The sequence below is a fragment of the Aotus nancymaae genome, unplaced genomic scaffold (assembly GCF_030222135.1).
Source record: "Aotus nancymaae isolate 86718 unplaced genomic scaffold, 86718_ANA_hifiasm-v0.15.2.pri h1tg000020l, whole genome shotgun sequence".
NCBI lineage: Eukaryota > Metazoa > Chordata > Mammalia > Primates > Aotidae > Aotus > Aotus nancymaae.
In genome coordinates, this window is record NW_026988432.1 from 44,804,284 (window position 1) to 44,876,372 (window position 72,089).

At 39.5% G+C, this 72,089-nt stretch overlaps 1 protein-coding gene and 1 pseudogene across 3 annotated transcripts; one reads left to right on the forward strand and one right to left on the reverse strand.

The window, feature by feature from the left end:
* Positions 1-11,908: 11,908 nt before the first annotated feature.
* On the reverse strand, positions 11,909-42,007 carry MEP1B (meprin A subunit beta). Of its 3 annotated transcripts, XM_012447274.2 has the most exons (15): positions 41,827-42,007; positions 39,844-39,862; positions 38,915-38,959; positions 38,788-38,831; positions 36,119-36,197; positions 28,265-28,382; positions 26,935-27,113; positions 24,275-24,493; positions 23,477-23,629; positions 21,773-21,988; positions 18,946-19,389; positions 17,622-17,801; positions 16,073-16,199; positions 15,214-15,418; positions 11,909-12,912 (listed from the first exon to the last, which is right to left on the reverse strand). In XM_012447274.2, exons 1-15 carry the CDS (start codon positions 41,887-41,889, stop codon positions 12,898-12,900), a joined length of 2,106 nt encoding a protein of 701 aa, XP_012302697.1. In that variant the 5' UTR covers positions 41,890-42,007; the 3' UTR covers positions 11,909-12,897. The 3 variants fall into 3 exon arrangements, with proteins under 3 accessions (XP_012302697.1, XP_012302698.1, XP_012302699.1); XM_012447275.3 differs by lacking the exon at positions 39,844-39,862; XM_012447276.3 differs by lacking the exons at positions 38,915-38,959; positions 39,844-39,862.
* On the forward strand, positions 30,515-35,593 carry LOC135276089 (clustered mitochondria protein homolog; annotated as a pseudogene).
* Positions 42,008-72,089: the final 30,082 nt, after the last annotated feature.

The following is a 72,089-nucleotide window of genomic DNA, read 5'->3' on the forward strand; positions in this document are numbered from 1 at the left end:
ATATTTATTACATGCAATCCTTTTCCAAGGCGCCATCTAAAATGAAATTTTTCATAATCCTAGCTGCTTTGAGGTGTACCAAATGACTGTCATTAAGGTTTATAACAACTGAGTCATCTGCCAGGAAGGGGAAACCTTTGCCCTCAAACTTTTCATCCAGAGAAGGTAAATTCTTGAGAACCTGGGATGTATTTTGTCTTGCTTTGTTTGTTATACAATTATCAAAAAAATAACAAAATATTAAATCTTTTTATTACGGCCATTAGAGGAAGAACACAAGAAAACCCCAAAAGAATAATATTTGAAAATACTTGGGAAAGGAAAATTTTAAAGCCTAGATAGCTAACTCAGCATAGTATCTAAGTTATAGACACTTGAGGCAGTTATATGAAAGATAAGAAATCAGATCCTTTAAAACAAATTCCCCTCACAGAATAGATGTTCTAATTGTAGTTGTTGGGAAAATATGTTAAAAATGTAATCATTTAAAAAAATTTAAAAGAGAAATGTTGTACTTCTCTCTCTTTCTCCTTCTCCTGTGTATACCCTTCCTAGGCCCTAGGAAATCTGTTCGGGTACATATACATGTGTGGGTGGAACAGTAGCGAGAAGAGGACTTCAAGCTCCCCTTCTGGAAACTGCTATGGCCATCAGCTCCTGGGCAGAAGGGCTTACTAAATTTTGAAACCTGGAAATTAGCCTTAAGTCTTAGGGAGGTCAAAAGCAGTTAAAAGCAGAGATGAGAAAAGGCCTTAGGTCAGAGGACTAATCCTTTTATTGGCAGGTCAAGTAAGCTCCCTAGCACAGCAGGCTGCTGAGTCTGAGGAACGGCTTTATAGTCACAGTCAAATTGTGAATCAGATTTTTACCTCCATTCTCACACTTACTGGTCTAATTTCCTTTCCATTGGTTTTGGAGGTAGAGCGTTGATTTGTTTGGGCTCTGCTTGGTAATTTACCACCTTAAAGATCTCCATGTAGGTTCTGTGTAAGTTGCAGTTAATGAGAAAACAGGTTGCACCCTCTTCCCCTCCTGAGACGTGATGGGACCTTCCTAGGGTGGCATGTGCTGACTGGGGACTGTGTGGTGACCACACAGAGGGGGCATGACTTGATGGCTGGACTGACCGAATTCAAAACCTAGTATTTCTCCTTTGCCAAATAAGGATTAACAATGTCCTCTATCAGAAAAGACTGTTAGGAGGATTAAATAAGATCATATATAAAATACCTGACACAGAGGCTAGACCTGAGTACAGTGTCCCTTCCCCCAGAACCAAATTATTCCCTCTGAACAGGCAGTGATGATCTCTAAGATCCCAAAACTCATGCATATCCACCTTCAGGGTCTGTTTCCACCTCCCAAACTAGTCTGAAATAAAATCTCATGGCTATTTAAATGGCCAGTGATTAACTATATCTTTCCAAAACTGCTTTTCCCAGGCATGTGGGAATGCTGAAGAAACTTCTTGTAATCAGCAACTCTAAAGATGGCATGCTCTTGATTTCTAATGTAAAATACATCTTACACTGGAGTTAATGTTATAGAAGCTTCTAATATGATGACTCTAGCAGTCAGACTTGACTTCAGTGGTGAAATTTGGTTTTATGTTAAGACTGTAGATACCAAAAGATAATTGTCTTTCCTGCAGTCCACACGGTTATTTAAATACAATTAGTGATACAAAAGATGATCTGAATGGATTCCTATTTTTTCCAGGGCCTAACTAGTGATATCAGTAGAAATGCAGGAACTTTAAGGCCGTTTTGAGCCCACAGATCAAATAATGTTCGATCTCTTTCCAGTATTTAAGAAAATAGACTAACTTATCAATTTCCCCAGGTACCAATAGGCCCAAAAAAGAGAATGAGTGTATATGCTTCCCTGAGTAATCAACTACTAGAGGATGATTTTGCCTATGAAATGTGATGTGGCAAAATTCTATGCAAAATGTAGAACTTTAAATTTAAAATAATACACTATCAAATGCAGTCATAAAGTCTCTGTACAAAATTTAAAATAATGTGAAACATCCCAAATTAAAAATTCTTCAAGAAGCCCATCATTTTAAAGCTAGTAGTCCACATGAATTGAAAACTAATTATCTTACCTCCACAGAGCAGTCCACTTTAGCAGGTTTCTACAAATATCTATTGTTCCCTGTCAGTCAAAACTGGTAGAACTCAATGGCTTCACAAACTTGCAATGAACCATCAAAGGCTAGCAGGGAACCAGATTTGGAGATTAGCAAAGCCAATCCCCTCTTTCTACGGCATTGAGACCTTCCATGGAGGGACCTATTTTCTGCTTTGAAATGATACTGAAAATTCCTGAACTCCCACTTGGGAAGTAGTTAATTATTACCTTAAAACATGTATCCCTTTTTTTTTGTTTGTTTGAGACAGAGTCTCAGTCTGTCACCAGGCTGGATTACAGTGACGCGATCTCAGCTCACTGCAACCTCCATCTCCCAGGTTCAAGTAATTCTACTGCTTTAGCCTCCCCAGTAGCTGGGACTATAGGTGCACACCACTACACCCAGCTAATTTTTTGTGTTTTTAGTAAAGACAGGGTTTCACCATGTTGGCCAGGATGATCTCGATCTCCTGACCTCGTGATCCACCTGCATTGGCCTCCCAAAGTGCTGGGATTACAGGTATGAGCCACCGCACCCAGCCAGGACATGTGTCTTAAATAATCACAGGGAACCATGGAAAAAGTAATCAAATGAAAGTCTCCCGTTACTACTATCATTGCAGATACTGGGCCATGACAGGCTGAGATGGTTCCATTTCCCCTTCTTACTTTAAAGATAACTGGTTATGGGATGAGAGTTCTCCTATAATTGAAAAAGAGGAAACATTTGTTACCAATTATGCATGACTCAGTAAACTGTTATATGCTCAAGTCATAACCTTTAAAAACAACTATAAAACAAAAATTCACATACTATCAAAAAACAAAGTCTGAAACTAGTCACTAAAATTTGGACCAAATATAGCTATTTGATATTAATAAATGTCATTTGACTAAAGTGTATAGATACCTGCTCATTGATTTGTCCTTATAATATATTCTTATACTATGTATGAGTAATATGATTAAAATCCCTTATAAGAAATTGACATTTTTTTCTTCTGTTGACCCTAGAATAAAATATAAAATTCTCAAAAATTTGATCTCAATTTGAGAATTTTTTTTATTATGGAGCAGTAACAGTTTACCCATAACTTGGTGGTGTTAACCACCCAAGAGATCCATAGAATTTGTGGCTCAAATGGCCATGACTCTACATAGAAAACAATGATGAGATCAATCTTCAAAGGGCTGACTTTTCTTAATCAGGATTTTTATTGTAAACTATTGTGAACACATACTGCAAGAAAAGCCACATATGCTATTGCTTTTGCTAATCAGACTCATATTAGTCCATTTTCACTCTGCTATAAAGACATACCTGAGACTGGATAATCTATAAAGGAAAAAAGTTTAATTGACTAACAGTTCAAGATGGCTGGAGAGACCTCATAAAACTTACAATCATGATGGAAAGGGAAGCAGGCACGTCTTACATGGCAGCAGGAGAGAGAGGAGAAAGCAAAACAAGAGAGCCCCTTATAAAACCATCAGATCTCATGACAACTCACTATCAGGAGAACAGCATGGGGGAAACTGCCCACATAATCCATCACCTCCCTCCCTCGACATGTGGGGATTACAGGTCTCTCCCTCCACACATAAGGATTATAATTCGAGATGAGATTTGGGTGGGGACGCAGAGCCAAACCATATCACCTATTGAAAAACTACTTTTATTTTTATTTTTATTTATTTATTTATTTTTGAGACAGAGTCTTGCTCTGTTTCCAGGCTGCAGTGCAGTGGCACAATCTCGGCTCACTGCAACCTCCGCCTCTTGGGTTCAAGTGATTCTTCCGCCTCAGCCTCCCAAGTAGCTGGGACCACAGGCACGTGCCACCACACCCGACTAATTTTTGTATTTTTAGTAGAGACGGGGTTTCATCATGTTAGCCAGGATGGTCTCGATCTCATGACCTCGTGATCCGCCTGCCTCGGCCTCCCAAAGTGCTGGGATTACAGGCGTGAGCCACCACGCCTGGCCTTGAAAAACTACTTTTAATTAGTTCCCCCGCCTCATCCTCCTTCTCCCTTTCTTATTCTCCTGAGAATAATCTGTTTTTCTCTTAGGTTCTTCCTCCTGCTTTTTTACCACAACCTCCCTTCTATCATCCCCTCATATTTCCTCTTCTAGCACTAGCCATTCTTACTTACACAGCGCTTATAATGTGCCAAGCACTGTTCTAAGCACTTTACATGTGTTATGTAATTTAATTCTTGCAACAACATTACAAGATGTGTATTTTTATTACTCATTATAGAGATGAGAGAATTAAGGCATACAGACATTAAGTAACTTGTCTAAATGCACACAACTAGTGTGTGGCTGGGATTCAAACCCAAGCCATCTGGCTCCAGAGTCTGCACCTTCACCACCAGCATGTGGGCCATAATTATTCTTCTGTCACTACAGTGACTTGCTACAACTTCCTTTTATTGGAGTGACCACACTTCCAGGTTTGCTGGAGACAGGGAAAGTCTGCTGTCCACAGTTCTTTTTTACTTTCTTTCTTTTTTTTTTTTTTTTGGACAAAGACTTGCTCTGTCACCCAGGCTGGAGTGCAGTGGCATGACCTTGGCTCACTGAAGCCTCCATTTCCCAGGTTCAAGCGATTCTCCTGCCTCAGCCTCCTGAGTAGCTGTGACTACAGGCATGCACTACCACACCCGGCTAATTTTTGTATTTTTAGTAGAGACTGGGTTTTGCCATGGTGGCCAGGCTGGTCTCAAACTCCTGTCATCAGGTGATCTGCCCACCATGGCCTCCCAGAGTGCTGGGATTACAGGCTTGAGCCTCTGTGTCCAGCCCACAGTCATTTTTGACATCACCTTTTTCACCCTCAAAATTGTTCCTATTTAGATAATAAATTATATCACACTTTTAAAGCTACCTTCTTTTCAGGCCAGGCACAGTGGCTTACACCTGTAATCCCAGCACTTTGGGAGACCTGGGCGGGCAGATCACCTGAGGTCAGGAGTTCAAAACCAGCCAGACCAACATGGAGAAACCCTGTCTCTACTAAAATAGAAAATTAGCCAAATGTGGTGGTGCATGCCTGTGATCCCAGCTACTTGGGAGGCTGAGGCAGGAGAATTGCTTGAACCCGGGAGGCGGAGGTTGCAGTGAGCCGAGATAGCACCATTGCACTCCAGCCTGGGTAACAAGAGTGAAACTCCATCCAGAAAAAAAAAATTACCTACTTTTCATATCTACCACTTGTTGAATGCCTGCAACATACCAAAAAATCTGTACTTATTATTTTACTTAACCTCATAGAAATTTCATGGTGCAGTGATTATTGTTCCCATTTTAAGACTGAGGAAATTGAGGCTCAGAGATATTAGGAAACCTCCCAAAATTGCAAAACAGTAATTACTGGCCCATGATTGAAATTTAAGTCTATGTGATGCAAAAGCTCATGGTCTTAACCACTACCCCTGTATTTACCCCTTATTAAAGGCAAAATCCTCTGAAATGTCACTAGCCAGGTAAAGAAAGGTCTACCATTACTGCCTGCATAGAATTCAACTAGGGCAGTTATTTTGAGAGGGTGGTTCACAGATTCTGGCAACCTCTGAGATCCTTCTATGGGTTGTTAAGATTCAAAATATTTTCCTATTACTACTAAGATGTTATTTGCCTCTTTCACTGTGTTGACATTTGAACTACTGGTGCAAAAGTAATGTTGAGCCCATGACAAGATACCACTTCACACCCACTAGGGTGGTTACAACTTTTAAAAATAGAAAAGAAAATAATATTGGTAAGAATATGGTGAATTTGGAACTCTCATACATTGATGGTGTGAATGTAAAGTGGTTCAGCTGCTATGGGAAATAATTTGATGATTCTTGAAAAAGTTAACACAAAATTACCATATGGCCCAGCAATTCCACTCCTAGATATCTACCCAAAATACTACAAACAACAATACATACATAAATTGAACAGCTTAGAAGAAGTTGATCAAATTTTTGAAAAACAGCCACTATAACCTTCATGAAATATGAAATAGATAATTTGACTAGCCCTGTAACTATTTTTAAAAAGTTGAATTCATAATTTTAAAATTTCCTGGAAAGAAATTCCAGGCCCAAATGGTTTTACTGAAAATTCCACTAAACATTTGAAGAATTAACACCAATTCTACACAATCTCTTCCCTCCCAACACCCAAAAAATAGAAGAGGAGGCAACATCTTCCTATTCATTTTAAAAAGCTAGTAGTATCCAGATATCAAAACCAGATAAAGACAGTATGAAAAAAGAAAACCTGACTGGGTGCAGTGGCTCACACCTGTAATCCCAGCACTTTGGGAGACAGAGGAAACCTCGTCTCTACTAAAAATATGAAAATTAGCTGGGTGTGGTGGTGGGTGCCTGTAATCCCGGTTACTTGGGAGGCTGAGGCACAATAATTGCTTGAACCTGGGAGACCGAGGTTACAGTGAGCCAAGATCATGCTACTGCACTCCAACCAGGGCGACAAGAGTAAGATTCTGTCTCAAAAAAAGAAAAGAAAAGAAAACCCAACAGACCAATATTCTCTTATGAATTTAGAGGCAAAAATCTTTAACAAAATATAAGCAAATACAATTCAGCAATATATAAAAAGAATCATACATCATGACCAAGTATGGTTTGTTCCAGGGAGTAAGAGGCTGGTTCAATATTCAGAATCAATCAATGTAGTCCACAGTATTAACAAGTTAAAGAAGAAAAATCTCATGATTATGCAGATTGATACAGAAAAAGCATCTAACACAATTCTACATTCATTTATGATTTTAAAAAATCCAGAAAAATAGAAATAAAGAAAAACTTTCTCAACTTGATAAAGTGCTTTTCCAAGACTAAGAACTAGGCAAGAATGTCCACTTTCATCACTCTATTTAGTATAATACTGGAAGTTCTGGTCAGTCCAACAGGCAAGAAAAGGAAATAAAAGATATACGGATTAGAAAACATAAAATAAAACTGTCCCTATTTGTGAATGGCATGATTGTCTAAGTATAAAAACAATTCAAAGAATCTACCAAAAAAAAAAAAAAAAAACCTCCTAGAATTAAGTGAGCTCAGGACACAAGTTCAATATACAAAAATCAGTTGTGTTACTGTATACTAGCAATAAGTACATGGGTACTTACAAGCATGAGCAAAAGACATGAAGAGATATTTTACTGAAGAGAATATACAGATGGGAAATAAGCAAATTTAAAATATGATAGCATTTATAATAGTTTCCCTGCTGGGCATGGTGGCTCACTCCTATAATACCAGCACTTTGGAAGGCAGAGGCAGTGGATCACCTGAGGTCAGAATTTTGAGATCAGCCTGGCCAATATGATGAAACCACTGTCTCTACAAAAATACAAAATTATTAGCTGGGTGTGGTGGTGGGCGCCTGTGATACCAGCTACTTGGGAGGCTGAGGCAGGAGAATCACTTGAACCTGGGAGGCAGAGGTCGCAGTGAGCCAAGATCACACCACTGCACTCCAGTCTGGGCGACAGAGTGAGACTCTGTCTCAAAATAAATAAATACATACATATATAAGTATAGTTTCTCCTAAAATGAGATACACAGATGTAAGTCTTAACAGAGCATGCACAGGACTTGTTGCTGAAACCTAGACAATGCTGAAGAAAGAAATCAAAAACAAACATGAGAAAGGGAGAGAGAAACTATGCTTATGGATCAGAAGACTCAACATAGTAAAGAGGTGTCTATTCTCCCAAAATTGATATTCAGATTCAACTCAATTCTTGTCAAAAATATCAGCAAGAATATTTTTCAGATAGAGACAAGATTATTCTAAAATTTATGTAGAAAGGCAAAGGAACTAATATAACTAAAACAATTTTGAAAAAATAATAAAGTGGGAGAAATCAGCCTACCCAATTTCAAAACTTACAATATAGCTATAATATATGTATGGTAATCAAGACTGTATGGTATTGGCAGAGAAAGACTATACAATCAAGACTATATAGGAATCAAAAGTACATGGTATTGGTGGAAGAATACATACATAGATTAATGAAATATAATAGCGAATCTAGAAATAGACCCACACAAATATGTCAAACAGAAATGCAAAAATAAATCAATAGAGGAAACATAGTTTTTCAAAAAATACTGCTGTAGGAATCATCCATAAGCCAAAAAAAAAAAAAAAAAAAAAAATGAATCTTAACCTAAACCTCACACCTTATACAAAAATTAACTCAAAAGATATTACTGAATTAAATGTAAAACATAAAATTATAAAACTTTATCTAAGCTGTAGGAGAAAATCCTCAGGATCTAGGGCTAGGCAGAGAGTTCTTAGGCTTTACACCAAAAGAACAATCCATTAAAAAGAAAAATTGAGGGCCGGGCGCGGTGGCTCACACCTATAATCCCAGCACTTTCGGAGGCCAAGGCAGGTGGATCACGAGGTCAAGAGATCGAGACCATCCTGGTCAACATGGTGAAACCCCGTCTCTACTAAATATACAAAAAGTTAGCTGGGCATGGTGGCGCGTGCCTGTAATCCCAGCCACTCAGGAGGCTGAGGCCGGAGAATTGCCTGAACCCAGGAGGCGGAGGTTGCGGTGAGCCGAGATCACGCCATTGCACTCCAGCCTGGGTAACAAGAGCAAAACTCTGTCTCAAAAAAAAAAAAAGAAAGAAAAATTGATAAATTGGATTTCATCAAAATTTAAAACTTTTGCTCTGCTAAACACCTTGTTAAAACAATAAAAAGTCAAGCTACAGAGAGGGAAAATGCATTTCTAAATGACCTATCTGACAAAGGAATAGTATATAGAATATATAAAGAACTCTCAAAATACAAAAATATAAGAACAAAGAATCTTGGAGCCGGGAGCGGTGGCTCACACCTGTAGTCTCAGCTACTCAAGAGGCTGAGGTCAAGAACTGCTTGAACCAGGGAGGCGGAAGTTTCAGTGAGCCAAGATTGTGCCAGTGCACTCTAACCTGGGCAACGGAGTGAGATAGTCTTAAAAAAAAAAAAAGAAAGAAAAAGAACAAAAAAGTCTGATTAGATGATTAGAGCATGAGCAAAAGACAAGAAGAAATATTTCACTGAAGAGAATAGGCAGGTGGGAAATAAGTACATGAAAACAGGTTCAATATTATTAGCTATTAGGAACTGCAAATGAAAACCACACAATACCACCACGTATTTATCAGAATGGCTAAAATTAAAAGAAAAGAGTGATGATAAGTGAAAAAAGTTCATCTAAAAAGGCTACATAGCATATTGTCCCTACTCTATGATATTCTAGAAAAGGCAAGACTATGAAGACAGTCAGACTCAGTGGTTGGTGGGGAGGGAAGGATGAATGGGCAGAGTACAGAGGATTTTTAGAAAAGTGAGAGTATGTTGTATGACACTAGCATGGCAGATACAAGTCATTATACACTTGTCGAACCTGTAGAATATACAACTCCAGGAATGAGCCTAATGTAAATGATGGACTTTCAGTGATAATGATGTGTCAATGTAGGTTCATCAGTTGTAACAAATGGACCACTCTGGTGCGGGATGTTGATAATGGGGGAGGCTGCATATCTGTGGGGACAGACGTATATGTACCTTCTGTTCAATTTCATTGTGAATCTAAAACTGCTCTAAAAAAATAAACTCTATTTAAAAAAAATGACAACACCAAGAACTGGAGAAAATGAGAGAAACTGGACCACGCATCTATTGCTGGTGGGAATGTAAAATGGTAGAGCACTCTGCAAGTCATGTTGGTAGTTTCTTTAAAAATGAAATATGCAATATACCAGAGAAATGAAGACTCAAAAACTTGTACACAAACATTTACAACAGTTTTATTTGTAATAGTCAAAAAACTGGTAACAATCCAGATGTCCTTAACAATGAATTATTCAACAAACTTTAGTACAGCCATATCATGGGCTACTATTCACCAATAAAAAGAAACAAACTACAGGTAGGCACAATAACCTGGATGAATCTGCAAAGAATTATGTTAAGAGGACGGGGGTAGCAAATCCCAAAATGTTCCACACTGAATGGTTCTATTAATAGAATGTTTTAAAAATAACAAAATGATATAGAGAACATATTAATGGTTGCCAGAGGATAGACAGGAGGTGGGAACAAAAGGGAAACAGATGTGGCTCTATAAAGGCAACTTTAGGGATTCCTCTGGGGATGAAAATGTTCTGTGTCTTGATTGTATCAATGTCAATATCCTGATTATGCTATTGGAGTGTATATAGTTCTGCAAGATGTTACCATTAGGGGAAACTGAGTAGAGAGTAGAGGGGATCTCTCTGAATTATTTCTTATTACTGCATATAACTACAATTATCTCAAAATAAAATTTGAATTTAAAAAATTGAGTAAAGTAAGCCTGATGCTACAAGAAAGATTGAATTTGTTGCTAAGGATAAAATTGAATCTTTCAAACAAAAGTTAAAATTTTGGAAAATTTGTTTCTGCCACAAATGAGCATAGCAACTTCCCAAGACTTAAAGGATTTAAAATATTTGGGGGGTTTTAGTCATTTATTTATTTACTTATTTATTTTGACACATGATCTTGCTCTGTTACCCAGGCTGGAGTACAGTGGTGTAATCACAGCTTATTGCAGCCTTGCCCTCCTGGGCCCAAGCAATCCTCCCACCTCAGCCTCCGAAGTAGCTGGGACCACAAGCATGTGCCAACATGCCCAGATAATTTTTTATATAGAGAGAGACAGAGTCTCCCTATGTTGTCCAGGTTGGTCTCAAACTCCTGGACTCAAGTGATCCACCTGCCTCAGCCTCCCAAAATGCTGAGGTTACAGGCATGAAAGACTTTAAAAGGAGATCAGTAGTTCAATTAACTGATGTTTTCATACTGTATAATGAAATGTGTCAAATGTTGACTAACAGCTGCATAATTCAGTGAACCAATATTTTCTAAATGATCAATGCACAATATTGCAAAATCATACATAGCTGAAAGACTCAAAATACAAGATAGACTAATGGATTTTGCAGAATGGAATACAAAAGTTCATTGATACGGTTTCACATTTTGATTGCAACTAACCTTTAAGTTACCATTGTCAACTTTTGACAAAAGTATTTCAAAAGAATATTCATATTCACCTGAAAAAGCTATTCAAATATGCCTCCCTTTTTCAAGTACATATTTGTGTGAAGTTAGATATTCTTTACATCCTTCAAACAAATTAATATATCACAACAGAATAAATGAAGGAGCATCTATGAGAACTCGGCTGTCTTCTATTGAACTAGGCATTAGAGATTTTCCAAAATATGTAGATCAATGTCCCTTTCTTTGCTAAATATTCTCCTGTTTTGAAAAATATAACTATTTTTCATAAAAATATTTGTGTTAGCCTATAAAGTGCTTATTATTCTTTCATGATTAATAAATACATGCTTTAAATTTTTCCTGGTTTGAATTTCTAATAAGGTAAATATTTAAATCAATGAACTCATAAGCAAAAGCTCTTTGAGATCCTCAGTAATTTTTTTAATTTTATTTTTTAATTTGTCAATACCTATTTATTTATTTTTTTACTGCATTTTAGGTTTTGGGGTACATGTGAAGAACATGCAAGATTGTTGCATAGGTACACACATGGCAGTGTGATTTGCTGCCTTCCTCCCCATCACCTATATCTGGCATTTCTTCCCATGCTATCTCTCCCCAACTCCCCACCCCCTGCTGTCCCTCCCCTATTTCCCCCTGACAGACCCCAGTGTGTGATGCTCCCCTCCCTGTGTCCATGTGTTCTCATTGTTCAACACCCACCTATGAGTGAGAACATGTGGTGTTTGATTAGATCCTCAGTAATTTTTAAAGTGTAAAGACTCCTGAGATTCAAAACTTTGAGATGTGCTGCTCGAAGAGTGAAAGGTTTTCTTGCTGATTATAGTCGTATGATCAAATTCTAAACCAAGCTCATGTACCAAAGGGATTATATAAGAAAACAAGAGAGTAGCCAGTTTTGGAGAAGAATGTATGTTGACAGAGTGGGGAGCTATCCCATTACCTTTCTCAATACTGGGAAAGGATAGCACTGAAATTGCTGCAATTCTGCATGGAGGATCATTCCCATAGGGTGTTTCTAGGTTTCTAAGGAATCACTTGTGAGGACACCACACTTGGCCCCCATATGGAAGGAACAGTAATATGAAAAGCTATCTCTAACTGTTGCTCTCCTTTTTTTTGAGACAGAGTTTCGCTCTTGTTGCCCAGGCTGCAGTGCAATGGCGTGATCTCGGCTTACCACAACCTCCACCTCCAGGGTTCAGGCAATTCTCCTGCCTCAGCCTCCCGAGTAGCTGGGATTACAAGCGCCCGCCACCATGCCCAGCTAATTTTTGTATTTTTAGTAGAGATGGGCTTTCACCATCTTGGCCAAGATGGTCTTGTCCTGACCTCGTGATCTGCCTGCCTCTGTCTCCCAAAGTGCTGGGATTGTAGGCATGAGCCACCGCGCTCAGCTTGGTGTCCTTTTTTATAGACAATATTATACTTCCAGAAGAACCTGAATTGCTTTTCTCTCATTTAAAAGAAGGATACAGAAACAGCATTTCACCAATTGACTTTGATCAAAATAGTGATTTATAGTAGTTTCAGCTATTTACAGAAAATACCCCTTTTTAGAAGAATGAGGTGGTTGTAATATCGCTTAGGTGAAATCCATGATGAAGGATCCTTTTTAATTCCATTTGCTGGCCATACTGTGGAGTTAATCTTCAAAAAGCATGCTCCTAAAAGGGGAAAGAACAATTGATGATTTAATTTCTAAATTTAAAAACTGTTATTTAAATGAATCACAATAAAATGATCTAGTCTTTAAATGAAGTCCCCATCAGCAGTCCCCTGGCCTCTCTCTTAGCTGACAAGTGGCTCCTGCTCCCGGTCTCCATTTAAAGCCCTGGCTTTTTGGGCCCACATTATTCAGATGCTAAAACATTAGGGTGAACACATACATTGGCCTCAGCAAAAAGGTCATGCTGATTTAAGATCTAAATTACATCTGGGAGATATGTTATCAGTGACTTAACTGTACAAATGCCTAGCCCAAGATAATGTAAGTCAACTGCCTTGTCCTTGGGAATGTATTTAAATGACCCAGACACAAAACAGTTCTGTTGTAACATGGAGTGTGTATGTGTGTGTGTGCGTGTGTGTGTGTGTGCGTGTGTGTGTGTATGTTTCCACTTAATATCCTCACCATGTCCCTGATATTCTCATGGTTTCCCTCTTTTATTGACTTAGCTTCCTTCTTTCTCTTCTCTTTGGGTTTTGTCATTTTTCTTTAACTCCTTCCAGTTTTACTTGCTAAGTTAGAGCCCTTATAACAGCTGTTACACTTCCCATTGTCAGGGAAATATCCTGGCAATCCCATCCACCCAGTTAACTTGTCCCCTCCTCCCCTGCCACTCTTCCACCTTCCCTGCACCAACTCCTGGCTCATCCTGCTGGCCCAGGGGACCGAACTTGCAGGCACAGCTGCCATCAGGTTGACCTACCAGGCCAAGTATTAGCTGATCTTTTCCTTTTAAGTCATAAAATAAGCTGAAAGCTCTCTTAAAACAAAACAATGTATTTACATTTTAAGTATTTTTCTAATAATTTGGTTAAGTAATTGATCTATTGCCTTATGATTAGCATAAAACATCTTCCTGATGTTGAGAAAATAGGGCAATGATAATACAACGATTATCCTGTAGCCTATGATAATACAACGATTTGCTTTCAGTTCATTATCATTGTCCATGTTTTGACTGACTTGGCAAAAAAAATAATAATATCTTGATACTAGGCTGTCCCCTTTAAAAACTCATAACTTTAAATATAGTATGGCTTGAATAATCGTTTTTCTTGAGAAAATATACTCTTGTTTCAGCCAATTGCAGTATTTTTATTTTTGGAGATATTCTAATTGGACATCTTTTCTGACTGGTTTCAGTAGCAATTTTAGAGACTCCAATTGGAATGAAATAGAACTGGAAGAATTTTAGGGCTTCACTTTGAAGTAATGTTCAGATTTTGTGACACTTTCTCTGTGCTCTTTTGCGAGGAAGAGTATGAATCTGCATGTAAAACTCCATGCTCTACTGCTGGAGTATGTAATGGACGCCAGGGCCCTGCTGCTCGGTACTGCCCTTTGAATGAAGGCAGGATACAAAAAATGCCCTACCCCAAAGACCATTGCCTTGCTCAATTTTATGCCCTCTCCTTGGAGGGAGCCCCAATCCAGTGATGTGGGAGTACAAAGACCTGCCCCCATTTCCCCATTCAGGACGTGTCTAAGAGGGAGTCATCCCCACTCCAGAGCTCCCTGGAGGATGAGCTGAGGCCTCAGCTGCAACAACATCATAGTCCAACTTCACCCTCTGCCCAGGCCAGGCCAGATCCCTCAGCCTATTATACATTTTCCAGGAGCCCTCCCCAATATACCTCCTGCATATAAATATCCATCTCAGAGTCAGCTTCCCAAGGGACCCACTGGAAACAAGGTAGTTTCAGAAGTCTATTCGCATTTTAGAGATATTTTTAAAGCAAGACTTTAAGTCTTCTACTTGAAAACTTGTCCACATGAAGCCAGAATTAACTGGAACCTTCTTTGATGAAAAAGCTTCCCCAAACATGCCTGCATCCCCTTCCTACGGGCCTCAGCTCAGCACCACTACAAGGCCTTTAGAACAAAAACACTTGCAGGCCACCTCTCCCCTTTACCAGGAAGGTTTGAACTTGCAGGCAAAATCTGTTGTGCCTTTGAAGTCACAGACCACCCCACACTCCAGAAAACAAAACCCACACAAACAACTGTACACAATGTTGGATACAATTCCAGGAGAATAACGAACCTCCATAAATCCCAATTTAAGAATCGTTGACATACAGTGAAAGTAATAGGAACTTTTAGAGTCTGAAATCAGTTGTCCCAGTATAGGAAATGAAGAGAAGAAGGCAAGAGCCAAAGTATAGCAAAAATATCCTAGTTCCTCTCCACGTGATTTCACCAGTAGGTTGTGAATAATCAAACATCAGCCTAAACTTACATTTTGCAGAGTCGAATTCGCTGTATTTGAACTCATCTTTTTACGATATTTCTTCCTGGTGCAATAGACACTGACAAGAGTGACGATCAGCATCAAGGCGAACACAGCGACAGTAGATGAAACGGCAATGACGATGGTGTCTCGGGTGGAGCCTCTCTTTTCACACCTTTCTCCCATGTACCACCAGTCTTCCCCTGACCGGCACCTGCACGTTGAGAGAGTGACTCAGAGTTATGAGTTGATATCTAGCTCTGGAAATCTTTACCATTAAAGATGTGGATCACCTTTAGTCTATTTGATCACCTATAGATCATTGCTATGTGGAACTATTTTACCCACTCTGGACTGGAGCGAGACTAGTACCTAGAGCACAGGTAGAAGCAATGGAAAGGAAAAATGAAATTCCTTCTAAGCTGATACTAAAACAGCATCTCCAAGTTAGAAAAGGCCAATAGTACAGATAAAAGAGAAAGGTTAGTAGTTCTCAGTGTCCCACACCTGCCACCCTTCAGCTTCACATCTTGGCCAAGCCCTCCACTGAACGTCAGTATCTTCATCTAGAAAATGGAGGCAGCTACACTTAAAATGACTGAACTGTTATGAGGACTTTTTCAGACAATTAGAATATAGTATCCTTTTTTTTTTTTTCATAAAAAATTTGTGTTGTCTATCACAAAGATAGTTCTTGTGGCTAGCTAAAGCCCCAAAAGGAGAATGAAAAAAATAAATATTCTATGAATGGCTTTAAGATGAAAACTAACTGATTTCATTCATATGAACTATCAAGTATTCAATCCTATGTTATGGGAATAAAATTTCTAACCAAAGAATGGAGAGATCTCTTCCAAATGATTCTTACCTGCACTCAGCTTTACCATCTCGAACAGTGCAGACACCATCATTTTCACAGGTGATTTCTGAGCAGAGGTCTTGGATGCTAGAGGTTGGTGATGGCTGGATTTGTGTAGAATTGAGGTAAGATATGTCTAGGAATATGGGGAAGAGTGTGGATGGAAGTCAGCTTTTGTTTAACAAACATTTGATCTTTAAGATTCTTTTTCTTTTTTCTTTTTTATTAGCAGTAGAATCTTGCTATGTTGCCCAGGCTGGTCTTGGCTCCTGAGCTCAGGCAATCTTTCTACCTCGGCCTCCCAAAGTGCTGAGATGATAGGCATGAGCCACCATGACCAGCCCAGTCTTAAGTTTCAAAATAGACAATGTTCAGATTTTAGGCTTGTGAGAAATTCAGGTAACCTTGAAGTACAGTCTAGCAACATTCATAGGCAGTGAGATAAGACTAGACAAAGGGAAACTGGACCAGCTTGCTGGCTCCAACTCAACCACATGCTAGCCTGGGTGAGTATATGCCCCTGATACCAACCTTTAAAAGACAGATGAAGAAACCAAAACTCAGAAATTTAAAGTAATTGAGGGCATTGCCCAAGGTCACAGGTCTCTGGCTTGGTAGAGCAAGTTGGTGGAGATTTGGAGCAAGACACAATGTGCCCTGACAACCAGTGTTATGTTCTTTGCAGTATTTGTTGTTGCTTCTTGAAATCACTATGGTCAAAGAGAATTGATGCGTATCTGATTTTTTCCCCTCTGCTCATGAAATGTTTTCTCTCTTAACAAAAGTTATTTCTGAATAATTTTTCCAAGAGGCATCATCTAGATTTACTCTAATGGACACTGGGTCAAAATTTTGTGGGTTTTAATTGCACCACCTTTCATCACAAACAAGAACCTGATTTACTGAGATGCAGCTGGGTCTTTTAAAATTCTACCCCATAAAAAATGGCAACCACCAGCATTGCTGCAAAATGTATTTATTGGCCGCCACAAATAAGAAATTTACCATTAATCTAGCAGTAGATTAATGTCATTTATGCCAAGATATATATGTATAAGTATATATATCTTCTCATTTATATCTTGTCAAGATATATGTATAATTATATATATTAATGTCATTTCTGCCGATATATATATATGCATATATATATAGATGTATATATATGCATATATATATAGATGTATATACATTTGAAACAGATAAGACACAGTCATTTCCAGTTTAATTTCATGTGCTTGTGTGATATTTTTATTTCAGGAATCCAAGAGTTTAATGGTTCTATTTTAACTTATTTCTAAAGAAATTTCCCAACCTAAAGGTTTCTACTATAGCTTCATGTGGTGGTCATTAAATTCTTTATTCCACAATCCTCACTGTTCCAAATTAAATTATTTTCATATTGTTAATAATTCATACTCCCCCCAAATCCCACACATGCCCATTTTCCCCACGTCTCTGTATAATACACCTAAAAATGGAATGCAGAAAAACATAGATAAAAATCAATGGTCACAACAAAAAGCTAGCTTATATAAAACTGTTTTTATTGACATACCTTCCACTGTCAGTAGGATATAAACATCATTTCCTTTTATAAAATCTCTGCTTTTCAGCCTCTCATGGGTTATAAAGGCACTGGTTCCATAGCCCCCACCTCTTCTAAACTCAGTTCCATTAGGGAAAAAAGCCACTGCTCCCACTTTGGAAGGCCTGTCCCAAAAATAGTTTCCATTATCTGAAAAAGCAATTTATATTAATGGAGTGTGTTTAGCATCATCTTAGCTTTTGGTGGTAGGAAAGAACAGGCAATGTGAAACACAATTAGGCTGGAACTCAAAATAATTAAATGATGCCATTGACCTGTGATGTATTCCCTGGCAAATCACTGGGGCTTGTTCATTTATACTGTCCTAGAGGAAATGAGATTGCCTGGCAGGGAGGACCACACTCTGGAATAAGAGTGGAGAGATACCAGAAGTTTCCTAGGTACCAGAGATATGATATTCCTGAGAATATCATATCTCTGTTCATTGGCCAGTATAGAAACCCTCCTATCTATTAGAATAATTTCTTAGTAGCCTTCTAAGGCTACTAATAGAATCCTTTTAACAAAGTTACAGAAGCCAAGGATTATTAAAATTAGAAGTGTGATCATTGGCTTTCAATGAGTTATGTCTTTTTGAGATGGGAAAGATGGGGAATGATGTCATGATTAGCAAGTCCTCTGTAACTTTTTACTAAGAAATTATGATGCATTCTCACACCCTTCCCACCAACACTTGAATGCACCTGCTCAATATCTTCCTTCTGGTCAAAAACTATCCCCATTTCAAATGCTGAATTGTTTCTGACAATTCCAGCGGCGTGAACAAGGTAGCATGAGTTAGGAGAACCCAGCATGCGAGGGCCTCTCCACCGCAGGCCTTTACACAGCTTCCACACTTGACCTGTACTAACTCTCAAAGCAAATCTGTGGGACTGTTACTACAGCCCTGGCTTTACAGCTGAGGATACTGGGGCCTTAAGAGATTATTTGCTCAAGAGCACATAGCTAATAAGAAGCAAACCTTGGACTTGAATGTCACACTTGAAAACCAACACTCCTTGCACGGAAGTGGAAATTTGGGGACGGTCATCAAGTCTCAGGAATACAGTCAGTATCTTCTCTGTTTGTTGGAGTCCTTGCTGACAGTTCTGATGAACTCTGTCTGAGAAACTCTGTCTACAGTTCTTGAAACCTTTCCCCTAAATATCTGTTCTTAAGATTTGGGGCTCAAAATTCCCTAGTTAACTAACTGTGCAATTTCTCATTCCCAAAATTATCCATCCCTCCTAGAGCAATGATTGTTTATTAGCAATAAAGAAAATGAGTTACAAACCAGTGGTCATAAATGGATCTGTAGTTATACTCCGCTGATTGGACATACGCTGTCGAATGTCAGGATTTTGATCCAAAAGTGTCATTGTGGCTTGTTGCCAAGGACATGGCCACTGTAATTGATCATCATTGGCTCCAGAGATCAAGTGGAAATATATGCCTGCATTAGTCACATCAGCTAGATTTAAGAAAATCTGAAAGGCATAACCTTTAGAAGAGTAGAATGGAGGGCTATACAGAGTTCCATTTGGGCTGCCAATGAACTCTGTGAAATTCCTTATATGCCACGTATGATGAGGGCACCGTGTTTCCGAAAGATTGATGTCATCAATAGACAGACCACCCAGTGATGCGCCAGAGCCTTTGCGTCCTTCAAACACCACTCTAAACTTCTTAGTCACTTGCAACGTTATGTGATAAAGTTGCCAGCTCCCAATGGGTATTTCTATAAAAAAGTCATTATTATTTCAAAGGCAAAGAACTTTAAATCATGCACATGTCAACATTAGATTTCTAGCCTTCTTAGACAAAGGATCATCCAAAACCGATTTATTTCTACAGGTCAGAGGTATGATTTTTTCAAAGCTCCAGCCTAGAATTATTTACTTCAAGGTGCTTCTGTGGGGTCAGACTGTTCTCTGGAATAGCTGAATGTTTGTCTAGCTGTTTCTCAAATAGATCACCCTTTCCTAGAGATGGGTGAGTTAACAACAATATCTAGCTCATGAGTAGTTCATGCCGTATTCTGTGAGTTACCTGCCATTCTCCATTAGTTAAACAGCCAGCAAGCCCAACACTTGTAACACTTCTGCCCAAGATTCCTGTGATACTCAGGCAAAGCCTTCTTTAATATATTTATAGTTTGATTGGAATACTTCCCTTACATGCAAAATCATCAATCAACTTTTTGGTAATACTAAACAAGAATTCACCAAACTCTAGAAAGCCCACATCCTGCAATCTACTCTTTAGATCACTTACCAGTGACTCAGCATTTTAAGCATTTATCTGATATTTGGTACTACCTCCTTTCTTCCCAACCTGCACTTCCTCCCCAACTATTAGCCCATACCACTCGCTAGCAGCACATGATATGCCATTTTGTCTGATTTTCTTGTATCACATACTAAAATAAGCAGTATACTGAATAATCTGCAGAAGCCCTCAGATGGACAACAGCTGAGAAATTCATGTCTAACTAGTGGTTAACACAAAGTCTTAAAACAAAAATATGTTGTCACTTAATGTGAAACACAACTACTTGAAAGCAAGTTAGACATACCCAAATGACAGAAAATAAGCAAGCTTCTCAAGTAGCTTTTTGTGTTATTATGTATCAATGACACACCTACAGATTGCTAATAGAAAGGATTCCCCTTCCAATTCTGGACAATTATATATATTATAGATACATTATATCAATATTCATATTAATTTAGATATAATACATAATATATAATATTTATAGTAACATATATATGTCTTTTATATATAAGGCTTTTATATATGTAATACATAATATGTCATAATTATACTTTAAATATTTTATATTGTTACATAAATAATATATATGTATAATGTGTGTATATTCTTAGTGATATTAAGAACCTTACTGCTCATAGGTGTTCACAAAGAAAAATATCACCTGTATTTCAGATTGTTTCTCATTGTTAAAAACAGAAGGAAAATGGCATACTATATTACATAATATGTATCCAGTTGTGGAACAAACTGAATTACTCAATTCATTCAAGCCATGAGATGATTGTGTGGAGTAGACAGTAATATATTTGCCAGCCCACAACCCCTTCCTTTCTCAGGCCACCCCCTTAACCATCTACTAGCATAGCTGGTCAACATGGCTCTCCTCTCCGACACATTATTGGTATGAAGAGTGGGTACCCACTTCCCACTCATGAATTGCTCCAGAATTTGTGTTTAACTTAAGTCGTAAGCATCCCAGTTCTTCACTGGGATTTATTTTTTAAGCTTGATATTAGAGGAAGAGTCCTTTTTCCAGACTGGTAGCAAATTTGGTCAAATGTAAGCTAGGAAGTGAAACAACCAAAGTACCAGTCTTATAAACAAAGCCATTCTGAGATAAAACAAGAGGTCCCCAGCAATGTTCAGAGGCAGATCTATTAATAATTCTCTCTCAATCCAGTGTCTCCCTCATCTGTCCCACAGGCTGTAACTAACCTTCAGCCAAGAACCTGTCCTATTTTGCCTAAGCTAGTTCACATTGTATTTTTATTGTATATTTTATTTTATTTTATTTTATTTTATTTCATTTTATTTTATCAGAAACAGTCTTGATCTGTCACACAGGCTGGAGTGCAGTGGCGCGATCTCAGCTCACTGCCACCTCCGCCTCCTGGGTTCAAGCCAGTCTTCTGCCTCAGCTTCCCAAGTAGCTGAGACGACAGGCGTGTACCACCACTCCCAGATAATTTTTGTAACTTTTTAGTAGAGACAAAGTTTCCCTATATATTGACAAATCTGATCTGAAACTCTTGACCTCAGGTGATCGGCCCGCCTTGGACTCCCGAAGTGCTGGGATTACAGGCATGAACCATTGCACCCAGCCTTGTATTTTTATTATTCGCCAAGAACTAACCTCCACAGTACCAGTGTTACATGACAGAGCACTCAGAAAGAATCTTCATTTTAGCTTCCTTGCCACAGCTTAAAACAAGAAGAATCTAGGTCTTAGTTGAAAAGTAGTGACTCAGTAGCTCCTAACCTGTTGTAAATGGTTGCATTAACTAAAGAAAAGACCTAAGATTGACTCACTTTAAACCCAAACAACAAAGATGTCGACACTGTACCTTTTATTTCTTCCACAAGGATTAAATCACCGTCCACATTGTCTGCAGAATACTCCCTGATGTAGATGTTCAGTTGATCACTTTCACTTCCGCTGTTGTATAAGTAAAATTGCAAGCACTGAAATCCTCTTTTAGGGTACAGCGTTCTACTTTCTAGCACTGCTGTGTTCCCTACATTTACAGAACTGCTATCAAAATGCATGAAGAAACCAGAACCTGTTAAAGAAAAGCAGAATTGATAGAAAACAGATATTGGGTATAGGAATGTGTGTTTGTTAATGGCGGCAGCTAGATTCTTTACACAAGGCGTAAGTAACATCCATGTATAAATGGCAAGGGAGAAACAACAGAAGCCTAAGCTACATATGCGGCACTTGCAAAAGCTAGCAGATTGACATAACAGTATAAAACTCGAACCTCTCTATTATTTATAAAACGTTTACTTACAATAGTAGTTTTCCGTGGGCACTGATCCTTGCTTATCTTCATTTGCTATGAGCTATAACGATATAGCAAGTTTAAGTATCAAATGCTAATTTTTTAAAAAAGCCACTGTAAGGCTTCAGGTCATGCCCAGACAGCAGGGCTAAAGGGTAGAGTTTACACGGGACGCCTTTCCAATGTCCACAGCCCTGGTCCAGCTCCAAGTGGGAAGAGCTACCATTGGAAAAGATGCTAAAGAAGGTTGTTCCCCTTCTGAGAATACAAAAAAGGAACATGGAAATTAAAGTCAAAAAGAGGGTTTGAAACCTGGGTAGGTAGAGTTGTAGTATCTGTGTCTTCCAAGGCTAATTCAGCATGAACTTGTAGTCTTTCTGGAGAGGTGAACACATGCTGCAGACAGGAGCGAGAGTCCAACCAGGAAACCAGGGCCTTGGCTGACCTGCCCCCACCCCCTTTTTTTTTTTTTTAACACTTTCTAAACAGCAAAAAGTGACGGCCACCTGGTCTGGATTCTTCTTCCTTTCCTCCCTCCCTCCCTATCTACTTTCCTCTGGTCTAAGTAGGACCACTAGCCTCTATCCAAATGTTCATTTAAAAAGAAAAAGAAAAGGAAAAGCACCTTTTTGTCCTTAGAGGCCTCCAATTCCTGCCTAGATCATCTGAGCTATTAAGCACTTGCCCGAAGTTCTGAAGTCTAGTTTTACATATTTGTTGCCAGAATAAGCAAATAAGTAAAAATTTGGTGCTTGTAGCCAAATGACTACTTAATGCAAAACAAAATGAAGATGGAAAAGGATATGCATCTGAAGAAAATTAAATAAACTGTGCTTTTTAGATATTTTTGTAACAAGAGCATATAATCACATCCAGCTACAGTTCTGAAACAATAGTTCACAGCCTACTGCTGTCCACTGGAAAGAGTCTCTTGAATTCTGCAAACTTCTAGAAAACAATAGTACTGCCCCTGAGATAAGAGTCCATGCAGGAGGCTCAGTCTGGTATATGCTCCTATGGGAACACACTGGTAGAGGCGTCACAGAACCCAGCTCTGACTTATAGAAAGAAAAATAAACTCAGAAAGGAAAAGCAAAGAAATTAATAATGTCTTTATAAGGTGCAAGGCCTACTTCTTAGTAGTAATCTAATGGATAATTATTAATAATTCTGATAGAAATCAGAGGTGAAATCCCACTCTTTCGTAGAGAAGTACATGCCTATTGCCACTGAGTATACAATCTAGGAGCATCTCACTCCTATTACCTTGACACTGGCCCATGTTGGAGTGATCGCTCTCTGGCCCCCTGGGAACCTGCGAAACCCGTTGCCAGTCAGCATTATCTCCTGAACTTTGGATCATACCACACACATTTTCCAGTTCAAAATTGCACGAGTCCATAAAACTCAACGAGGAGGCTACAAAAGCAAAAAACTATTATTGACACTCATACAGCATGATAATCTAAGTAACAAAAACTGAACTTATCACAGTGTTAGAAATGCTAGGATGGTATTACAGGGGACGCCTAGCTGATTCTGGGTGATGGTGGCTTAAAGATCACTCTTTATCTGCAGAACCCCTACAAAGAAAATAATTAATTCTGTAGATCTGAATAAGCTCCCTGCCCCAAGTCTTTTTACAAAAATTATCTAATTTGTAGAAACCTGAGTCTACACTCCCCTAGTTATTCGAATCATTAAGCCACAATCCAGATGATTTGATCCCATTCATATTACAACTATACATATCATTTTAGCTAAGAAGAAGTGTGAGTATCAATCTGATCCACATTTGAATTGGTAACAGCTTTAAAAACCTGCCTGAGGCATATTTCTACAGGACCCAATTTATTTTTAGATCTCAACAGCAGATGTGGTGAAAAGAAAAATGCGGCTTCCAAGTTGTAGATGGAGATCTGAGTGCTATTCTGTTTACTTCCTGAACATCACATTTCTATAATTTCAGAAACCCCACCAATGCTTGACAAAATGGTACAGACTATCATTTTTTCCTACATAACAGAGGGAAATACAAGTCATTTCGAAGAACCTGTCACATACAGCAGTTATATAGTCGATTCAATTTTAGGAGATCGGCGTCACTGAAATCCATTCGTTGGCCAATCACATCCTCGAAGTCTGAGATTCTTGTGACGATTGTCGGCTCTGTTCCATTTTGGAATGCAGTTTTGCTGTAGTGCATTACTGAAGTGTAATCATAGGCAACGTTCAGGGAATCTGTTACGTTGTCACTATAGGCGTTAAAATTGTGCTCTCTGCCTAAAGGATAAATAAAAAATCTTTACTTGATGTTAACATAATTAACACAAGCAATTCTTGCTACAACTAACAACAGCTTCATTATTCCCATCTTACAATATAATATTCAAGCTTAGAACTGTGATACCTTAGTCTAAGCCTATAAGAACTGCTTGTGAAAAGGAGGATTCTAAAAAGTGTTGTTAACTAGCCTTGGCAACAAAGTGAGACCTCATCTCTAATAAATAGTTTAAAAATTAGCCGGGCATGGTGGGGCATGCCTGGAGTCTCAGCTACTCAGGAGGCTGAGGTGGGAGGATTGCCTGAGCCTGGGAAGTTGAGGCTGCAGTGAGCTGTAATGCAACTGCACTCCAGCTGAGTGACAGAGTAAGACCCTGTCTCAAAAAAAAAAAAAAAAAAAAAACAAGTGTTGTTGAACCAGTCGGGGCATTGGCCAACAATGATGGGAGGCTGAGGACATTCACAGTAGATGGAGATGGGAGTAACAAGACTTTGAAGAGATGGTCAGATGGAACCTGAGAATGATAACCTTCTAGTTATCCCAGAAAGGAGTCATTAGAAAGCACTGACATGTGGTTATTGACTGACCATAATTCATGGTTACTGGAATATGTGCAGATGTATTTAAAGCATGGTGAACCAGCCTGGACAACATGTTGAAACTCCATCTCTATGAAAAATACAAAAATTAGCCAGGCATGGTGCTAGGCACTTGTAATCCCAACTACTCAGGAGGCTGAGGCAGGAGAATCGTGCAGTGAGCTGAGATTGCGCCACTGCACTCCAGCCTGGGTGACAGACTGAGATTCTGTCTCAAATAAAGAAATAAATAAAGCATAATGAATATATTTAATAATAGTGTATTGTATATTTCAAAATTGCTAAGAGAAGAAATCTCAAATGTCTCATGATAAGTGAAGGGATGGCTATGCTAATTCGCTTGTTTTAGTCATACCACATTGTGTACACATGTCAAAATACCACTGTACCCCATAAGTATATACAATTATGATTTGTCAGTTTAAAATAATAATAATAAACAAAAGTAAATACATTTAGAGAAGATGCCAGGCTATTTAGCATATACCAATGGGCAACTGATTCCAACTTGAAATGGAATGATTCTATGGGCATAGTGAGGTGGTTCTAATCTCCAAAACATAAAGATGTGTTATCAAATGTGGGCAAAAGTTTTGATTAAAATAAGACTTTGGAAATCCTAAAGAGTGTGGCTGTGGATTAAAGCTAAACACTGCTTTTTCTCAAGAAATCTTTTAGTTTGCTGCTATGCCTGACCCCATTCGAGATAACAAGAGGTGGGAGATGAAGAGCAAGAGCTATGATTTCAAGAACTGTGGTGTCAGGGGACCTTGTACAGGGCACTCCTCACAGTGCCTCAGACATAATAGCAATGCCCTTTCCTCTGCCTCACCCCATACAGGCAGGACAGATGAGGAAGCTGAGTGTCACTGTGGAATGTGGAAAACATGAACTCTAGTCAGACATGGTTATTAAGACTTTGTGACTTTGAACACAAAATCACCAACAGTTCAGGCTATTCAACTATTACTGAAAATTGTTCCATGAAACAATAAATCCAAATATTCTACAAGCTACTCTGCAAAAAGAAGAAAGTAGATCATGATCAAATCATTTGGAGAAATGCTTGTTTTCTTAGAGATTTACAATTCCTGTCCACCTAATAAAGACTCTAAGCAGTATGGCAAGATAAATAAGTCTAATTTCTTTTAACCTAGATGCTGTGGTTTGAATGTGTCCCCCTAAAAGCATGTATTGGAAACCTAATCCCCACTGTAACAGTGTTGGAGGTGGGGCCTATTGAGAGGTAATTAGGCGATGAGGGTTCTGTCTCATAAATGGATTAATCCCATTGTTGCAGGAGTAGGTTTGCTACTGCAGGACTGGATTCCTTGTAAAGACAGATTGGCCCTGTTTTTCCTCTCTGACTCTCTCTTGCCCTTTTGCCCTCTGCATGGTATGTGACACAGCAAGAAGGCCCTCATCAAATGCCCACCCCTTGATTTTGGACTTTCCAGCCACCAGAACAATGAGGGATAAATTTCAGTTTTTTATAAATGACCCAGTCTGTGGTGTTTTGTTATAGCAGCTCAAGATGGACTCAGACTTGAGGATTTGCCAAATTGGGCCACAGACCCCTTTTCACAGAACACTCATGAACATATTGTGGGACCGAATGTGCTTTAAGAACCACAAAACCAGTTTCTATGGGCATATCTACCTCATATGAGTTCTGGAATACTAGTGCTCCAATAGCTCAGAATGAGTTAGAGCTGAATGAAATAAGACATCAAAACATCAAAGTCTTAAAATCATTAACAGTTGCCACAGATGACAAGAGAGGACACATGCTTAGAAATTCAGTCCTTAACTAAAAACGTAGGAAAACAAGAGAAATGTACCTGACTGAATTCTGTCCCACATTATCCTGACATAGTCATCCCGGTCAGAACGCGACTGCTCATGCCAGAATCCCAGAGCGTGGAGGAACTCGTGTTGAACCGTTGCTATTCGGTCACAGTTTGCCCCGATGGAAAGTTCTTGCCTCCCAACCCGCCTATTTCCTACTGAAGACCAGCAACTTATAGAAGAGTTTACAAGAAAGGGGGAAGAGGACGTTACAATCTGGGGTCTCAGGGCAGAATCCCCACTGCCTAGTCCACTTCATTACCCACCTAATCCTTTACTCTTCTATCTGAACACTGTGCATTTCTCTCTTAACACAGGTGATATAGTTTGGATAATTGTCCTTAACTCAAATCTCATGTTGAATTGTAATTCCCAGTGCTGGAGGTGGAACCTGGTGGGAGGTGTTTGGGTCATGAGGACAAATCCCTCATGGCTTGGTGCTGTCTTCACAATAGTGAGTTTTCATGAGATCTGGTCATTTAAAAATGTGTGGCACCTTCCCCTCCCCACTCTCTCTCTGGCTCCTGCTTTTGCCATGTGACATACCTGCTCTACCTTCACCTTCCACCATGATTATAAGCTCTGGAGGCCTCCCCAGAAGCTGAGCAGCTGTCAACACCATGCTTCCTGTAAAGCCTGCAGAACTGTGAGCCAGTTAAACCTCTTTTCTGTATGAATTACCCAGTCTCTGGTATTTCTGTATAGCAATGCAAGAATGATCTAATATACCAGGTATTATATAATATGAAAAAACCTTACAGACTAGGTGATCTTTAAAGAAGTTCGCCTAATGCCAAATATTACATAAGAGCAAATCATCCCCCAGTCCTGGTTTTTCCTGTGAATTTCAAAGTCTTTGAGATCCTCCTGGGTGTGCCTGTGCCCATTAACAAGGGCTTTACAGGGACAGCAACCACTCAGAATTGCCGAGCTCAAGACAAATAATACTGTTGCCTTCTTAACTCAAGAAATGAGTGGTTAGGTTAAAGTAAATTTAAATACAGACGTGGACATGCCTACATACACATGTTTTTTACTTGAAAGGGATAAACAGTATGTAAATTAGAAACAGGCTGAAATTCACAAGGTTGCGGGTCTGATGGCATGCGATCCCATCCATCTTGTCTAAAGGTGGTTGTATGTATGAAAATATAATTTCTATGTCTATGAAAACTAGATCCAGTTGTCTTTTACTCTCCAGCAACTAGCAAAAAAGTCCCCACCCCTTCCTAAAGGTCAGAGCCTAGGACGATTGCTATAATGTAATGTCCAAGGCACTAGAGTTCTCCTTAGAAGCCTTAGAAGACTAAGTCTTCAACTTACCCACTGCCCTTGATCACTGATATATAGTTTGTTTCTCCAGTCCAAGGCTTAAAGTCAATACATGTTTTTAGGCGATAGCGTTCAAATGCATTGAGGATAACTCCCTTAGCATTCATTTCTGAAGGAAGAAAACAAACAAAAATATACTTATTAAAACAATCACCATTGAAAAATCCACCATGAAAGCAGGCCATGCAATATATTGCTTATCATGAGTTAGTTCCTTCATGAATGTTGAGTCTTTTATTTTTACAGAAATTAAAATTCATTATCCATTGAATATCATACACAGTATAGTATCTGCTTATTCTTCAGATTCCTTATTTGGCCTCATATTTCTCTAGCACTCATTAATGGTGCATTACTAAACAATAAAAATGCATTTCTTTACCTCAGAGAACATATCCATTGTATCACAGGCAATCAAAATAAGTAATCACTATCACATACTTCATCTGAGAAGCCATAATACGTATTTAAAGCCTCACAGCTGGGCTTTTAATCTGAGGATCTTGAGATGGGAAGGTCTATGAACACCCTGAAATAGTAGTATATGTGTGTGTGTGTGTGTGTGTGCATATCTACATATGCAAAGTGCATTTTCTAGAGAGAGCTTTCATGAGCTCTGCAAGTGAATTCAGGGCCCAAAATATGGGTAAGAGCTAATGCTTTGGAGATAAGAATGATGTGGATATGGACCTCAAACAAGGCAGAGGCTTAGAAGAACCAACATGCAGGAAAATAAACTTGTGAGTGACCAGGAGGAAGCGCATGTATCAGATGCACATGGAGAAGCACCGCATGGGCCAAGTCTAGTAAAGTGAAAGATGGTAGCCTGCCAGGAGGTGGGAGACAGTATGGCAGAGGGAAAAGTGCTTGGACTTTGGAGCCAGACGCACCTAAGTTTTTCCCTATCCTCACCACTTAACTTTTAACATACAACTTTTACCATCAACCTTTGGAGTTTTGGTGTTATTATCAGTTCAGGGAGGAAATAAAATCAACTTTGCAGGGTATTGTGAATATAATAAGAGAAAGTAAAGGTGAAATTCCAAATGAAATTAGCATCTGTCAAACGTTCATTTCCTTTCTCCCTTCTTGAGTAACCGTTGCATAGACGTTCAAGGAAGATTACTTGGTATGCCTCTGTCAAGGCAGGTCTAAGAAGATCAAGAACAGGATTCACATAGACCCTAAAATCCGTTAAATTGTAAAAGGCACTAAGTTCAGACTTTTACAATACCACACAAATAATACACTATTACTATAAATAAGTTAAAAAATTGATATGAATGAAAAGAAATTTAAAATCCTATCATTTTGCCTTTGAATGCATATATTATATACATATATTAATATTTCTATTAAAAATAAAGTCATCATTTACATAGCATTTTACCAACTGTTTTTTCTCTAAATACTGTGTCATCAAAATCTTTTTTCATCATTGAGTATTGTTTTTATCATTTTAAAGAATGGAGCATTAAAAATTGGATCCATTAGGCATTGGATCACGGGCAATCAAAACAAATTACCACCACATACTTAATCTGAGAAGCTACAATACTCATTTAAGTCCTTGCAGCTGGGCCTTTAATCTGAAGACCTTGAGATGGGAACGTCTATGAACACCCTGAAATAGTGTGCAAAGTGTGAGTGTGTATGTGCACGTGTGTGTGTGTGTGTATCTACATATGGCTGTAGCATTCAAAATGTTCTGTCCTATAAGTATCATATTTGGGTTATTATTTCAAATGTAATGTTTCCTTCAATTAAGGTATGATCATTCTGACCACCATATCACTGGTTTAAACAAAATGTAAAAAGATCATACTAGTCTAGGCCACTTATTGATACTTAATGAAGATACTTTCTTCCCTGTGTTGAATAAATAAAGTAACATGTGAAAGCTTGATAAACACTGAGGCCCTCAACCAAGATAAGATCTTTATTTTCCATATGCCTTTATTTACCAAAGGCCTTAGTTAACCTTACATCATAGAGGCAGAAAGCTCCACTTGAAATCATGTCATAGAACTCTCCAGGCTTTGGAAAATGAGGCAAGTTGCTGGCAATCCTAGGGGTTCAGTAAGCAGCTGTTCAGGATTGTTTCCCCTTAGTAGGCCCTTCCAGTTTCTAGCACCTTCCCCTTCATTTCCATCCCCAACTCTTTACCCTCAGCATCCCCCACTGCTTTTTCTTCCTTGGCACTAAGGCAAGGAATTATAACTTAGGCCCCGGAAAGTATAAATGGCTGCTTTGAGTGTTACACCTTTCAGGGAATTTGCATCTACCAGCCAGGTAACATCTGAAGTTCAAGCTCAAAGACTACAGCCCTACTGGTAGAATTTCACAGGTTGACCTACTAGAATCTGAGCAATAGGGCCTTCCAGAATCAACCCTTCATAGGTATTTACTTTTGCTACCTGTAAGAGTGGCCTTACTTAGTAATTTTCTTAGTCTGAGTCATTTGAAGATGGTATACATTTCTGAAATGTAAGGATACTTTTCTTACATAGAAAATAAGTTGAATTCTACAACATTAAACAAAGGTATTTTCTAAACAAGAAATAATCAAAATCATATGATTTTTAAAAATTGGTCTATAAAAATTTGAAGTTTGATTCTAGTAAGAAGACTATACAATACAAAAATAAATGCAATAACATTAAGTGAACAAAATTAGAACAAAAAACTTAAGACATCATAGTTATAACTATGTAAAAATGTGCACAGTTTGGATAGTAGGATCTAGGCTGAATTTTTACCTAACATATTTCATATATATATATACACACACACACACACACACACACACACAAATGCTTATCAATTTATTTCAAAAATGTTATTAACTACATATAATATGCCAGAGACTATGGTAATCCTCCAGTTTGCAAGATGAAAAATAGCTCTTGTCCTCAAGGCATTCATTATGTTGTTTATAATGTTGTTTAAAAAATTAAATAAAGTCCATAAGGTTAGAGGGCTTTGGTTAAAATACATGGGGAAAAAATGGCCAAAGAGATATATAAAATTAAAGCTCCCTAATCTTTCATGGAACATAGTTAGGAGAATGGATTTAAAAAAAAAAAAGAAAGAAATATAGCTGGACGTGGTGGCTCACGCCTGTAATCCCAACACTTTGGGAAGACAAGGCAGGTGGATTGCTTGAGTTCAGGAATTCAAGACCAGCCTGGGCAACATGGTGAAACCCCATCTCTACCAAAAATATAAAAAATATCCAGGTATGGTAGCATGTACCTGTGGTCTCAGATACTTGGGAGGCTAAGGTGGGAGGATCACTTGAGCCTGGGAGGCACAGGTTGCAGTGAGCCAAGATCACACCACTGCACTCCAGCCTGGGTGACAAAGTGGGAAGGAAGGGAGGGAGGGAGGGAGGGAGGGAGGGAGGGAGGGAGGGAGGAAAGGAAGGTTGGTTTAAAACAAAAGAACTTAAAAATTTTTTAATCAAAACACTAAGCCAAAAAATATATATATTCAAAATCTTTCAGGTTCCTGATTCCAAAAGTCAGTGAATATCTTTCTCTCCTCATGTTCCGTGTGCTCTTTAAATCTTCCAGCCCTGTTAACTACTCTTGCCTTGGCTTTCCCTACCCTACTGTTGGTTTTTCATCTATCTCTCTGGCCAGTTCCCCCTTCTCAATAACTTCCACCAGATGTTCCTTCTATACCAGTTCCAAAACATGGCACTGAGTTTCACTCTTGACCATCGTCTTACTTATTCCACATAAACTTCCAGGATAAATCAGTAAAATCCAGTTATCTACGGAGACCTGTTATATGCAAGGCACTGTGTAAAATGCTCATCCGTAACTATGGCTTCAACCATCTCTTACATCCCAATGACTCCCAAACATTTCTCAATCTTGAATGACCAGGCCATATACCAACACTTTGGTATCGCCACCACAGTGACCCTGATGCATTTCAAATTCTGCATGTCAAAAACAAATATCCACCGTAGTTCTCTGTCTCATGCTCCTCAAGGTTAAATTCTCCATGCTGGTTAAAGACATTACCATCCACTCGGTTACCCAAAACTGAATCCCAGGCACTAGAATCTTTACGTAGGCCCACCTTCTTCTTGATCTCTTACAGTCAGTCACCAAATCTAACAAATGCCTCCTAAATAGCTTTTAAATTTATCTACTCTTGTCTATCCCTATTGAGAGAGTCTTGGTTAGGAATCTCTTTATTCTTTCTCTGAATTTACTCAGTAGTCTTCTAGCTGGTCTCCCTACCTTCTTTTTACCTCACTAATGACACATCTTCTATACTTCGACCAGAGTGATTATTTTAAACTGCAATTTTAACAATCTCACTACCACAATAATACTTTTGGTGGTTCCGTGTTATTAGTATACACAACAAGTTCTGTAACATAGGAAAGACCCAGGTCCTTCCCCATCTGGGTTCTGCCTACCTGCTCAACTTCCTACCTCCTCACTCTTAATCTAAATTCCAGCTCAGGGTTTTCTCCCTTCTCCAAGCCTTAGCAGATCATGGTCCATCTGGCTAAAGCACCTTCCCTTGCTATCAGAGGCCACACTAGCCCACATGGTGCCTGTGAGCCGATTAGAAAGAGGCACTACATCTGAGCAGGTGCTGCAGTTGCTGGCTGGCCAGATAAGTGAACAGCACTTTCACACAAGAAAATAAATGCCTCCTGGTGAACAGAAAGAACATAAACCTGGTATCAGCTCTACTTGTTTCCTGACTGAGCCACCTGAGAGCAGCATCTTGAAGCAGCTCTACATCATCAGTGGCATTCTCTTCATTCATTCCTCTCAGTCACAAAGACTTAGAGAATCTGAAAGCCAAGTTGATATGATGGCACCAGCTTTAGGAGGCCATGTCAGTTGTATGGTGTACAACTTACACAACCTTTGTGGCAGTCCTGCTATCTACTGTCATCTGCTTATAATGAATATGTTTTCTATCCAGGTTGAGTTTAATGTCCCTCCAATGTGCTCCCATAGCTTTTTGAACATATCACTAATCGTAATGTTTATTCCATTCTATTATTATTCACTTGTTTTATGTGAGTATCCACTGAAATGCATGATCTTTAAGGAAAATAGCAGGGTTTTCAAATACTGTATGTTCTGCCATAAGTGGAAGCTAAATATTACGTATACATGGATGTAAAGATAAGAACGACACTGGGGACTACAAGAAGGGGAAGGGAGGGAGGAAAGGGTTGGGGAAGCTACCCATTGGGTACTATGCTCAACTCCTGGGTGATGGGTTCATTTGTACCCCTAACCTCAACATCATGCAACACACTCATGTAACAAACCTGCACACGAAGCCCCTGAATCTAAAATAAAAGTTGAAATTTTTAAAAACTATAGCAGGCCAGGTGCAGTGGCTCACACCTATAATCCCAGCACTTTGGAAAGCTGAGGCAGGCAGATCACTTGACGCCAGGAATTCGAGACCAGCCTGGCTGACATGGTGAAACCCCATCTCTACTAAAAATTCAAAAATTAGCCAGGTGTGGTAGCACATTCCTGTAATCCTTGCTCCTCAGGAAGCTGAGGCAGGAGAATCACTGAAACTTGGGAGATAGAGGCTGCAGTGAGTCGAGACTGTGCCACTGCACTCCAGCCTGAGATAATGCCACTGCATTCCAGAGCAATTCTCTGTCTCAAAAAAAAAAAACCAAAAATGAAAAATAAAATTAGAAATTGAAAAACTATAGCAGAATTTCTACCCAAACTTTTCCCCAAAGAGCAATTTCTTTTTTTTTTTTTTTTTTTTTAGTAGAGACGGGGTTTTACCATGTTCATCAGGATGGTCTCGATCTCTTGACCTCATGATCCACCGCCTTGGCCTCCCAAAGTGCTGGGATTACAGGCTCTTTTTTTTTTTTTTTAGCAATTTCTAAACTAATGCTGGTCAGTGACATTGTCACTGGTCAGTAGATAAAATGAAGACCATGTTTAGAGTTTTCCAACACAATTAAATTTCTTCTATAGATAACTGTCCTTAGTTTTGGATTTGATTCTTCTGACTTTTTAACATTTGAATACTAAACTGATAACATTATTTATTGTATGAAAAGAGGATAATAAAAGCTAGTGGGTTGTTATTGTTTAAGTTCCTGACCTGGAGAAACAAAATGTTGATAAAACAATGCCAGTTCCTCAAGTTGTATTTAGTTGGTTATTTTGTGCATTGTCTCATATGTATAACTGATCATAGAGGAAACCTTAAAAAAAAGACTGGCTCCCTGTAAGCCCATCAGTCAGGCCTTCCCTGCACCTGTTTAGCAGAGTATATGGAGCAGTGCACATGGAGCTGTGTGCCTGCCTGTGCCCCCTCGCCTGCCTCCACTACATCATGGGTGAGTGCGCAGAGGCCCTGAGAAGCCAGCAGAAGGCAGTGCTGATGAGCGTGCAAGTGATGGGCATTAAGCACCCCAATACCATCCAGGAAAACATGCACCTGGCCCTGCACCGCTTCACCAGCAGGCAGCTGTCCCTGGTCCTAAGCCTGCTGCGTGGCACCCACTACCTCACGCTGCAAGTGCTACCTCATGTGCACTGCTTTGTACACTTTGTTAAACAGGTGCAGGCCCACACTGATGGGCTCACTGGGAGCCATTCTTTATTTTAAGGTTTACCCTATGATCAATTATACATATGAGAAAACTCATTAAAAAAAAAAAAAGACAACCGAGGTGGAGCTGCTGGACAACATCGGGTGGGTGCTGCACAGGGTGATGGCGTACAATCTGTCACCATGCTTCCTGGACAGCGCGTTGTCTGTCAGCACCACATACCACGGGCCCAAGGCCCTCAAGGTGGCCCTTGGCCACCACCTTGTCACCCGGGTCTGTGAGAGCAAAGCTGAGTTCCAGTTGGCCCTGCAGCACGAGAAGGAAGGCTGCACACCCTCCATAAGACCCACCTAAATGAGGACCAGGGGAAGACCAAGGAGAGCTCAGAGTACCTCAAGCGCCTGACCGAGCTGGCCGTGGCCCTGCAGCACACCATCAATGAGATCTACCGCAATGGTTCCAGCAACAACATCCCACCCCTCAACTTCACAGCCCCTGGCATGACTAGAGTCTTGGAGCAGCTCAAAGGCATCAATGGCACCCTCTTCATTCCTCTCAGCCAAAAAGATTTGGAGAATCTGAACGCCAATGTGACATGGTGACACCAGCTCCAGGAAGCCAACAGAAACAGGGATAAGGCCGAGGAAACCATGGCCACAGAGCCCGAGTCAATGCGGGCACCAGAGAACCTGGACTCCCAGCCCCTGGCTTCCAAGGACCCTTCTTCCCTGAGCTTGTAGGAATAGAAGGGGACAGGCAGATGGACAGTCAGCGGCCCCACTCACCAGGAATCCAGAATCCAGGAAAAGGGGTGTACCTGCCATCAGAAGAGGAAGCAAAGTTCTCTTCTTCCATATTTCACCCCACCACACCCCCAGCATCCTCCCAGGACCCTGGCCTGGCCTGCCTGCTCCCCAAAAGATGTTTTTGCACTGGTTCAATGAATATGTGATTCAGAGCCCCTCCCCCTAAAAAAAGACTGGCTCCTTAATCGTTATGTCCTTAGCATAACAAAGTAGGCTCTCCATAAATGTTGGTTGAACTAATTGCTATCTTGGTCAAGACACTGTAAATATTTCAGACAGAATCACTTAGGTTATTTTTATTGTTCATTTTGCTTATTTTTTTAAGTAAATGCACATAGCCACACAAAAGAGCAAACAAACAAAACCTTAAAGACTATATAAGCCCACCCTTTGAAACACTGTAATCATATTCTGTCAGAAATATACATTAGTTATGGATACTCCAAGATGCATACTAACCCAAGCTATCTTCTAGAACATATGGAATTGTATGAGGCCATCTATAATTTTCTCCAATGATGGAATTTCTAACCTGTGCCTGTCAAAAATAAATGGGAAAGGGCTAGTTAAACAAATAAGACAAAAACTTAGGAAACAATTAGTAGTTAATCTAGAAATAAATGAAGTTTAAAGCTCTCTCAGCACAAACTGTGTGTGTGTGTGTGTGTGTGTGTGTGTGTGTGTGTGTGTGTGTGTGTAGTCCTACTTTTATCATAATATAACAAAGTTTCTAGGAGAAAATTACTAATTTCTATCATTAATTTTGTTAATATAGTTGAAGAAGGAATAATGTAGAAAATAATTGTTGGAAATCTGAACTACAAATATTGGTAGATTTATAGGTTAGTATCTTACACTTAAAGATTAAAAATATGCAAGAAAAAAGTGATATCAATATCTTGATAATCTGGATCGCACAATATCAGAAAGTCACACATGAGCTGGGCCAAAGTTTTCAGAAATTTTTAAAGGATTTTAAACTGTATACTAGAAAATGAATAATATTTTACTAATGTATTTATCCAGTCAATACATTGAATATTGTTCTAGAGAATAGAGATTCCTTGGTAATAAAAGTATCTGGCTTCATGGAGCTTTTATCTAGTGGATGAGAGAAAAGAGCATGGGAAAAAAATGTTTAGGTGGGATAATAGGAAGGAAATTAGAAAGAAAGGTGTGAACAAGGGCACAGGGATGAGGGAGTATATGAGATGGAGTGATCAAGACAGACCTCTCTGAAGGGATGACATTTAAGGGGAAACAGGAATCGCAAGAAAGAGCCAGCATTGAAAGGGGTCCTGGGAAGGTGGTTCAAGGCAGAGGGAACATTAGTTACTCTGGTTCTGAGGTGGGAATATGCCTGGTATGTTTTGAATATGTGTTAAGACCAGTAGCCTAATGAGTTAAGAGAGAGCACGGATGAGACAAGAGGAGAGGAAAAGGGAGGAGAGGGGTGGGAGGGGAGGGAAGCAGGAGCTAAGTCATGCTAGGCTTAGAGGGCTAGGGCTAAATCTGGAGTTGATTCTAAACCCATAGGCAGCTGTGGAAGAGTTTCAAGCCAAGAGGAGGAATGAAGTCACTGCCTGTTTGAAAAATGATTTTGCTGTAGGTGATGAGGGCAAGTAACAGGGTGGAAAAGATTATAGGGGAACAATATATGAAATAGAAAGACAAATTAGGAGGCTAATGGGAAAAGCCAGGCAAGAGATGATGAGACCTGAATTAGAGTGATAGAGAAAAGTGGATGATTTGCAGTGTATGTTAGAGCTAGAAATGACAGAACTTGCTGACAGGCAAGATGGAAAGTGAAGGAGAGAGGAGAAGCAAAGGTGACTCTTAAAGTTTTTATGTGTTCAGTTGAGTGGAGTCAGGGAGTGAGGATGACTTTACAGATAGGGGAGAGTGGGGAGGGACAGTTTGGAGGCAAGATCAGAGTTTGCCTGATCAGAGGACACCTTAGGTTTGAGATGTCTTGTAGACATTCAAGTGGAGCTGGCAAATTAGTGCTTGGATAGACCAGTCTGGAGCTCAGGGAAAGGAGAGGACCAGAGATAGGCCTTTGGAGTCACTGGCATGGGGATGACATTTAAATTCCTGGCCCAAGGTGAGATCAAGAGAGAATACAGATAGAAGAGTAGGCTCAGGACTAAGCCTGGGACACTGTAGCTCTGTTTCCTGAGGGTGGGAAGGTTGTGAGGGATGTTGGTGCTTATGACATAGGAAGGAAGGGAGTGACTCAGGCCTGTGTTGGAAGAGCAGAATTTTAAAGGAAAAGATCTATTCGATAACTTCTAGGTCATATGGTGTACATATTTTTAATTATGATGGCTCTTGTCAAATTGTCTTCTCTCTTTTTTTCAAGATTATACACTGTCCAATGTAACAACATGCTATAAACACATTCCAAAACAAGCATCCTGGTTTCTCTTTATCATCACTAAAAGGGATAGTAAGTGTTAAGTTTCTTAATCTTTTGCGATCTAGTGGACAATAAACTATATCTTGTCTTTTAAAAAATAGTGCTTATTTCCATTCTGTGAGAGAATGCTGAAAAAAAAAATAGTGCTTTTATGGTAGTGAACTTTTTAGTCCCCCAAATCTACATGTAAGATACCTGTGTTTAACTGTGTGGCATGATGACTTAGATGAGAATCAGCACTCTTTATGAATAGGTTTGGGAGGGTCTTTACTTGGCAACATTATTTTTAGCTGAGGCCAGGGTAGAAGTCACAAAATCTATTCATTGTGGTAAAAAGCCTGATTCACTGAAGATGTTTACAAATTCAGTTTAATTTTGCTTCCACTAGATTGAATCTGTGAGATCCTATTTCAAAATGAAAATGTCATATGGCTCCAATGAAAATCAGTCAAATCAATAAGACTAAGACCTATGTAATGAGTTATGGTGGCTTGAATCACACAGAAATCTGAGTAATGAAAGATGAAGACACAATTGTATGCATTTTTTCTAGTATAATACATTCATTGAATAAATGTGTTGACATGATTCTGTGCCCTTAGAGATAGTTGGGCTTAACAAAATTCATGCTGTCTAATCTTTCTCAGTTACTCTGAATTTGGCTTCCAGTAGTTAATGGAAGATTCTTCTTCACACTGTTTCAACTCACCCCATCTAGTCTGATGTCACCCTCAAAAAGGTCCAGTCCCAAACCTAAGAGTGAGGATAAAAATTCATGTTAACAAATTGGATTCAAACTCTCTACTTAAGAGATGATGTAAAAAAAGTCCACAAACCTTCATTGATATCAAATATGTCCTGGTCCATTCCACCATCTATGTCTTTAATTAAAACAACAACAAAAAGAAAACACATTGAATATCATGTTTATAAAAAGAGAAAATCTTTATCATTTATATAATCAGAACTAAGCGAGTCTCTTTTTGCCCTCAGGTGACTACTAGATTCTGACTCAACATAGATTGATTAATTGATTGATTGATTGATTAAGAATCTCCTATGAGCCAGGTTGGGATCTAAAGAGGTTTTGTGTATGTATTCTGTCCTATCCATATTTCTGGAACGTCAAATGACTTCAGGAATAAGAAATTGGTTTCTCAGTATATTATTAAGCTGAATTTGAAACACTAGAAGACTAGATTAAATAGGAAACAAATGATTAAATTTGGTCAAATTAGCCCAATCTACTCATACATGTATATCACTTGCTAGTAGTATACCTTGGAACTTTCAAGCAAAAATTTTTAAGTTAAACTTGAATTGTTATTTTAAGTTGCAAAAGGATATATAATATAGCCAAATCTCTGAGTATGCAAGTGAATACCGAGTAGATTGTATTATTAGGTCCATCTGATTTGGCACAAAATAACAAAAACAATAAAGTGAACACTGAGTAGATTGTATTATTAGGTCCATCTGATTTGACACAAAATAACAAAAACAGTAATAACAAGCATTTATGGGATGTCTATGTGTCAGTCGCTGTTCTAGGCCTTTCCCAAACCACCTTCTATTTTTCTGTTGGGTATATGAATCCTGCAACATGGACAATAAAATATCCCTTCATAAATCAAAAGAATCCAGTGTTAGATCAAAGTTCAATGCAATTATGCATCAATTATGCATATGTAATTATGTATAATGCTTAGCATTATATATGTCCAAGGTTCTCTACAACCTAGAACAAAACTCAAAATAGACTCACCAAAGTTTTCTGGAGTTGGCTGAGAAACAAACACATAAACAAAAAATATTATTATAATACCCAAGAATGGCCTTCTTGGAGTCAGTTTATATCTAACCATTTGTTGTTTGTTTATTTTGTCATTAATAATATGGATTACTTTCTGACATGTATTTAGGGTCGCTAAATTGAAGTCTAAGATGACTTTTTGATCAAAAGGTCTTCTCATTTCATATGAAAAATGGAACTGCCTGTTAAGTCAATTTGAAGGTGAAGGAAACAAGAAACCAACTTCAAAACTTGGGGGAGGAAGGTAGAACATAAGACTCTAGCTCTCAAATAAGTGCTCAGTTTACACATGATTTTCTAAAGCATTCGAGGAGCAATGTGTGAAAAATCTAATAATTTATTCCCAATGCTGAAATAATATTGTAATTTTTTTTTGAGACAGAGTCTCACTCTGTCACCCAGACTGGAGTGCAGTGGCACAATCTTGGCTCACTGCAACCTCCGCCTGCCAGGTTCAGCAATTCTCCTGCCTCAACCTCCTGAGTAGCTGGGACTACAGGCGCCTGCCACCACGCCCAGCTAATTTTTGTATTTTTAGTAGAGACAGGGTTTCACAATGTTGGCCAGGCTGGACTCGAACTCCTGACCTCATGATCAGCTCCCCTCAGCCTCCCAAAGTGCTGGGATTACAGGCGTGAGCCACCGCGCCCAGCAATAATTTATAACAATACTTTAAAAATAAATTTTATTCAAGACTCATTGATCAGGTTATTTTACTTTCATGTGTCTCCCAGAATAATTCTGTCTTCAAAGACAATACCAAATATTTAAGAAAAAAACAATGGTTAAATTTTGAGATTAATTTTTTTTTCTGAAAATAGATTCTCCACAAATGGTCAATGAAATTCAGACTACATGTCCAAAGGAGAAAAAAAAAAAAAAAAAGAAGTAAACCTGAGAAATGTCTTAGTGTAATTGAATAAAAAAGTTCATAGGACTGTATGGGTTATGTTCCCATTTCTACTAACTAAGAGTAATTCAGTTCACCTTCCAGGCACTCAAACTATCTATAAAATACGGTCAGTACCTGCTTTGCATGGGTATTGTGAGGGTTACAGGATATAATGTGAAAGAAAGCACGTTGTAAGCTGTAATAAATTGTCAAAAAAGTGTAAAGTACAATTTTATTCAAATACAGCTTACATATGTAAATACTAGAATCGTTTGGAGTGTTTAACAAAATGTGGGAATGAACTGGATGGTTGGGGTTACCATCATTTTTGACATTAACAAGTGTTTTGCATGTTTCACCCTATAACAACGCACAGGCACACACTCATACAGGAATGCCAGTGCACCTGCAGAACAAAGTTATCAAGGATTTATTCCTAATTACAGTTTAACACATATTCATCAGTATCTCTTGTTTGCAATGCCCTAGTTCCTATTCATAAATATCAGCCCAATATAATAATTGTTATTTTAAAATAACAACTGAAGATTTTTCACCAGCCGTTTGAAACTTCATTTAAAACATTGGGTTGGTTTGTGATACAAACTACATGATAGGAAAGATTAGTCTCAATTGATGAAGAAGTAGGAGAGAAATACCATGTTACAAAACTTTATAACTACTGATGGTGCCTGTGACACTCATTCATGTCTCAAGTTACTGCACAGCAATCTGCATTTCATTCAGCAGTAAAAATGGTATGATTTTCAAAATTCACATTTATAATCTTATCAAAAGAAAAATTGTTGCACAATGTGAAACTAAAAGGAAAACATAACCTTATGTCAATGTCTCTACTCTGGTGCGGCTATTTGTCACTCCCTACACCCTATTCACCCCTACTCTCCAAAAAGAAACACTCATTTGAGATCAACATTTTGAGATGTATAAAAAGACCAAAAATTAACAAACAGTTGTTCTTTAACAATCAATATCAACTGTCCCAAAATTTTTAAATTCTTTTCTATATATTGTTTCCTTACCAAGCCAGAAATCACGAGAAGAGCATCCAAGAACAGAAACCAAGGCAGGTTCCATAAATCCATGTTGTAGCTTCCAGTTGCAAGTTGCTAACTAACATGCAGGGTTGAACTGACTTTTTTAAAGGCAAACATTGTAACTTATAGCCTTTGATCTCAGTGATCCATATTGCAGGCCAGCTTGATGCTGTAGTAAGACCTCTAATCAAGGGATGAAAGTCCAAAATCTTTAACACAGCTCTGCAGAGTTGATTTGTTGGGTTGTTTCTGTTTCCTGTGTCAATAGTTGAGTGCCTGCCTGAGACATGTTAATGAAATACATTCTGTAATGTATATGTACTGGTCCCCGAGACTACTAAACACCACTTGAGCGAAAAATATATATATCAAATTAATTTTTAATCTTAATCTTATGAAACTCCTCCTTGCTCATATAGCCCCATGCTGCTTTAATATATCCAGTTATGTCCACTGCTTTTTATCATTCATTTATTTAATAAAATTTTATTAAGTGCCTATAATTTATTGAATTATAAAATCCACTAATGTGGTGCTAGAAATCAGGCATACCCGTTATTCAGATATAAAATAGTAAGATAGCAATATACCTCATGCCTAAAAATTCCCAACAAGCAAACATTGGTGGGACATGGGACATAAAGGTAGGAATGGTCACTGATTTTCTAATAAAATAATGTTCCCAATCCATCTCTTAATTCTTTCTCACTTTTTCCTCCTTTTCTTGGGATAATTTCTCTTTAGAAACAACTTGCTCTCTCAGTTTCCATGGCTTCATATTCAACTTACTCATGATGCAGGATAATATTTTTCAAATCCTAATTTTTGGCCGCAGTGGCTCAGGTCTGTAATTCCAGCATTTTGGGAGGTTGAGGCAGGCAGATCACCTGAGATCAGGAGTTCGAGACCAGCCTGGCCAATACAATGAAACCCCATCTCACCTAAAAATACAAAAATTAGCTGGGCATGGTGGTGCATGTCTGTAATCCCAGCTACTCAGGAGGCTGGGGCAGGAGAATCACTTGAACCCAGAAGGCGGAGGTTGTAGTGAGCCAATATCACACCACTGCACTCCAGCCTGGGCAACAGGTGCACTCCATCTCAAAAAAAGAAAAACCTATTTTTTTTATTTTTCCCTTCCCCTCTCCAGCTTAGCCTTCACCCCATTTTGTGCTAATAGGAAGGCTATCAAGAGACGTGTAGCTATTAGGGTTAAGAAAGAAAAAAAGAGAGAGACATGTAGCATAGACAAGGGATTTGAGAAGTTGCTTATAGAGTACAAGCCAGCCCTTCCCACCCTGTGAGGATATGATGAGAGTTAAAAGGAAAAATTGAAAACTGCAGTTATAAATCAGTTCTTTACTTGATCCCTGAGATCCCCCAGATATATTGTAGGATCCAAAATCAAATGGGCTTGTTTCTTCACTAGAGCTACAAGGAAGCAAAGGGACTCTACAGAAGAAGGCACATCTTGGAAAGAGGAGAATAACTCCTGAGGCCAAAAGAAGCACAGAAGTATCAGAGAAAGCTGTCATGCCTGAAGGGCCATGTGGATAGGAATAAGGATGTCTCCATAGCAGGCTGCACAGAATCACAAATAAGAACCAGACAGAGGGACTGATGTTTCCGAGAATGCCTGTGAGGATAGATAACATCAGAGATCAGAAGGGATCTTCTCAATGTATTGGGACTATTAACTAAGGGTAGGCACAACCTAAGGGTAAAAACATGAATCCTGAATTGGTTGCAATTACGTTTTGCCACCTATGTGAATGGGAACCTAAAATATCAATTATTATAACAGACAAATGGAACAGAGTAGAGAACCCAGAGAAACCAGGCGTCAAGAACTTACATTGGGGAAAGGACAGTCTCTTTAATAAATGGTGCTGAGAAACTGGATATCCATATATGGAAGAATAAAACTAGATCTCTGTCTTTCACCATATATAAAAATCAACCCCAAATGGATTAAAGATTTAAATGTAAGACCTGAAATTGTTAAACTATTCAAGGAAAACATTGTAGAAATGCTCTAGGACATTGTTCTGGGCAAAGACTTTTGGGGGGTAAGACCTCAAAAACACAGACAACAAAGCAAAAATAGACAAATGAGATTATATCAAGCCAAAAACCTTCTACACAGCAAAGGAAACACTCAACAAAGTGAAGAAACAACTCACAGAATGGGAGAAAATGTTTGCAAACTATCCATCTGACAAGGGATTAATAACTAAGATATATAAAGAACTGAAACAACTCAATACCAAAAAACAAATAATCTGATTTTAAAATGACCAAAAGACCTGAACAGACATTTCTCAAAAAAGTCATACAAATTGCCAATAGGTATATGAAAAAATGCTCATCACCACTAATCATCAGGGAAATGCAAATCAAAACCACAGTGAGATATCATCTTATCTTAGTTAGAATGGTTATTACCAAAAGAACAAAAGATAACAAATTCTGGAAAGGATGTGGAGGAACAGGAAGGCTTGAACACTGTGAAAATGTAAAGTAGTAGAGATATTATGGAATACAGTATAAAGGTACCTCAAAAAACTAAAAATAGGACTACCATATGATCCAGCAATCCCATTGCTGAGGATATATCCAAAAGAAGGGAAATCGGTACATTGAAGGGATATCTGCACTCCCACGTTTATTGCAGCATTATTTGCAATACCCAAGATATAGAATCAAACTAAGTATTTGTCAACATATGAATGGATAAAGAAAATGTGGTCTAGGCCGGGCGTGGTGGCTCACGCCTGTAATCCAAGCACTTTGGAGGCCAAGGCGGGCGGATCACCTGAGATTGGGAGTTCAAGACCAGCCTGACCAACATGGTGAAACCCCATCTTTAAAAAAAAAGTAAAAAAAGTTAAAAAAAAAAAAAGAAAGAAAAGAAAAAGAAAATGTGGTCTATATAAACAATGGAATATTATTCAGCCATAAAAAATAAATCTTGTCATTTTCAGCAACATGAATGGAACTGGAGGTCATTAAGTGAAATAAGCCAGGAACAGAAAGACAAATATCAAATGTTCTTACTCATATCTGGAAACTAAAATAATAAGATCTCATGGAAGTAAAAAGTAGATTGGTAGTTACAGAGGCTAGGAAGGGAAGGGAAGGGGAGGAGAAGGAGATGAAAAGAAGTTGGTTAATGGGTACAAAAGTACAGTTAGATTTAAAAAATGTTTTAGTATTTGATAGTACAGAAGGTAAATTATAACTATTTATTATATATTTTTAAATAACAAGAAAAGATTACTTGAAATGTTCCCAACACAAAGAAAAGAGAATTATTTGAACTGATGGATATCCTAATCACCCTGATTTGATTATTACACATTGTATACAGGTATCAAATCATCATATGTACCCCCAAAATATTAACAATTATATATCAGTAAAAATTTTAAAAGGAAAAGGAAAAAAAGTATGATTATGGAAAATAAAGACAGGCTGGGCACGATGGCTCAAGTATGTAATACCAGCACTTTGGGAGGCCATGGCAGGGCAGATCACTTGAGGTCAAGAGTTCAAGACCAGCCTGGCCAACATGGTGAAACCTCATCTCTACTAAAAATATAAAAATTGGCCAGGTGCAGTGGCTCACGCCTGTAATCCCAGCACTTTGGGAGGCCAAGACGGGTAGATCACAAGGTCAGGAAATCAAAACCTTCCTGGCTAACACAGTGAAACCCTGTCTCTACTAAAAATACAAAAAATTAGCCAGGTGTGGTGGCACATGCCTGTAATCTCAGCTACTTGGGAGGCTAAGGCAGGAGAATCACTTGAACCCGGGTTGCAGTGAGCCAAGATTGCACCACTGCACTCCAGCCTGAGTGACAGACCAAGACTCTGTCTCAAAAACAAAACAAAACAAGACAAAAATATATATATATATGTATATACACACACATATATATATAAACTGGCCACAGCGGCAGGTGCCTATAATCCCAGCTACTCATGAGGCTAAGATAGGAGAATTGTTTGCACGTGGGAGGTGGAGGTTGCAGTGAACTGAGATCCCACCATTGCATTCCAGACTGGGTGAAAAGAGCGAAACTCCATCTCAAAAAAAAAAAAAAGAGAGAAAGAAAGACACTTAGTTGTTTCTGTGAGCTAAGATTTGTAACTGAAACACCTGAGTGAATTCTCTGTGTTGATAAAGATAGTTCATATTTGAAGTTAGGAAAAGTGGAAGCCGGAAGAACAGGAAGCAATCATTCCCAGGATATTGGAGTCTGTTTTGAACCCTAATTACAGGACATGGGCAGAGCCTCACTAGGAATCTCATGAAAGTCATTGAGGCATGGCAGAAATCCAATTCCAAAACATTTATTTTGCCTACAATAAATAGATATCTTTTATAGTTTGTTCTTTTCTGAGGTTGTCAATGAAGCTCTACTGTGGAAGCTACACTTGGCTAGTCTAACATACCTCCAGCTTCCATCACGTGTATTCTGCCCCTAGGGAGCCTTTACAAGCTTCATCATGTCATTTAGAATCTGATCCCAGGAAACTGTCTCTGCCTTTGGTCACTGGTCCACCTCTGGTGTTCATTTCTCCCCAGGCAATATTATCAACAGGAAACCCAATACTGAGATGATAGGACTTATATACTGTTCTGAGATCCCCTGGCACCATCAGGAAAGCATATTTCTGTTAGAAATGTGATTCTTGAGAAGTTTTTGGGGCCGGGCGTGGTGGCTCACACCTGTAATCCCAGCACTTTGGGAGGCCGAGGCGGGTGGATCACGAGGTCAAGAGATCGAGACCATCCTGGTCAACATGGTGAAACCCCGTCTCTACTAAAAATACAAAAAATTAGCTGGGCATGGTGGTGCGTACCTGTAATCCCAGCTACTCAGGAGGCTGAGGCAGGAGAATTGCCTGAACCCAGGAGGCGAGGTTGCGGTGAACCGAGATCGCACCATTGCACACCATCCTGGGTAACAAGAGTGAAACTCCGTCTCCAAAAAAAAAAAAAAAGTTTTTGTAAGTTATGTCATGAATTTCCCAATAGTAGCTCTTTATGAAATCTTGCAAACATTTTCCTAACATATTAGAAAGGTACATATATTTGAATTTCAATTCAATTCAATTCAATTCAATTTAGTTGGAGCTCAGCCAACTAAGGGGCAGAAGGGCTCATAAGACATCTTCCCAAGACATCTGCATTGCCTGGTATTGAGTAGACTAAATCACATATTTTACACAGATCTTCCAAGTCCCTCCCCTAAATTACCATCTTTTACCCCATTTTTCAAAATTGTAGTATGTTACTATATTAGTCAATGTTTACCAAAGAAACAGAACCAATAAGATGTGTGTATAGATTGGATTGGCTCATATGATTGTGGAGGCTGGTAAGTCCAAAATCTGCAGAGTAGGCCAGCAGGTTAAAGACCCAGGCAGGAGTTGATGTTGCAACTAGAATACCATGGCAGTTTGCTGCTTCTTTCTCTAGAGACCTAGAGGAAGAAAATGAAACTCTTTTCTCTCTTAAGGCTTTCAACCAATTGGATGAGCCTTACCTACATTTGGATGGAGAGTAATCTAAACATTAATCTCATCATTAGAAAAAAAAATACTTTCACAATTATGTTTAGACTGGTATTTGACCAAACATCTGGGTAGCATAACCTAGCCAAGTTGACACATAAAATTAACCATCACAGTTACCTTTTCTTGCTTCTTTTCTTGTGTTTCCCAAGGATTGTCTTCTGTGTACCTGACACTAACTTGGTTTAAAAAGCCATTCATGGGATTTCCAGTTTCCAGTCTGGCATGTAAGAAGTCACCACTCTGCCATAACAATAAGTAAAAATGTGAACAAACTGAAAAATCACCAGTTCTTCTTAGATTTATAAAAGAAGTTAGGTTAGAGGACAAACTGCTGCTGCTGAAGTGGGAGAGACCAACAGGTGAATACACAACAGAATCACAACAGAGCAGAAACTGCTGTAGGCAACCATCACTGGGTTAAGGAAACCTGATTATAACTGACAAGTTCCTGGAGGGTAAATGTGGACAAATCTAAGTGATAAAAACTCCAGGGGGAGCTGTCATGGGGAAGGGGTGGGCGGCATGCTTTTCCAAGTTTTACCTCCAGGAGCTGCATCAGGTCTTCACAGTGAACAGCAGAGAAAAATTCCCTCATGATTACATCAAGGGCAGAGGAAAGAAACTATTTTGAAAACCATAAAAGCACTATGTTCTTCTTAACAAGGAGAACCTAGTTAACCACAGCCTCACCTGCTGGGGTTTTATCAGAGCCTAACTGAGCTGAGGGAAGGAAAACACCCAATTCCATCTGACTCTACCCTTCCATGTGGAGGAACTACCCAACTCCAGTCCACTGTAGACATCCTGACCCACCTATGGGGGTGGGGTGGGAGGTCTGAGAAGCACATGTGGAGTTCACGGTCCAGAGGCACAGGCTTACTAAAACACTGAGACCTAATCATAAGAGTATAGAGTACTCCCCCTCCCCCCACACCTTACCAACACATTAATTAAGACCTAGTTACCGCAATTCCTTTTACCTGGTACATTATGTCCAGCTATCAAGAAAAAAATATATACAAGACATACTAAAAAGCACAAACACAGTATGAAGAGACAAAGCAACAGAACAAGTCTCAGATATGGCAGAGATGTTGAAATTATCAGACCAGAAATGTAAAACAACTATGATTGATATGCTAAGGGTTCTAACAGGTAACGTAGACAGCATGCAAGGGGACACGGGTAATACAAGCAGAGAGATGGAAATTCTAAGAAAGAACCAAAAAGAAATGCTAGAAATAAAAAAATTGTACAGAAATGAAGAATCCCTTTGAGAAATTTATTAGTAGACTGGACACAGCTGAAAGGAATTTCACAACTGGAGGATATCTCAATAGAAACCTCCAAAACTGAAAAGCAGAGAGAAAAAAAAGACTGAGGGAAAAAAACCAAAACAGAATAATCCAAGAACTATGGGCCAACTACAAAAGATGTAACATACACATAATGAGAACACCAGAGGAGAAGAAAAAGAGAAATGAACAGAAGAAATATATGCATCAGTGACTCATAATTTCCCCCCAAGTTAGTGTCAAAGACCATCCAGGAAGCTCGGAGAATACCAAGCAGAATAAATGCCAAAAATCTACACCCAAACATGTCATTTTCAAACAAGAGAAAATCAAAGTTAATAAAAGAAAAAAAATCCTGAAAGAAGACAGAGGGAAAAGTACATCTTACCTATATAGAAACAAAGATGAGGATTACATCCGAATTCTCAGGAATTATGCAAGCAGAGAGAGAGAGTGAAGAAATATTTAAATTGTTCAGAGAAAACAAAAATACTAACCTAGAATTCTTTACCTTAGGAAATTATCCTTCAACAGTGAAGGAGAAATAAAAGCTTTCTTGAACAAACAAAAATTGGTGAGATTTTTTTGCCACTAAACCTGCCTTGCGAGAAATGTTAAAAGAAGTTCTTTAGAAAGAAAATAATACAGATCAGAAACTCAGATCTACATAAAGAAAGGAACAGCAAGGAAGAAGAGATAAGTGAAAGTAAAATAAAACCTTTTATTTTACATATTCTTAATTGATCTAATAGAGAACAGTTTGCTCAAAAAATAGTATAACAATACATTTGATTATATATGCACATACATATGTCTATATATGTTTTTATATAAGTGAAATGAATAACAGCAATGATATAAGGATCGGAAGGAGGAACTGGGATTATTTTGTTATTATAAGGTGCTCACACTGCCCATGAAGTCATATAGTTTTATTTGAAAGCAGAGTTGGATTAGTTGTAAACGTATACTGCACACTGTAGGACGCCACTAAAAAAGTTTATAAGACAGTGTAACTGATATGCTAAGAAATGAGAGAAAATCTAATCATATAAAATGCTCAACAAAAGCCACAAAAGGCAGAAAAGAGTGAAAGATAAAAATAGAAACGTAGAAAAGGGCAACAAACAGAAAACAGTAACAAATATGGTAGATATTAATCCAAATATATAATCACTTAAAACATCAATGGCCAAGGCGCAGTGGCTCATGCCTGTAATCCCAGCACTTTGGGAGGCCAAGGCAGGTGGATCATGAGGCCAGGAGATCGAGACCATTCTGGCTAACATGGTGAAACCTCGTCTCTACTAAAAATATGAAAAACTAGCCGGGTGTGGTGGTATGCACCTGTATCCCAGCTACTCGGAGGCTGAGGCAGGAGAATCACTTGAACCTGGGAGATGGAGGTTGCAGTGAGCCAAGATCACACCACTGCACTCCAGCCTGGGTGACAGTGCAAGACTCTATATCAAAAAAAGAAAAGAAAAAAAAAAAAATCAATGGCCTAAATGCACCAATTAAAAAACACATCGTCCCAGTAGATCAAAAACAAGACCCACCTACATGTTGTCTATAAGAAATCACCTTTTTTTTTTCTGAGACAGGGTCTTGTTCTGTCACCCAGGTCAAAGTGCAGTGGCATGATCACAGCTCACTGCAGCCTCAAACTTTTGGGCTCAAGTAATCCTCCTGCCTCAGCCTCCCAAGTAGCTGGGATTACAGGCATGCGCCACCACACCCAGCTAATTTTTTATTTTTATTTTTTGTACAGACAGGGTCTCACTATGTTGCCTTGGCTGGTCTCCAACTCTTGAGTTCATGCAATCCCCACCCTCAGCCTTGTAAAGTGCTGGGATTACAGGTATGAGATACTGCATCTGGCCAAGAAACCCACTTTAAATATAAAAACACAAAAAGATGCAAACGGATGAAGCGTGTCAAACCCAACTATGTATAAAAAGAACTATACACCACAAACAAGTGGGATTTACCCAGATATGCGAGGCTGGTTCAACATTCAAAAAAACTCTTGCAGAAATTCTTGAAACTTAACAATGAGAAAACAACAACCAATTAAAATATGAGCCAAAGACCTTAATAGATACCTCACCAAAGAAGATATACAGATGGTGAAGAAGCATATAAAAAGATGCCCTGCGTCATATGCCATCCAGGAAATGAAAATCAAAACAATAACAAGATACCATCACAAACCTAATTAGAATGGCTGAAATCCAAAACACTGACAACACCAAATGCTGGTGAGGATGTGGAGCAACAAGAACTCTCATTTATTGCTGGTAGGAAAGCAAAATGGTACAGCCACTTTGGAAGACAGTTTGGCAGTTTTTTACAAAACTAAACATAGCCTTATTATGCTCTGGTTTCTCGTCAGAGCATATAAATCTTTCACCTCTTAAATATATCCTATCATGTGATTCAGCATTTGTGTTCCTTGGTATTTACCCAAAGGAGTTAGAAACTTATGACCACACAAAAACCTGCACATGAATGATTATAGCAGCTTTATTCCTAATTGCCAAAACTTAGAAGTGACAAATATATACTTTAGTAGGTGAGTGGATACATAAACTGTGTCACCTCCAAACAATGGAATGTTATTCTGCACTAAAAAGTAATGAGCTAGCAGGCTATGAAAAACCATGGAGGAAGCTTAAGTGTATATTTCTAAGTGAAAGAAGCCAATCTGAAAAGGCTACACACTGTGTGATTCCAACTACATCACATCTGGAAAAGGCTAAATTAAGAAAACAGTGACAAGTTCAGCGATTGCGAAGGAATCGAGAACAGGAAGGAATGAATAGGCAGAGCATAAAGGATTTTTAGAAGAGTGAAACTATTCTGTACATTATAGTTGTGAATACATGTCTGTATACATTTGTCAAAATAAAATGTACAGAATCAAGTGTGAACCCTAATGTAAATTATGAACTCTGGGTGAGAAAAATGTGTTAATGTAGGTTCCAAATGCCACACTTTTTGGGGATGTTGATATGGGGAAGCCATGCATGTGTTGGAGGAGAGGGTATATGAGATATTTCTGTATCCTCTGCCCAACTTTGCCATGAACCTAAAATAAAGTCTCTAAAAAATAAAGTCCAAGAAAAAAAAATTAATCTAAGGAACAAAAGCCATTCAATATTTTAACAAGAGTGTATCAGGTGTACGTGTTATAGACCCCTGATATAGGATCACCAAGATTCAATTAATCAAGTTTAACCACTAGCAGGTGGCATCTTCTGTGTACCCAACACTGTGCATCACATTGCTTCTGCTCTACTGCACTGACTTTTTGTTTTGTTTTGGTTTACAGTGTGTGCCTTCTGAGGAAACTACTAGAATGACAAACATTTCCCAAAGGATGTAAATGACACTATCTGAGTGCAACAACAGAAAGAGGCCAAAAAGTAAACAGGGCCACACACTCAGTACAAGACTACGCTGTTGCCTTGGAGACTCCACTACAACGTGTTCTTGAAGTGGGAGGAGGTCAGTGGCACTGTTTAAGCATTCGCTGTACCTCGAAGTGGAAAATATCCTGCACAAAAGCGAAAAAAAAAAAAAAGGCGAATGAAGTAGCACTCAACCTGGGCCACTTTAACCACAAAAATTATTAGGAAAGAAAAGATTGAATGTACGGTTCATTTTACTGTAGTCTAAGTGGATAGAAAACTTTCCTAAATATTCAGCTCTATGGGTTTGGCTTCTGTCCCTTCCTCTCATTTGTGCACCCCTCTGTCATAGCCAATAACTTATAGTGACAGTCCCCAAACTTTTTTGACTTGACAGCCCTTTTCATTCTAAAAAATAGTTGAATAATAAAATAAAATAAATTTTAGTTTCAGTTTAAATTTTATTACCAATTTACAATATTGACCTCATTAGAAATTAAAACACAAAAATTTTAAATATTTATTAATTCATTAAAAAGCAATTATAATCCTATGATACATTAACATATATAGCAAATCAGTGAAAAATGGAGTACATATTCAAAAACAAAAATAATGAGAAGGATGGCATTGTTTTACACTTTTGCAAATCTCTTAATGTCTGACTTAATTGAAGACAAGTAGATTCTCACAGCTGCTTCTGCATTCAATCCATTGCAACATGGTGGCATGATTAAAGTATATGAAAATGTAAATGACACTACCTGCAGTGCAACAACAAAAAGAGGCCAAAAAGTAAACAGGTCAACACACTTAGTACAAGACCACGCTGTTGCCTTGGAGACTCCGCTACAAGGTGTTCCTAAAGTGGGAGGGGGTCAATGGCATTGTTTAAGCATTTGCTGTACCTTGCAGTAGAAAATATTCCTGCAAGGGGCAGGGTGTAAGGCAAAAAGTAAAAAAGAAAAGAAAAGAAAAGAAAATATCATGCACAAAAGAAAAAAAAAAAACTTGTCACACACCCTTGGGTAGTTGGGTAAATGGATGAGAGCATCTCCTGTCTTGTGCTCAGTCGGACTTCAAAGAGAAATGTAGTTGAAAAAGGGAGGAATACTTTAGTAGCCTTTTAGATAATTGTGGCTATTCTACTTAAGTACTACACCGAAACTCAACAAGCTGTAGTTTCTTAAACTGCATCAATGAACTTTCCATATTCTGTTATATTTAAGTTTATTTCTTATGCTGTTAAATTCAAATCTATTGGTCTACCTACATTTGAATGGATCCTTTGCCTATGCATGATTTTCTAACATCATTCATCTTTTAGAAAATCTGGGTTCACTAAATTATGCAGATCTTACAAATGTTGACACATTTAGTTATACTTTATCAGATAAATCACTTTGTTAATATCACCGCCAATCTCATCAAAAAACTTTAGAAGTATCTGGGAAACTGTCAAGTTCACAGTAGCAGATACAAGTTTTCCAAAATTCCAACTTTCTCTTGAAAGCTTAATTTTTATCATTGCCAATAAATACCATCAATTGATTTCCTTGATGTTTTAGGCTCACTCCATTCACTTGAGACGGAGTCCTACTCTGTCGTCCAAGCTGGTGGCACGAACTCAGCTCACTGCAACCTCTGCCTCCCAGGTTCAAACAATTCTCCTGCCTCAGCCTCCCAAATAGCTGGGACTACAGGCTCACACCACCACGCCCAGCTAACTTTTGTATTTTTAGTAGAGATAGGGTTTCACCATGTTGGCCAGGATGGTCTCAATCTCTTGACCTTGTAATCTGCCCACCTTGGCCTCCCAAAGTGCTGGGATTACAGGCATGAGCACCACGCCTGACCCCTCAACTTTCTTATGTTTTATACATAAAACATAAGTAGTAATAAAAAGACAGGATTAGCACATTAAATTATATTATTAAGCAAATATAATTATATTGTTAAATAAATATTATTTTATATAGAACTAATAAAAGGACAGGATTAGTATATTAAATTATATATGTTATAAAAATTATATATGTAAAATAAGTACTTGGAACATAGACCAAACACTGTAATATGGACCAGAGACATGTACGTAAAGAAGTTCATGCACAAGGGAATTGTTAGAGAAAACTGAAGTGTTCTTCAATTAACATATTCATGCAATCATTCAAAAATATTTATGGAGAGCCACAGCCTTGTGCACTGTGCTAGATAATGGGGACATAGAAACAATTGGCATGATCCCTGCTCTTAAATAGTTTACAGGGGCACAAGCACTTAATTAGACTGTGAAGGCTTCATCTGATCAGTTATAAGAAAGGTATCCACGAAATACCAAGACCAAGCAGTGAAATACTTGCTCATAGTCTATATCTGGACCTCAGAAGCCAATTTAAAAGGGAAGATGGACTCTTGGGTCAGTCCAAGTAGAGAAGAGAACAGAGAGCCTAGTTTTGGCACGGTTTACTGAGTCACCAAAGGGCCTGATGGGCTGAGTGGGAGAGAGGGAGTCACACCATTCTAAACTGCAAACTGTGCACTTGGATGGGGAAGTGGGTCAAGGTGAGAGTGTCACGAGTACTGGGTTTTCAGATCCTCACCGTGGTGGTGAGAAGAAACTGCTTCCCCTACATGTACACTGTGGCAACCCTGGGATCTATGATAATACTCAGCTGTTCAATGACTGAGGACTTCTGATTTGACAGCTGCTGCTGCACGTGCTGGGCCTTGGTTGTTGACTTTGCTCCATGTGGCCAGAAGGGCCAGGTGAGCATGGAGTGGGTGAGATGTGACTCACTGAAGGTTTTGGTTAGAATAAAAGGGAAAGAAAAACATTTGCTTTCCAGTTCAAATGTCTTAATTTAAGCCACAGATAAGTGTTTCCATGGAGTCAGCCAGCAGATGAGAGTTCTGAAGGGGGATACTAGGGCCCACAGCACAAAAGAACACCATCGCACAGAAGCAGAATATTAGGTTATCATTTTTGAATGACAAAACAAACAGGAAGTGCAAGCTGCTATTCTATCTTCATCTGAGAGAGGAAAGAGGAAAAACAAAGAGATATAATGAACAATATTGGAAATCATGACCACACTTACATGTGGGATAGGCAGTTTTACCAGCAGTATTAGACATTCCAGGTCTGAGGACCAGAAGCTGAGAATAACCACCAGTTTTCACAAATTGGCCCAAAAACTGCATAGTGCAATGACTTGATTTGCTTCAGTTATGCTAGAAACATCTGAGGAAGGCTTTATCGTACTCAATCCTTTGCACTAATGTAGATATTTCTCACTATGAGGTTATGAACAAGGGGAGAATTTGAAAAGAGAGGTAAATTACACTTTCATACCTTTATGGCATGGGCTCATTACTGGACGGATGGATGGATGGATGGGTAGATAAATGGATGGATGGATGGATGGATGGGAAGGTGGGTTAGTGGGTGGTTTAGTGTGAAGTATGAAATTTAGAATACATAAATTTTAGAATGAAATTAAAAGCTTCCAAGGTAGGGTGCCTCAGGAGAGCTTTGTGGGGGCCATTTGGTGAGAGAATAGGAGGCACACTTGAGAGTCATAACATTGGCCTTGAAGAGGAAATTAGAAATCCTGTGTAAATGTCTAATACTCTGTATCAGCAAAGTCACTTACTTTCTGTTCCACTGATACTACATCAGGAGAATTCAAGACAGTGTTTCTGGAGGCTGAGAGATCCATAGACTCTGCTTCAGAATCTCAGCCTTGAGAGTCGTATGGTAGCTGTAATTCTCTCACCATAATAACTCACTATAGTAGGGACGTTCTTCACCTCTGTTGATTTTAATTTGGGGCCTGCAACCATAGACAGAAATCACAGGTTCTGAGAATCAAATAGAAAAAAAAAAAAAACTTCACCTTAATTTCATTAGCTTGTGATTAAAATGTAACATTTCTCTCCATTGTGAAAATAGACATCTATGTCCTTACCACCCTGAATCCACCCAATCTCATTTGATTTCAGAAGCTAAGAAGGGTCAGTCCCATTAGTATTTGAATGAGAGCCAGCCTGGGAATACTGGGTGCTGTAGGCTTCAAAATAGCTAGATAGATGGATGGATGGATAGATAGAAAGATGTAGATACATACATACATAGAAGATAGAGAAAGAGAGAGATGACAGTTTTAAAAAGAAAATAGGCAACAAGTTATATTCATGGTATAAGTACCTGTGACTTTGTCATCAATAGATTTTTATAAATATTTTCATATCAGATTACACTAAGGTCCCATATCTCAAAATATTGTTTATACTCACTGCTACTTTGAAATTACCATAGTTCTTAGGCCTACAGCTAGATCTTATCGTTTAATAGCTTAAAAAAGAAATGTGTGTATTACTGTATCACAAATTTATTCTTTTTGCTAACAGTATTTCAATAAGAATTGATTTCCTCTGTAATCCTATGTATATTTTATTTGCACATTTCAAACACTATTCTGAGAAGGGATCCATGAGCTTCATTAGACTAACAAGTCCATGGCTCAAAAATGTTAGAATGGGAGCTGTCTCTTTCAGTTGTCCCCGCTGTCCCTGCATAGACATTGCACTGAATTCTCATGAAGGGACAGGCAGTTTTTTAATGACATTTCCAGGAAGCAGCCCAAACCATCAAGTCAGAGGACTGTGAGCAAGCTGTTTTATCCATTAGGAACCATAGAAACAGGGCCTAGGGCCAATGAGCTCGAACAATGCTGTCTACAAACATGCTTGAGACAGACCTAGGGGAAAAATTATTTGCTTCAAACTAAAAAAGCTACAGATGTGAAATCAATAAATGTCTAATTAAACATTCTACCAAATGATATGTCAAACTCATCTGTCATTGAATTTAATATTAGTAAATATTTTTGCATTTTAAAAAATGACATATCAGATTTTCTCAAGAAGCCTGAAGTCAACATGATTATGAAGAAAGACTATAAAAGAGTAAAAGTTACTCATAGCCAAATATTTTCACAGGCAGAATTATAAAAATATGCCCAATATTATGGGAAGAAGAACCTATTTATGTAACGTAGAATGTCTGCATTTTAATGTTTGGCAAGGTGTGAGGTGGGCTCCAAAACAAGACAGGGAAGGGGGTTAGGTCTTCTCAGGTCTCAAAATCATGCTGACTAGAAGTTGTGACTTGTCTCTCGGGTGGGCGCAGTGGCTCGCGCCTGTAATCCCAGCACTTTGAGAGGCTGAGGCAGATGGATCACCTGAGGGTAAGGAGTTCAAGACCAGCCTGACCAACATGGAGAAACCCTGTCTCTACTAAAAATACAAAAAAATTAGCCAGACGTGGTGGTGCATGCCTGTAATCCCGAAGCTACTCGAGAGGCTGAGGCAGGAGAATCACTTGAACCCAGGAGGCAGAGGTTTCGGTGAACTGAGATAGTGCCATTGCACTCCTGCCTGGGCAACAAGAGTGAAACTCCATCTCAAAAAAAAAAAAAAAAGCTGTGACTTGTCCTCTTGGCTCCTGTGAAGAGCACAGTCTCAGAGTTTAGGTCTTGGGGAGATTTCCAGCTTTGACATACCTTCCCCCTTCCTCTCATGGGCTTCCCGATCCTCCCGCTGCCATCCGGAAGCCCTCACTTTCAGCCTCACTGCCCTTCCCAGGGCACTTCACTCTGAGAAAAGAAGCCCCAGTTTAGTGAAAAAAGTCAGGCATAGTGGCTCACTCCTGTAATCCCAACACTTTGGGAGGCCAAGATGGGAAGATCGCTTGAGCCCAGGAGTTCAAGACCAGTCTGGAGAACATAGTGAGACCCTGTCTCTACATATCAAAAATTAAAAGAAGAAAAAACATTTTAAAAGTATTTGAAATTTGATACATTTATTTAAAGGCACCAAAGAAGACAGGGAAAAATCAGAATGTTAATATTCTTCGTCACAGTTAGACTAACATGTAAGATTTGTGTAAACAAAATTGTCCCAAGCCTGGACTTGGAAAAAACCTCTTCCTAGGAAGAAATTAGCATTCCGGATAAAACTCATGAGCCATTTTCTAAGGAATTGTTTGTTTTGTTTGTTTGTTTGAGACCGAGTCTCACTCTGTCACCCAGGCTGGGGTGCAGTAGTGAGATCTTGGCTCACTGCAATCGGCGCCTCGCAGATTCATGTGATTCTCCTGCCTCCATGTCCAGAGTAGCTGGGATTACAGGCACCTGCCACCATGCTCCGGTTTTTGTTTGTTTTTGGGGTTTTTTTTTGTATTTTTAGTAGAGATGGGGTTTCACCATGTTGGCCAGGCTGGTCTCAAACTCCTGACAGATGATCCACCCACCTCGGCCTCCCAAAGTGCTGGGATTATGGGTGTGAGCCACTCCCATCAATGCCTAGCAGAGAAATGTTGAGAGATGAGGGGGCAGAGTGGTCAGAAACCAGCCATGTCAGCCGAGGATGCCATTCTAAAAAGGTTTGAACTTGATCCTAAAAAAGATGGGAAGCCTCTGCAGTTTTTAAGTAGGAAACTGTCTCGATCAGGTGTTCCTTTTAGGTTGATTACTCTGCTGTCTGTTTAGCTAATGGATTCCAAAGGTTAAGATCCTGACAATGATATGGTTCGGCTGTGTCCCCACCCACATCTTATCTTGAATTGTAGTTCCCATAATCTCCACCTGTTGTGGGGGAAACAGGTGGAGATAATTGAATCATGGGGGCAGCTTCCCCCATCCTGTTCCTTTAATAGTGAATGAGTTCTCGCAAGATCTGATGGTTTTATAAGGGGCCTCCCCCTTCACTAGGTACTCATTTCTCTCTCCTGCTGCCAGGTAGAAAAGGACGTGTTTGCTTCCCTTTCTGCTGTGATGGTAAGTTTCCTGAGGCCTCCCAAGCCCTCTGGAACTGTGAGTCAATTAAACTTCTTTCCTTTATAGGTTGCCCAGTCTTGGGCAGTTCCTCATACCAGCATGATACAGATGGGATGCAGAGAGACGGTTTAAGATAGAGTTACATAAGAAGGAGGTTCTTCAGAAATATCTAGGAATAGGAGCCAAATTGTAAAAGTTTAAGGGAGGAATTGATGGAAAGAAAAGAGAGTTGTCAGCACTGTCCTCAAGATTTAGGATTTGGGTGATGAGAGAAAGGAGAAAGGTAGGGTAGTAACTAAGGGACCAGCAGGTTCTAACGACGCTTAGACCTAGCCTTGGCCGTGCTGGCGGCAAAGCAGGAGCCAGTGGAGACAGGGGAGAGGAGAAGACTAAAGGGAGGCCTGGGGAGGGTGGGGAGGAGTGGAGCAGGGAAGGGGCGGGGCACAGCCCAAGAGCCATCTATTTGACTTAACAAAAAGGTGAAAGAGACTAACTTGGGGAATGGGCTAATGCCATGCACCACACAGGCCTCATACTCAGCCCTTATGTTCTTGTCTTTACCAGTTCCTGGAAGCTGATTCTAAAAGGATAATATGCCTAATAAAAAGGACAAATCAACTTACTGCTCTAGAAAGCTCATAATTTTCCATTCAACTTATTTCCTGTAATTGTTTTATGCGGGTGTTGTTCTCAGTCCTGGGGATGAGGCAGTAAACTAAACAGATAAAGCCCCTGCCCTCGTGGAGCTTACACTGCCATGGGAGAGAAGACAATGTCAGGGAGTCATAAGTGCAGGGAAGAAATAGAACTCAAGGAAAGGAGGTAGAGAGGCTGAGGAGGGGAGCTTTATATGATGTGATCAGAGGAGGAACCTCCAGTCAGATGACATTTTTCTTAGACCAGAAGAGCATAATTTAGTCAACAGTGGGCATAGTAATCAAAGTTCCAGGATTGGCCTCACGTCTACCTGAGACATGACTTCTATTCGTACGTCCCTATTAAATGTTTCTGTCTGGGAGAAAAAAAAAAAAACTTTTCAGGATTAGAAATCCTATAAAACACAACCTTACAGGAAAATAAGTAAATAAAAGAAATCCAGGCTAGTTATCAATTATACAGTGGCATTTCCCAACTGAAGATTTATTTGGGCCTCAAATCAACCTTCCCTTAATCACAGTATGACTTGTTTCATTATAAACTACTACTTAATATTTATTTCTGGTTCCAAAACCAGAATTTTGGAGAACTGAAGAATACAGTTTGTATTATAATATCTCAATTTCTGAGAGGTTTCCATGGAAAACAATGGATAAAAACTAAGAAAAGCCTGAAACGAATAACTGGAATGTCTAAAATGTTTTAAGTGTCTTTGTAATGTAATTGTTGATCAAACATGGTGCTGTGCATCTTCAAGTGCTGAGCACTGACCTGGGCACCAAGGGTAAGAGTTTTTAGCAGCCCTGTCCCGTAAGATCCCACTGCCAGCCTTGGCACAGGGCTCACATCTGTAATCCCAGCACTTTGGGAGGCCAAGGCAGGCAGGTCACTTGAGGTCAGGAGTTCAAGACCAGCCTGGCCAACATGGTGAAACCTCATCTCCACTAAAAATACAAAAATTAGCCAGATAATACCACACCTGTAATCTCAGAGGCTGAGGCAGGAGAATTGCTTGAGTGCTGGAGGCAGAGGTTGCAGTGAGCTGAGATCGTAGCACTGCACTCTAACCTGGGTGACGGAGTGAGATTCTGTCTCGAAAACAAAACAAAACTATAACTTGATCAAGACAGTTGAAGGTGAGCAAAAAACAAAACTAAACAAAACAAAAACAACCACCAAAAAAAAAAATAGATCCCACTGCCAAAAGGCCAAAAGGGATGGCTGTTGTAAAAATAAATCACATCACATGGCTACAACAAAACATGGCCAAAGTATTTGAGAATATAACATCCAGAGAAAGTAGTGTGTCTCAGAGAATATCCACTGTAACTTTCCTACTTGCTCTGTAAAGAAGACACTTCTCAATCTCTTTCTTAACCATCCATTATGCTCCCTTTGGCTCCACTGACTATTTCTTCATTTTAGAAACTCTCTCTGTCCTGCTTATCCTGAAACCTTTCTCCCTTTTTCTTTAACCTTGCTGAGTTCAGCCAGATTCTTTTTATGGTCTTTTTCTTTTTATGGTCTTTTTATAATTAAGAACATATTCTTTTTATGATCTCAGTAGCTAGCAAAATATCGGATATATGATAGGTACTCAACAAATATTTCCTGAACTAAACCAAACCAGGTCACACTTTGACAAAGCTCCAAGAATTCTTACTCAGGTTCTTCCTCTGCCAGACCCAGGGTTCTGTTCTTGCCACATCTTCCCACACTACATTCATTCACTCAGTAAATATATGTGGAATGGCTCTGAAGTGCCAAGATCTGCCCTGATATGATAGAAATGTACAGGAAAGGCTTCTTTCAAAAAAAAAAAAAAAAAAAAAATTTGGCTGGGCGTGTGGCTCACACCTGTAATCCCAGCAGTTTGGGTGGCTGAAGTGGGTGGATCACTTGAGGCCAGGAGTTCGAAACCAGCCTGGCCTACGTGGTGAAACCCCATCTCTACTAAAAATACAAAATTAGCCAGTGGTGCACACCTGTAATCCCAGCTGCTTGGGAAGCTGAGGCATAAGAATTGCTTAAACCGAGGAGGTGGAAGTTGCTGTGACCTAAGATGGCACTATTTTTTTTTCTTTATTTTTTTCTTTATTTTTTTTATTTTTCTGGGATGGCACTATTGCACTCCAGCCTGGGCAACAGCATGAGACTCTGCCTCAAAAAATAAATATAATTAAAAAAGAAACAATTTTAACATATATAGAGGCTACCATAAAGGAGCTACTCTACATGCTTATTTTTTGAGATCAAATTTACTTGATAAACTTAATTTTATGATTATATAAAAGGGCAAAAAAAAAAAAAGATCTGGCCTGAGAGCCAAGGATGCAGCAGAACAGGTAAAAATCCCTGCTTTGACAGAATTTTCATTTCAAAGTATAACACAGATAACTAAAACATAGAGCATAGGAGAAGGTGCTAAGAGGTGTGTGGGAAAAAAATAGTGTATTAGGATTTGACCAGAGAAAAAAGACCATTAAGAGGTATTCACAGCGGTGGGCTGGAGCTGGCTAGGACTGGCCTGAAAGCTATTAGCATCTTCTGTTTCCTCCCCATTCAGTGATGTCACATTGGTGGCTTGAAATTGACCATGTGGGAATATTTATACCAGGAAAATGGACAAATACTACAAATTAGGGTGTTCTTTTCTTTTTCCAGGAAGCTTTTGTTAAACATTTATTCACATACCACACACAAAACATGGAATGGCTTATTATAGAGCCTTATTATATGGATTTGCCTTTATGCATATGTGGGTGCTGGTTAAACAGTCCATATGGTGGCTGTTGCTTCTACGTCAGGCACTGGTACCTGAAATCAACAGAGCAGGTAGTCAGGAAAGGAAGATGGACCTAAAGTAAGGGAAACAAGATGGAACCTATGCAGCTGAGCTGGAAACCAAGAGGATTGACTGGAATTCTATAGATCTCTCACCGTCTCTAAGCCTCTAACTTTGGTGATATGGAGGGTGGGAGGAGGAGTATTGAGGGAGAAGCTGGCCTCCTTCACCATGGAGCTAAACACATCCCTTACCTAAGAGTCTGAAAAACTAAAGGAAAATCCAGTTAAAGCCAGAGGAGTTGTCAAGGGTCCAGCCACTGCCCCGTGCCAGGCAGGCAAGCCACCAGGTAGCAACAATGCACTCAGCTGCATGAGCGCTTTGCACCCTATACCAGTCTTCTAAGTGTAAAACAAGGTGATGTTTCCTTCAACTCTGACTTCTAAGCCTGTGAGACACATATCTGTGGCCTATGTGACTTCGGAGCTCTCCAGGGAAGAGAATCTGGGAATTATAACTCCAGTCTAGCTAAGTTAACACAATACTCATCCACCATAAGGTTAAGAGAGGGAATAAGGAGTGTCAGGGGAGGGATAGAAATATTCACTGGGATTGTCAGGGAAGGACTTACCAACGAGGTGACATCTGAGTAATCATGTGAAGGAAGTGAGGGAGCAAGCTCTGGGGATTTTTATGGGAAGAGAGTTCCAGTCATAGGAGATGGCAAATACAAGACCCTGAGTTTTGACACAACCAACATGTTCAAAGAACAGCAGGGGTAACAGTGTGGCTGGAGGGAGTGAATGAAGAAAGTAGCAAGAGGGGCAGTCAAAATGTTTAAGGAGCAGGGTAGACAGAGGGAAGGGCTTATAGGACATCCCAAGACTTTGTCTCCTACTTGCTGTGGCATAAGGATCCACTGGATGATTTTGAGCAGGGGAATAAACAAGAGCAAATGACTCTTGGCAGGATGATTCTGGCTGCTCCATTGGGAATACATTGAAAGATAGACATATGCAGATTATGAGGTTATTGCAGAAATCCACAGGGGAACTGAGGACAGCTCAGACCAGGGGAGCAGCAGTGGGGATGGTACAAAGAGGTGGGATCCCAGGATTTTGAAGATGGAGTCTGTAGAAATTTGGACCAAATATGGAGTATCAGAAAAAAACAAATCCAAGATGAATCCAAGTTTTAGAGCTGAGCAACTTTAACAATAAAGTTACTATTAAATAAACTTGGAAAAACATAAGGACACCTAAGCTTGGGCGGGATAGGAGGAGATCGGGAGTTCAGTTTAGACAAACTGAGTTTGAATTTTCTCTTATGACATCTGATTTTGGGGGAAGCAGAAAAAAATTAAAAATTAAAAAAAATAAAAAGAATTTTCTCTTAAACACCAAATTTGAGATGACAGTTGGATCTGTGAAGGGATAGGTAGAGTCCTAAGATACCAATTTGGGAGTAACAGCATGCAATGAGACGTATTTAATGCCACAAGATTGGATGAGATCACTAAGGCATAAACAGAAGAGAAGAGGTACAATGACTGGTCCCTAGAATACCAGGTACCTTAGGTACAAGAACTGGTCCCCACTCAAAGTTCAGGAACATGAGGAGGAATAAGCAAAAGAAACTAAGGGAGTGAACAGAGACGTAAAAAAAGAACCGAGAGCTTAGTAGCCTCCGACTCAAGGGAGGAGTTGATCAGCTGAGTCAGGGTGCGGCAGAAAGGTCAAATTAGACAAGAACTGAGAGCTGATTGTTGGATTTAGCAAAATGGAGGTCTTTGGCCACTTTGTTAAGGATAATTTAGACAGACTAGAAGCAACAAAAGCCTTACCAGAGTGAGTTCATGTGAGAATGAAACAGAGAAGTTAGAGATGATGAGTACAGACAATTCTTTTGAGGTGTAAAAGGAAGGACAAAAGTAGAACATGAGCTAGAAGTCGGAATGGGGTCAAGAGTTTTGGTTGTGGTTTTGTTCGAATTGGGAGAAATAATAATATGTTCGTATACTGATAGGAATGATCCCCAGAGAGGTTCGATTTTATGAAGGACAGAGGGAGGGAACAATTGCCGAAGCAATGTTATTTTAGTAGGTGAAAGAGAATGAGATCTATTACACCGGAGGGGTTGCCCTCTGAGGAAAGTTACTTTCATCCATAGAAGACCAAGAGCTTGAGGTCTGCAGACTGAGGTGGGTAGATAGGTTGGTGTCAGGGTAGGGAGATTATGAAAGTTCTCTTACTATTTCTAATCTCTCATTTCTACATAAATGTGGTAAAAGTATCAACTGATCAACTGAATAGGGTTTTGGGAGAATTAAGTAAGTTAATACATACAAACACATAGGAGGGGTGTAGTAAATGTTAACAACTATTAGATATTATTACATGTTAGTCTGGGTGATCGAATCTGTTCTCATGGTTTCCATGACCTCCTATCCTTACGCTTCACATTCAAAATCAATTCCTGCTAGACATATCTCAAAATCAACTCGTTTAGAACTCAACTCACTTTGTTCCTCTCATGGAAAATCTATCTCCTGCAAGCTTGTCTCGGTCAACAGCTCCTCCCTCTACCTGGGCACATCAACAGGAACACCTGAGTTTTCCAGATCTCATCCTGTCCTTCATATTCACACCTAAGCCATATCAAGCATGGCTCATTTTTCCTCCTCAACATGTTGGAAACCCCCATCTCTCTTCCCCACCCATCATCCCTACCACATTATCCTTTCAGACTCTCAGCATGTCTCTCTTCTGGGCTTCGGTCTCCTAATAGGCTCCTTCTGCCAATATGGCCCCCTCTTCCATATGTACAGTGGTCTGTCCAAAATGCAAGACACGATGCCACTTTCTGGGTTCATCCCTTCAGCAGTAGCCTATATGCTGCAAGAGTAAATGCAATCTAGGCATCATGGCACTGGAGGCCTTCCATCTATATTTAGAACTTTGGCTAGTTGTAGGTCTCCTGTCCCCTTCAAACTTGTATTCAGTAGGCCAATCATACCAAGTGTTTACAGCTTCTTTTACAGCTACATCCCCAAAGCTGCATCCCTCAAACTGTTCTGTTTTGAGACAGAGTCTGACTCTGTCACCCAGGCTGGAGTGAAGTAGTGTGATCACAGCTCACTGCAACCTTGACCTCCTGGGCACAGGAGATCATCCTGTTTTAGCCTCCCAAGTAACTGGAACCACAGTTGTGCACCACCATGCCCAGATAATTTTTTTTTTAAGAGATGAAGTTTCTCTGTGTTGCCCAGGCTGGTCTCAAACTCCTGAGCTCAAGGAATCCTCCTACCTCAGCCTTCCAAAGTGCTGGGATTACAGGCAGGAGCCACCATGCCCAGCCCCTCAAGTTGTTTAGTGCCTCCAAGCTAATGCCTAGTTATCCTTTAACTCTTGGCTTAGGTACCATCTCCTCTGGGAACTCTCCCTGACTTCCAGCTTGAGCCATGTGCCCTTCCTCAGGCTCTCACAATATCACATCCAAAACCTAGCACATGAGGGCTCCATGACTTAGGCGACATATATGAACTACATTTAAGTGATTAAACCATGTTAGATGACATCTTGAAGTCCTTTCCAGTACTGTGATGGTACAACAGATATTTCTCTTTTGGTAACAGTTTTATTTAGATATAATATGCATACCATATAATTCAGCCTTTTGACATGTACAATGAAGAGTGGCTTTCAGTATATTCACAGCATTAACCATCACCACAACAATTTTAGAGCATTTCATTACAACCCTCCCCAAATCCTTCTACCATTTAGCAGTCCCTCCCTCTTTCTTCACAACCTCTCCAGCGCTAGGCAGCCTTAATCTATTGTCTGTCTCTATGGATTTGCCTATTGCGGACATTTCATTTAAATAGAATCATACGATATATGGTCTTTTGTATCTAGTGCATTTCACTTAGCATAACGTTTTCAAGATCCGTCTATCTCATAGCATATATCAGTACTTCATTTTTTTGCTAGATAATATTCCATTGTATGGATATGCTACATTTTATTTATCTCTTCATCGGTTGATGGACTTTCAAGTGGATTTCAATGTTTGGGTATTGTGAATAATGCTATTATGAATATTCTCATGCAAGTTTTTATGTGAATACATGTTTTCATTTCTCTTGGCTACATACCTAAGAGTACAATTACTGCGTCATATTGAAATTCCATGTTCAAACTTTTGACTCCAGCAAACATATTTTTCTGTTACCCAAATGAAACTGTGTATACCTGAGTGAAATTTACATTGTTTTTTAAGACCAGGCCTCACTATGTTGCCCAGGCTGGTCTCAAGCTACAGGGCTTGATCCTCCCACCTCAGCCTCCTCAGTGGCTGAGACTACAGGCATGCTCCACTGGACACAGCCCATTTGTCTTTACAGAAGGTTTGTGCTGCAGTTGGCTGGTGATCTTCGTAGAGATAAATTTTAATTCAGGTTAGCTGGTTCTCTGAAGGGCCACCATGCATAGCAAACCACTGCCCAGCTGACTGCAAAGAGCCCCTTTCAAAAGCAAGGCCCTGCCCTTGGCACTTTAGGTGGGGTTTGCTTCTAAATAAAGTCATTGGTCATTGTCCTCTTCATTCATCATCCTCTCCCCAGCTACATCTTTAAAAATCAGTCCATTTATAAGAAATGTGGACCATTATTTGTACTTTGTTCATAAAAAAATTTAAACAGAAAACAAAAATATTATTACATGAGATTTGTGCTTCTGTCATTTTCTTATATGATAAATCTTCTGGCTATCATATGTTTGAATATTTATATATGTACAGTAGCTACAGTTTGTATTTTATGATGTTTTTTGGTTTGTTTGTTTTGAGACAGGGTCTTGCTGTGTTACCCAGGCTGGAGTGCTGTGGCATAATCATGGCTCACTGCAGCCGTGATCTCTAGGGCTCAAGCGATCCTCCCACCTCAGCCTCCCCAGTAACCAGGACTATGGGCGCACCACTATGCCAGGTAAATTTTTTTTATTTTGATTTTTTTGTAGAGACAATGTCTCACTGTGTTGTCCAAACTGGTCTCAAACTCCTAATCTCAAGTGATCCTTCTGCCTCAGCCTCCCAAAGCACTGGGATTGCAGGTGTGAGCTGCTGTGCCCAGCTTGTCTGGATGACTTTTAGAAAACAAAATAAAATAACACCTAAGTCTCTAATTATACCGATACCAATATATCCTGCATAATCTTTCAAAGGGTTAGCCTCCATCAGATCACTACCCTGTTCAAAGACCTGCAGTGCCTTTGGGGTAAAGGACAGACTCTTGGAGGACAGACTCCCCGGCGTCCTCATGATCTGTCCCCTCTGCATCTCAGGCTTATCTGCCCCCGCCACACCCTCCTGAACTTCTGCTCTGGGGACCCTGTTCCCTGTTTGCAACCCTCTCCTGAACACACCCTCCTGAGCTTCTGCCCCAAGAGTGCTTCCCCCTCCTGTTATTATATAGGTATGATTCACCTTCCAAAGTCCAAGCCATGCTAATCCCTTCCTTGATGCCTTCCTCCTTCCTCTGAGCATGTACAGCATTTATTTTTGCCATATGTTGTTGAATGTGTATTGATAGATATGTTATCATTTTCTGGTAAGTTATAAGTTCCTAGAGACAAGATGATATCACACCCTTTGCCCTATATCCATAGCTTTTATCCTACTGCTGGTAGGATAAAATAGGATTTTACTAAAATATAATTTTGATTTGTTAGAAATTTAACAAAAATTGCTGTTAAAAGACAGTCACTAAGCGGGGGGAAAAAACACACACACACACACACACACACTCACACAAAGAAATTTAACAAAAGCTACATTTTAGGTAGTATCTATGTGGTTTACTATAAATAACATTTCCTTTTTTTAAAATTAATACATTTATTTATTTTTTCCATTTAAAAAAAAATAAGTTCCCTGACCAGGAAACAAACCCAGGCCGTGGCAGTGAAAGCCCCGAATCCTAGCCACTAGACCACCAGGGAATAACATTTCCTTTTAATAACTTCAGTAATTTCTCACATTTCATGTGGTTTAGTGTTTAGCTTTGGGACTTCTTATTGGGTAGGTTAATTTTTTATTTTTTATTTTTGAAGACGGAGTCTCACTCTGTCGTTACGTTGGAATGCAATGGTGTGATATCGGCTCACTGCAACCTTCGACTCCTTGGTTCAAGCTACTCTCCTGCCTCACCCTCCCAAGTAGCTGGGATTACAGGTATGTGCCACCATGCCCAGCTAATTTTTGTATTTTTAGTAGAGACAGGGTTTCACCATGTTGGCCAGGATGGTCTCAATCTCCTAACCTTGTGATCTGCCCACATTAGCCTCCCCAAGTGCTGGGATTACAGGTGTGAGGCACTACGCCTGGCTCTTAAGGGTAGGTTAAATTTATAACCAATCTTTATTAAATGCCTACTCATGGCAAGGTATGGAAATATGATCATTCAGACAAGGTGTTGACTCTTATAACATTTGCCTTCTAGAAACCTAAAGTTTCATGATTATGTTATAAAAACTGGTGTTCAAATCACTAGAAAGACATGTAGACATGGTGACAGTATGAATCAAAACAAGGAAGAGGACTGGGTGCGGTGGCTCATGCCTGTAATCCCAGCACTTTGGGAAGCCGAGGCAGGTGGATCACCTGAGGTCAGGAGTTCGAGATCAGCCTGGCCAACAAGGTGAAACCCTGTCTCTACTAAAAATACAAAAAAATTAACCAGGTGTGGTGGTGGGCACCTGTAATCCCAGCTACTCAGGAGGCTGAGGCAGGAGAATTGCTTGAACCCAGGGGGGCGGAGGTTGCAGTGAGCTGAGATCAAGCTACTGCACTCCAGCCTGGGCAACAGAGTAAGACTCCATTTCAAAATAAAATACATAATAAAAACACAAAAAATAGGTCAGGGCAACTTGGCTCACACCTGTAATCCCAGCATTTTTGGAGGCCAAAGTGGGTCGATCACCTAAGGTCAGGAGTTCAAAACCAGCCTGGCCAATATGGTAAAACCCTGTCTCTACTAAAAATACAAAAATTAGCCAGGTATGATGGCATGTGCCTGTAGTCCCAGCTACTCAGGAGGCTGAGGCACAAGAATCACTTGAACCCAGGAAGTGGAGATTGTAGTGAACCAAGATCGAGCTACTGCACTCCAGCCTGGGTAATAGAGAGAGACTCAGACTCAAAAAAAAAAAAAATTAGCTGGGTTTTGTGGCTTATACTTGTAATTCCAGCTACTTGGGAGGCTAAGGCAGGAGAATGGTTTGAACATGGAAGGTGGAGGTTGCAGTGAGCAGAGATCATGCCATTGTACTACAGCCTGGGCAACAGAGTGAGACTCCATCTCAAAAAAAGAAAAAAAAAACAGGTAAGGGACCCTGAATTTTAAGAACCCCTGAGTAAAAATGGTTTGCTCTGAGAAGTGGGAGAGAGGTGAGCATTCTTTTCTCCCTTTTGCCCCTTTGTGATCCTCTACACTGTGTTGAAATATTCCTCTGCTACTGTGCCCACACCTTCCATTTTCCAAGATACATTTTCTGTTTCCCTTCAGTTCAGCAGACATATATTGAACACCTACTATTTCAAAGGCATGGTAGAAAGCACTGGTTTTCTGATTCATCAATTAATGTTACATATAATTATAACATAAAATAAATCTATATAGTCTATAATATATGGGTTTCTATATGTATATTTTTATAGGCAGAATAGAGTAGCAATTTATAAGAGAGTGAAGTTCTAAAGTAAATATGTTACAGGTAACCCAATGAAACTCTTAAGAAGTCCTGGCCAGCACAGTGGCTCACGCCTGTAATCCCAGCACTTTGGGAGGCCAAGGCGGGTGGATCACCTGAAGTCAGGAGTTTGAGACCAGCCTAGCCAACATGGTGAAACCCCATCTCTACCAAAACAATATATAAAAATTAGCTGGGCATGGTGGCAGGCGCCTGTAATCCCACCTACTCAGGAGGCTGAGGCAGGAGAATCTCTTGAACCTGCAAGGCGGAGGTTGCAGTGAGCTGAGATCACGACACTGCACTCCAGCCTGGGCAACAAGAACAAAACTCCATCTCAAAAAAATAAAAAAGTTCTTAAACAGTCTATAAAATCATCCCATAAGAGGTAGGAAGTCCGTGGGGCCACCTCAGGAAACAGCCAACTTTCGACTGCTCAGGAGACTCATTCTGGGGTTAATACTTCTTAAGAGTGAGACTCATTAATTGTGAAATTGAGAGTCTTTGCTGTGTATATGCGCTTAAGTGTGTGGGCCTGTGCTTTTTTCTAGGGCATACAATATTTTAATGATGTACACAGCAAGTACAATAAATCATGGTCTCTTTATTTTTTTCTCAGTTCTAATTGCGCCAATAAACCCACTCTCCACTCTCCAGCCAGCCGTATTTCCCCGCTGTTGGGTCTTTGAATAGTGGATGCATAATGTCACGGTTCTAAGCTGCCACCTTGTGGCTGTCCCACGTATGTGTTTTAAGCAGCCTCTTCAATGCGCCACTTGCCTAGTTACACTAATTTGATGCGGTTCCAGTTGCTAGTTGTCCTGTCACAAATTCACAAAACTGGATTAAAATACTTGACATCATTCGGGATGAGAATTGTACTAAGGGCTTAAAATCATGGCAGAGTTGCACATTGCTTTGGACTTAGTAGACACAATTATATTTTTCTCCCAAAATACTTTGTAATCTTTATTTTAAAGCCCCAGTATCAAAAAAGCAACAACACATTCCTTCCCCAAGCCTTTATTGAGCACCTGTTAGCCACAACCTTTGGGAGTTCCCAGCCTCATGATGCAACGTGTAAGGCCATGTGGCAATTGCAAATAATGCAGGTGGACCTTTGTACAATGGGGGCCTGGGAAAGAACTCTAGAATCTCTCTGAAGGAGTCAGCAATGTATTCACAGAAGAGTCCAGGCTGAAGCATAAGTCTGCAGGTCAGAGGACCAAGGTTGGAGACAGGTTAGACATCTCAGACAGAAGGAAAAGAACACTATTTTGGTGAGGAAGTAACACATCATTCTGGGATTTGATCCCCAGAGCTTTGCCAGCCCTAACAGCACTCCAGGTGCTTTTAAGAATATGTTTACGCCAGGCACAGTGGCTCACACCTGCAATCCCAGTGCTTTGGGAGACCAAGACAGGAAGCTCACTTGAGCCCAGAAGTTTGAGACCAGACTAGGCAACATAGTAAGACTCTGTGTCTACTAAAAATTTTAAAAATTGGCCAGGCATAGTAGCACATTTCTATAGTCTCAGCTACTTGGGAGGCTGAGGCGGGAGGATGGCTGAAGCCCAGGAGTTTTAGGCTGCTGTGAGCTATGAATGAGCCACTGCACTCCAGCCTGGGCAATAGAGTGGGACTTTGTGTTTCAATTTTTTTTTTAATAATGTATTTAAAGATTCTTAAGAGAACCCCTCCCTTTTACCCAAATAAAATATGCTGAACCATAAGGGCTTTCTGTATTACAGTTTGACCAACCACTGCATTACCCAGTATTTTTGCTCTCTTCCCTCAATAGAGTTTTTCCATTTCACAATTACTCTAAAGCAATACCTAGGGCTTTTCACAGCCCGTTCACTCTTGAAGCTGGACTGCAAACTGGCTGACACTGTTGTCTCCAAGAAGCCACTTAAAAAATG

Bases quoted from the DNA above. Each gene is read 5' to 3' on its own strand.
- MEP1B (XM_012447274.2), bottom strand. From the start codon at position 41,889: ATGGATTTATGGAACCTGCCTTGGTTTCTGTTCTTGGATGCTCTTCTC. The intron at 27,114-28,264 runs GTAAGTTGAAGA...CTCTTCTATAAG, and splicing joins TCAGTGATCAAGGGCAGTGG to TTGCTGGTCTTCAGTAGGAA. The intron at 24,494-26,934 runs GTACATTTCTCT...TTTATCCTTTAG, and splicing joins GTGGGACAGAATTCAGTCAG to GCAGAGAGCACAATTTTAAC.